This window comes from Leuresthes tenuis, unplaced genomic scaffold (genome assembly GCF_036924035.1).
Source record: "Leuresthes tenuis unplaced genomic scaffold, fLeuTen1.0.hap1 SCAF_10, whole genome shotgun sequence".
Lineage (NCBI taxonomy): Eukaryota > Metazoa > Chordata > Actinopteri > Atheriniformes > Atherinopsidae > Leuresthes > Leuresthes tenuis.
In genome coordinates this window covers 24,109,741-24,181,829 of record NW_027325364.1, presented here as the reverse complement: position 1 = coordinate 24,181,829, position 72,089 = coordinate 24,109,741, and the positions used below count along the sequence as shown (strand labels likewise).

The 72,089-nt window shown below is 43.3% G+C and overlaps 1 protein-coding gene across 1 annotated transcript; it reads left to right on the top strand.

Annotated features, from left to right (window-relative positions):
• Positions 1 to 53,971: 53,971 nt before the first annotated feature.
• On the top strand, positions 53,972 to 69,220 carry ube3d (ubiquitin protein ligase E3D). The gene is made up of 10 exons (XM_072393340.1): positions 53,972 to 54,241; positions 56,175 to 56,386; positions 56,800 to 56,890; positions 58,406 to 58,628; positions 58,998 to 59,070; positions 59,157 to 59,235; positions 60,591 to 60,699; positions 61,303 to 61,436; positions 63,334 to 63,472; positions 68,910 to 69,220. The coding sequence occupies exons 1-10, from the start codon at positions 54,153 to 54,155 to the stop codon at positions 68,928 to 68,930; spliced, it is 1,170 nt and encodes a 389-aa protein (XP_072249441.1). The 5' UTR covers positions 53,972 to 54,152; the 3' UTR covers positions 68,931 to 69,220.
• Positions 69,221 to 72,089: the final 2,869 nt, after the last annotated feature.

The window sequence follows — 72,089 nt, the reverse complement described above, 5'->3', positions numbered from 1 at the left end:
TTCCGACCTGGGCCGGTTCTCCCCTCCTTAGATGACCTGGTGGTCCCGGGCTCCCCCAGGAGCACCATATAGGTACCGAGCTTAGTGCGGACACCCGATAGTCATAGTGCACTGAAGCTCAGAGCTCCTGCGCTAACGCGATCCACCAGCCTCAGCCTCCCGGTAACTTGGATTACAGGCGCGCGCCACAGCACCCGGCGAGAGACTCTTATGTTTATCAGACTTTCAGCTTGTTACCGTGGTGATGTCATCAGACACTTAAGCGGCATCTCGCAGTGAAGACTGACAAGTGTTTGGATCGTTTTCATTCCTGCAGAACCTCCCAGCTCAGTTTTTGGAAACTTGATAAATGGAGCAGCATCAACACAGTAGTATATTTGTGTTCCATTTGCACAGTTTCATTTTTTCCCTTTGAGCTTCATGATTTTACAAAAGAGCTTTCACACGATTAGTTGAGTGAAACAGATGAGTTCTCCTCAACTTTCTTTAATGAAGATATGCTTTTCACATTCTGTTGTTGTATTTGTTCACTGTGTTGTTTACAGGGTTTGATCCACTCCTTCTATTACATGAAAAATATTCAGACAGACGTCAGACGATAACTTACAATTAATAGATGACATGAACAATATGAGTGTAAATGTGTCAGTTTCTTCCTTTTAAAGTATTTCATACAGAAAATCATAAAAAAAATCAAGTTCTTTTTTCAGTTAAATTGATGCGAAAACAAATATGAAGCAACAAAACTGTGTTTGTTTTCCATCACAGGTATAAACAAACCTCCAGATATCCATCTTCATGTTTGTTCTTTAGTATTTTACAGGAAGTGAACTAGAACTCCCAGTTCTATTCATCAGTATAAAGACTCAGCCGTCATTTCACTTGAACATGTAATTAATTTCTAAACCTGAAACCCAGCAACACTAACCATTTAGAATCCTGTCTCCATCTCAGATTATTTGACACTGTTAACTAAAATGTAAAAGTCACCTCAAAGTGTGTGTCAGGTGACTGCAGCAGCTTGATTGAATGAATGTTGGAGCTGAGTGTATCTTTGTTGCAGCAGTGAGTGATGTGGCTGATGGTCGTTGCTCCTCTTCTCCAGATGGAGGCGCTGTATGTCCAAGAAACAGCTGCGCTTTTCAATGGAAAAGATAAGAGAGAGACGCAGGGATGAAGTAGCTGCTGTAACATGTAAAGACGCGATGTTGGAGCTTGTGTGTTGTCCCAGTATTTTGTTGGAGAGAAGAAAGAGTGTAAAAAGACTGTGTCCCGCTGTATGACTCAGGCTGCACTGCAGCGTCTAATAACAAGCGCGATCCCACTACTGAGCGGCACGGGGGCTTTGACCTGCTCCGTTTCCGATCTGGGCCGGTTCTCCCCTCCTTAGACGACCTGGCGGTCCCGGGCTCCCCCAGGAACACCATATCGGTAACGAGCTTAGTGCGGACACCCGATCGGCATAGTCCACTGGAGCTCAGAGCTCCTGAGCTCAAGCGATCCACCAGCCTCAGCCTCCCGGTAGCTTGGATTACAGGCGCGCGCCACAGCACCCGGCGAGAGACTCTTATGTTTATCAGACTTTCAGCTTGTTACCGTGGTGATGTCATCAGACACTTAAGCGGCATCTCGCAGTGAAGACTGACAAGTGTTTGGATCGTTTTCATTCCTGCAGAACCTCCCAGCTCAGTTTTTGGAAACTTGATGAATGGAGCAGCATCAACACAGGAGTATATTTGTGTTCCATTTGCACAGTTTAATTTTTTCCCTTTGAGCTTCATGATTTTACAAAAGAGCTTTCACACGATTAGTTGAGTGAAACAGATGAGTTCTCCTCAACTTTCTTTAATGAAGATATGCTTTTCACATTCTGTTGTTGTATTTGTTCACTGTGTTGTTTACAGGGTTTGATCCACTCCTTCTATTACATGAAAAATATTCAGACAGACGTCAGACGATAACTTACAATTAATAGATGACATGAACAATATGAGTGTAAATGTGTCAGTTTCTTCTTTTTAAAGTATTTCATACAGAAAATCATAAAAAAATCAAGTTCTTTTTTCAGTTAAATTGATGCGAAAACAAATATGAAGCAACAAAACTGTGTTTGTTTTCCATCACAGGTATAAAGAAACCTCCAGAGATCCATCTTCATGTTTGTTCTTTAGTATTTTACAGGAAGTGAACTAGAACTCCCAGTTCTATTCATCAGTATAAAGACTCAGCCGTCATTTCACTTGAACATGTAATTAATTTCTAAACCTGAAACCCAGCAACACTAACCATTTAGAATCCTGTCTCCATCTCAGATTATTTGACACTGTTAACTAAAATGTAAAAGTCACCTCAAAGTGTGTGTCAGGTGACTGCAGCAGCTTGATTGAATGAATGTTGGAGCTGAGTGTATCTTTGTTGCAGCAGTGAGTGATGTGGCTGATGGTCGTTGCTCCTCTTCTCCAGATGGAGGCGCTGTATGTCCAAGAAACAGCTGCGCTTTTCAATGGAAAAGATAAGAGAGAGAAGCAGGGATGAAGCTGCTGTAACATGTAAAGACGCGATGTTGGAGCTTGTGTGTTGTCGCAGTATTTTGTTGGAGAGAAGAAAGAGTGTAAAAAGACTGTGTCCCGCTGTATGACTCAGGCTGCACTGCAGCGTCTAATAACAGGCGCGATCCCACTACTGAGCGGCACGGGGGCTTTGACCTGCTTCGTTTCCGACCTGGGCCGGTTCTCCCCTCCTTAGACGACCTGGTGGTCCCGGGCTCCCCCAGGAGCACCATATAGGTTCCGAGTTTAGTGCGGACACCCGATAGTCATAGTGCACTGAAGCTCAGAGCTCCTGAGCTAAAGCGATCCACCAGCCTCAGCCTCCCGGTAGCTTGGATTACAGGCGCGCGCCACAGCACCCGGCGAGAGACTCTTATGTTTATCAGACTTTCAGCTTGTTACCGTGGTGATGTCATCAGACACTTAAGCGGCATCTCGCAGTGAAGACTGACAAGTGTTTGGATCGTTTTCATTCCTGCAGAACCTCCCAGCTCAGTTTTTGGAAACTTGATGAATGGAGCAGCACCCACACAGGAGTATATTTGTGTTCCATTTGCACAGTTTATTTTTTCCCTTTGAGCTTCATGATTTTACAAAAGAGCTTTCACACGATTAGTTGAGTGAAACAGATGAGTTCTCCTCAACTTTCTTTAATGAAGATATGCTTTTCACATTCTGTTGTTGTATTTGTTCACTGTGTTGTTTACAGGGTTTGATCCACTCCTTCTATTACATGAAAAATATTCAGACAGACGTCAGACGATAACTTACAATTAATAGATGACATGAACAATATGAGTGTAAATGTGTCAGTTTCTTCTTTTTAAAGTATTTCATACAGAAAATCATAAAAAAATCAAGTTCTTTTTTCAGTTAAATTGATGCGAAAACAAATATGAAGCAACAAAACTGTGTTTGTTTTCCATCACAGGTATAAAGAAACCTCCAGAGATCCATCTTCATGTTTGTTCTTTAGTATTTTACAGGAAGTGAACTAGAACTCCCAGTTCTATTCATCAGTATAAATACTCAGCCGTCATTTCACTTGAACATGTAATTAATTTCTAAACCTGAAACCCAGCAACACTAACCATTTAGAATCCTGTCTCCATCTCAGATTATTTGACACTGTTAACTAAAATGTAAAAGTCACCTCAAAGTGTGTGTCATGTGACTGCAGCAGCTTGATTGAATGAATGTTGGAGCTGAGTGTATCTTTGTTGCAGCAGTGAGTGATGTGGCTGATGGTCGTTGCTCCTCTTCTCCAGATGGAGGCGCTGTATGTCCAAGAAACAGCTGCGCTTTTCAATGGAAAAGATAAGAGAGAGAAGCAGGGATGAAGCTGCTGTAACATGTAAAGACGCGATGTTGGAGCTTGTGTGTTGTCGCAGTATTTTGTTGGAGAGAAGAAAGAGTGTAAAAAGACTGTGTCCCGCTGTATGACTCAGGCTGCACTGCAGCGTCTAATAACAGGCGCGATCCCACTACTGAGCGGCACGGGGGCTTTGACCTGCTTCGTTTCCGACCTGGGCCGGTTCTCCCCTCCTTAGACGACCTGGTGGTCTCGGGCTCCCCCAGGAGCACCATATAGGTACCGAGCTTAGTGCGGACACCCGATCGGCATAGTCCACTGCAGCTCAGAGCTCCTGAGCTCAAGCGATCCACCATCCTCAGCCTCCCGGTAGCTTGGATTACAGGCGCGCGCCATAGCACCCGGCGAGAGATTCTTATGTTTATCAGACTTTCAGCTTGTTACCGTGGTGATGTCATCAGACACTTAAGCGGCATCTCGCAGTGAAGACTGACAAGTGTTTGGATCGTTTTCATTCCTGCAGAACCTCCCAGCTCAGTTTTTGGAAACTTGATGAATGGAGCAGCATCAACACAGTAGTATATTTGTGTTCCATTTGCACAGTTTCATTTTTTCCCTTTGAGCTTCATGATTTTACAAAAGAGCTTTCACACGATTAGTTGAGTGAAACAGATGAGTTCTCCTCAACTTTCTTTAATGAAGATATGCTTTTCACATTCTGTTGTTGTATTTGTTCACTGTGTTGTTTACAGGGTTTGATCCACTCCTTCTATTACATGAAAAATATTCAGACAGACGTCAGACGATAACTTACAATTAATAGATGACATGAACAATATGAGTGTAAATGTGTCAGTTTCTTCCTTTTAAAGTATTTCATACAGAAAATCATAAAAAAAATCAAGTTCTTTTTTCAGTTAAATTGATGCGAAAACAAATATGAAGAAACAAAACTGTGTTTGTTTTCCATCACAGGTATAAAGAAACCTCCAGAGATCCATCTTCATGTTTGTTCTTTAGTATTTTACAGGAAGTGAACTAGAACTCCCAGTTCTATTCATCAGTATAAAGACTCAGCCGTCATTTCACTTGAACATGTAATTAATTTCTAAACCTGAAACCCAGCAACACTAACCATTTAGAATCCTGTCTCCATCTCAGATTATTTGACACTGTTAACTAAAATGTAAAAGTCACCTCAAAGTGTGTGTCAGGTGACTGCAGCAGCTTGATTGAATGAATGTTGGAGCTGAGTGTATCTTTGTTGCAGCAGTGAGTGATGTGGCTGATGGTCGTTGCTCCTCTTCTCCAGATGGAGGCGCTGTATGTCCAAGAAACAGCTGCGCTTTTCAATGGAAAAGATAAGAGAGAGACGCAGGGATGAAGTAGCTGCTGTAACATGTAAAGACGCGATGTTGGAGCTTGTGTGTTGTCGCAGTATTTTGTTGGAGAGAAGAAAGAGTGTAAAAAGACTGTGTCCCGCTGTATGACTCAGGCTGCACTGCAGCGTCTAATAACAAGCGCGATCCCACTACTGAGCGGCACGGGGGATTTGACCTGCTCCGTTTCCGATCTGGGCCGGTTCTCCCCTCCTTAGACGACCTGGCGGTCTCGGGCTCCCCCAGGAGCACCATATCGGTAACGAGCTTAGTGCGGACACCCGATCGGCATAGTCCACTGGAGCTCAGAGCTCCTGACCTCAAGCGATCCACCAGCCTCAGCCTCCCGGTAGCTTGGATTACAGGCGCGCGCCACAGCACCCGGCGAGAGACTCTCATGTTTATCAGACTTTCAGCTTGTTACCGTGGTGATGTCATCAGACACTTAAGCGGCATCTCGCAGTGAAGACTGACAAGTGTTTGGATCGTTTTCATTCCTGCAGAACCTCCCAGCTCAGTTTTTGGAAACTTGATGAATGGAGCAGCATCAACACAGGAGTATATTTGTGTTCCATTTGCACAGTTTCATTTTTTCCCTTTGAGCTTCATGATTTTACAAAAGAGCTTTCACACGATTAGTTGAGTGAAACAGATGAGTTCTCCTCAACTTTCTTTAATGAAGATATGCTTTTCACATTCTGTTGTTGTATTTGTTCACTGTGTTGTTTACAGGGTTTGATCCACTCCTTCTATTACATGAAAAATATTCAGACAGACGTCAGACGATAACTTACAATTAATAGATGACATGAACAATATGAGTGTAAATGTGTCAGTTTCTTCCTTTTAAAGTATTTCATACAGAAAATCATAAAAAAAATCAAGTTCTTTTTTCAGTTAAATTGATGCGAAAACAAATATGAAGCAACAAAACTGTGTTTGTTTTCCATCACAGGTATAAAGAAACCTCCAGAGATCCATCTTCATGTTTGTTCTTTAGTATTTTACAGGAAGTGAACTAGAACTCCCAGTTCTATTCATCAGTATAAAGACTCAGCCGTCATTTCACTTGAACATGTAATTAATTTCTAAACCTGAAACCCAGCAACACTAACCATTTAGAATCCTGTCTCCATCTCAGATTATTTGACACTGTTAACTAAAATGTAAAAGTCACCTCAAAGTGTGTGTCAGGTGACTGCAGCAGCTTGATTGAATGAATGTTGGAGCTGAGTGTATCTTTGTTGCAGCAGTGAGTGATGTGGCTGATGGTCGTTGCTCCTCTTCTCCAGATGGAGGCGCTGTATGTCCAAGAAACAGCTGCGCTTTTCAATGGAAAAGATAAGAGAGAGAAGCAGGGATGAAGTAGCTGCTGTAGCATGTAAAGACGCGATGTTGGAGCTTGTGTGTTGTCCCAGTATTTTGTTGGAGAGAAGAAAGAGTGTAAAAAGACTGTGTCCCGCTGTATGACTCAGGCTGCACTGCAGCGTCTAATCACAGGCGCGATCCCACTACTGAGTGGCACGGGGGATTTGACCTGCTCCGTTTCCGACCTGGGCCGGTTCTCCCCTCCTTAGACGACCTGGTGGTCCCGGGCTCCCCCAGGAGCACCATATCGGTACCGAGCTTAGTGCGGACACCCGATCGGCATAGTCCACTGCAGCTCAGAGCTCCTGACCTCAAGCGATCCACCAGCCTCAGCCTCCCGATAGCTTGGATTACAGGCGCGCGCCACAGCACCCGCCGAGAGACTCTTATGTTTATCAGACTTTCAGTTTGTTGCCGTGGTGATGTCATCAGACACTTAAGCGGCATCTCGCAGTGAAGACTGACAAGTGTTTGGATCGTTTTCATTCCTGCAGAACCTCCCAGCTCAGTTTTTGGAAACTTGATGAATGGAGCAGCATCAACACAGGAGTATATTTGTGTTCCATTTGCACAGTTTAATTTTTTCCCTTTGAGCTTCATGATTTTACAAAAGAGCTTTCACACGATTAGTTGAGTGAAACAGATGAGTTCTCCTCAACTTTCTTTAATGAAGATATGCTTTTCACATTCTGTTGTTGTATTTGTTCACTGTGTTGTTTACAGGGTTTGATCCACTCCTTCTATTACATGAAAAATATTCAGACAGACGTCAGACGATAACTTACAATTAATAGATGACATGAACAATATGAGTGTAAATGTGTCAGTTTCTTCCTTTTAAAGTATTTTATACAGAAAAAAAATCAAGTTCTTTTTTCAGTTAAATGGATGCGAAAACAAATATGAAGCAACAAAACTGTGTTTGTTTTCCATCACAGGTATAAAGAAACCTCCAGAGATCCATCTTCATGTTTGTTCTTTAGTATTTTACAGGAAGTGAACTTGAACTCCCAGTTCTATTCATCAGTATAAAGACTCAGCCGTCATTTCACTTGAACATGTAATTAATTTCTAAACCTGAAACCCAGCAACACTAACCATTTAGAATCCTGTCTCCATCTCAGATTATTTGACACTGTTAACTAAAATGTAAAAGTCACCTCAAAGTGTGTGTCAGGTGACTGCAGCAGCTTGATTGAATGAATGTTGGAGCTGAGTGTATCTTTGTTGCAGCAGTGAGTGATGTGGCTGATGGTCGTTGCTCCTCTTCTCCAGATGCAGGCGCTGTATGTCCAAGAAACAGCTGCGCTTTTCAATGGAAAAGATAAGAGAGAGAAGCAGGGATGAAGTAGCTGCTGTAACATGTAAAGACGCGATGTTGGAGCTTGTGTGTTGTCCCAGTATTGTGTTGGAGAGAAGAAAGAGTGTAAAGAGACTGTGTCCCGCTGTATGACTCAGGTTGCACTGCAGCGTCTAATAACAGGCGCGATCCCACTACTGAGTGGCACGGGGGCTTTGACCTGCTTCGTTTCCGACCTGGGCCGGTTCTGCCACCCTTAGACGACCTGGTGGTCCCGGGCTCCCCCAGGAGCACCATATCGGTACCGAGTTTAGTGCGGACACCCGATCGTCATAGTGCACTGAAGCTCAGAGCTCCTGAGCTAAAGCGATCCACCAGCCTCAGCCTCCCGGTAGCTTGGATTACAGGCGCGCGCCACAGCACCCGGCGAGAGACTCTTATGTTTATCAGACTTTCAGCTTGTTACCGTGGTGATGTCATCAGACACTTAAGCGGCATCTCGCAGTGAAGACTGACAAGTGTTTGGATCGTTTTCATTCCTGCAGAACCTCCCAGCTCAGTTTTTGGAAACTTGATGAATGGAGCAGCATCAACACAGGAGTATATTTGTGTTCCATTTGCACAGTTTAATTTTTTCCCTTTGAGCTTCATGATTTTACAAAAGAGCTTTCACACGATTAGTTGAGTGAAACAGATGAGTTCTCCTCAACTTTCTTTAATGAAGATATGCTTTTCACATTCTGTTGTTGTATTTGTTCACTGTGTTGTTTACAGGGTTTGATCCACTCCTTCTATTACATGAAAAATATTCAGACAGACGTCAGACGATAACTTACAATTAATAGATGACATGAACAATATGAGTGTAAATGTGTCAGTTTCTTCCTTTTAAAGTATTTCATACAGAAAATCATAAAAAAATCAAGTTCTTTTTTCAGTTAAATTGATGCGAAAACAAATATGAAGCAACAAAACTGTGTTTGTTTTCCATCACAGGTATAAAGAAACCTCCAGAGATCCATCTTCATGTTTGTTCTTTAGTATTTTACAGGAAGTGAACTAGAACTCCCAGTTCTATTCATCAGTATAAAGACTCAGCCGTCATTTCACTTGAACATGTAATTAATTTCTAAACCTGAAACCCAGCAACACTAACCATTTAGAATCCTGTCTCCATCTCAGATTATTTGACATTGTTAACTAAAATGTAAAAGTCACCTCAAAGTGTGTGTCATGTGACTGCAGCAGCTTGATTGAATGAATGTTGGAGCTGAGTGTATCTTTGTTGCAGCAGTGAGTGATGTGGCTGATGGTCGTTGCTCCTCTTCTCCAGATGGAGGCGCTGTATGTCCAAGAAACAGCTGCGCTTTTCAATGGAAAAGATAAGAGAGAGAAGCAGGGATGAAGTAGCTGCTGTAACATGTAAAGACGCGATGTTGGAGCTTGTGTGTTGTCCCAGTATTTTGTTGGAGAGAAGAAAGAGTGTAAAAAGACTGGGTCCCGCTGTATGACTCAGGCTGCACTGCAGCGTCTAATCACAGGCGCGATCCCACTACTGAGCGGCACGGGGGATTTGACCTGCTCCGTTTCCGACCTGGGCCGGTTCTCCCCTCCTTAGACGACCTGGTGGTCCCGGGCTCCCCCAGGAGCACCATATCGGTACCGAGCTTAGTGCGGACACCCGATCGGCATAGTCCACTGCAGCTCAGAGCTCCTGACCTCAAGCGACCCACCAGCCTCAGCCTCCCGGTAGCTTGGATTACAGGCGCGCGCCACAGCACCCGGCGAGAGACTCTTATGTTTATCAGACTTTCAGCTTGTTACCGTGGTGATGTCATCAGACACTTAAGCGGCATCTCGCAGTGAAGACTGACAAGTGTTTGGATCGTTTTCATTCCTGCAGAACCTCCCAGCTCAGTTTTTGGAAACTTGATGAATGGAGCAGCATCCACACAGGAGTATCTTTGTGTTCCATTTGCACAGGTTCATTTTTTCCCTTTGAGCTTCATGATTTTACCAAAGAGCTTTCACACGATTAGATGAGTGAAACAGATGAGTTCTCCTCAACTTTCTTTCATGAAGATAAGCTTTTAACATTCTGTTGTTGTATTTGTTCACTGTGTTGTTTACAGGGTTTGATCCACTCCTTCTATTACATGAAAAATATTCAGACAGACGTCAGACGATAACTTACAATTAATAGATGACATGAACAATATGAGTGTAAATGTGTCAGTTTCTTCCTTTTAAAGTATTTCATACAGAAAATCATAAAAAAATCAAGCTCTTTTTTCAGTTAAATTGATGCGAAAACAAATATGAAGCAACAAAACTGTGTTTGTTTTCCATCACAGGTATAAAGAAACCTCCAGAGATCCATCTTCATGTTTGTTCTTTAGTATTTTACAGGAAGTGAACTAGAACTCCCAGTTCTATTCATCAGTATAAAGACTCAGCCGTCATTTCACTTGAACATGTAATTAATTTCTAAACCTGAAACCCAGCAACACTAATCATTTAGAATCCTGTCTCCATCTCAGATTATTTGACACTATTAACTAAAATGTAAAAGTCACCTCAAAGTGTGTGTCATGTGACTGCAGCAGCTTGATTGAATGAATGTTGGAGCTGAGTGTATCTTTGTTGCAGCAGTGAGTGATGTGGCTGATGGTCGTTGCTCCTCTTCTCCAGATGCAGGCGCTGTATGTCCAAGAAACAGCTGCGCTTTTCAATGGAAAAGATAAGAGAGAGAAGCAGGGATGAAGCTGCTGTAACATGTAAAGACGCGATGTTGGACCTTGTGTGTTGTCCCAGTATTTTGTTGGAGAGAAGAAAGAGTGTAAAGAGACTGTGTCCCGCTGTATGACTCAGGTTGCACTGCAGCGTCTAATAACAGGCGCGATCCCACTACTGAGTGGCACGGGGGCTTTGACCTGCTTCGTTTCCGACCTGGGCCGGTTCTCCCCTCCTTAGACGACCTGGTGGTCCCGGGCTCCCCCAGGAGCACCATATAGGTACCGAGCTTAGTGCGGACACCCGATCGTCATAGTGCACTGAAGCTCAGAGCTCCTGAGCTAAAGCGATCCACCAGCCTCAGCCTCCCGGTAGCTTGGATTACAGGCGCGCGCCACAGCACCCGGCGAGAGACTCTTATGTTTATCAGACTTTCAGCTTGTTACCGTGGTGATGTCATCAGACACTTAAGCGGCATCTCGCAGTGAAGACTGACAAGTGTTTGGATCGTTTTCATTCCTGCAGAACCTCCCAGCTCAGTTTTTGGAAACTTGATGAATGGAGCAGCATCAACACAGTAGTATATTTGTGTTCCATTTGCACAGTTTCATTTTTTCCCTTTGAGCTTCATGATTTTACCAAAGAGCTTTCACACGATTAGTTGAGTGAAACAGATGAGTTCTCCTCAACTTTCTTTAATGAAGATATGCTTTTCACATTCTGTTGTTGTATTTGTTCACTGTGTTGTTTACAGGGTTTGATCCACTCCTTCTATTACATGAAAAATATTCAGACAGACGTCAGACGATAACTTACAATTAATAGATGACATGAACAATATGAGTGTAAATGTGTCAGTTTCTTCCTTTTAAAGTATTTCATACAGAAAATCATAAAAAAATCAAGTTCTTTTTTCAGTTAAATTGATGCGAAAACAAATATGAAGCAACAAAACTGTGTTTGTTTTCCATCACAGGTATAAAGAAACCTCCAGAGATCCATCTTCATGTTTGTTCTTTAGTATTTTACAGGAAGTGAACTAGAACTCCCAGTTCTATTCATCAGTATAAAGACTCAGCCGTCATTTCACTTGAACATGTAATTAATTTCTAAACCTGAAACCCAGCAACACTAATCATTTAGAATCCTGTCTCCATCTCAGATTATTTGACACTGTTAACTAAAATGTAAAAGTCACCTCAAAGTGTGTGTCATGTGACTGCAGCAGCTTGATTGAATGAATGTTGGAGCTGAGTGTATCTTTGTTGCAGCAGTGAGTGATGTGGCTGATGGTCGTTGCTCCTCTTCTCCAGATGGAGGCGCTGTATGTCCAAGAAACAGCTGCGCTTTTCAATGGAAAAGATAAGAGAGAGAAGCAGGGATGAAGTAGCTGCTGTAACATGTAAAGACGCGATGTTGGAGCTTGTGTGTTGTCCCAGTATTTTGTTGGAGAGAAGAAAGAGTGTAAAAAGACTGTGTCCCGCTGTATGACTCAGGCTGCACTGCAGCGTCTAATCACAGGCGCGATCCCACTACTGAGCGTCACGGGGGATTTGACCTGCTCCGTTTCCGACCTGGGCCGGTTCTCCCCTCCTTAGACGACCTGGTGGTCCCGGGCTCCCCCAGGAGTACCATATCGGTACCGAGCTTAGTGCGGACACCCGATCGGCATAGTCCACTGCAGTTCAGAGCTCCTGACCTCAAGCGATCCACCAGCCTCAGCCTCCCGGTAGCTTGGATTACAGGCGCGCGCCACAGCACCCGGCGAGAGACTCTTATGTTTATCAGACTTTCAGCTTGTTACCGTGGTGATGTCATCAGACACTTAAGCGGCATCTCGCAGTGAAGACTGACAAGTGTTTGGATCGTTTTCATTCCTGCAGAACCTCCCAGCTCAGTTTTTGGAAACTTGATGAATGGAGCAGCATCCACACAGGAGTATCTTTGTGTTCCATTTGCACAGTTTCATTTTTTCCCTTTGAGCTTCATGATTTTACCAAAGAGCTTTCACACGATTAGATGAGTGAAACAGATGAGTTCTCCTCAACTTTCTTTCATGAAGATATGCTTTTAACATTCTGTTGTTGTATTTGTTCACTGTGTTGTTTACAGGGTTTGATCCACTCCTTCTATTACATGAAAAATATTCAGACAGACGTCAGACGATAACTTACAATTAATAGATGACATGAACAATATGAGTGTAAATGTGTCAGTTTCTTCCTTTTAAAGTATTTCATACAGAAAATCATAAAAAAATCAAGTTCTTTTTTCAGTTAAATTGATGCGAAAACAAATATGAAGCAACAAAACTGTGTTTGTTTTCCATCACAGGTATAAAGAAACCTCCAGAGATCCATCTTCATGTTTGTTCTTTAGTATTTTACAGGAAGTGAACTAGAACTCCCAGTTCTATTCATCAGTATAAAGACTCAGCCGTCATTTCACTTGAACATGTAATTAATTTCTAAACCTGAAACCCAGCAACACTAACCATTTAGAATCCTGTCTCCATCTCAGATTATTTGACACTGTTAACTAAAATGTAAAAGTCACCTCAAAGTGTGTGTCATGTGACTGCAGCAGCTTGATTGAATGAATGTTGGAGCTGAGTGTATCTTTGTTGCAGCAGTGAGTGATGTGGCTGATGGTCGTTGCTCCTCTTCTCCAGATGGAGGCGCTGTATGTCCAAGAAACAGCTGCGCTTTTCAATGGAAAAGATAAGAGAGAGAAGCAGGGATGAAGTAGCTGCTGTAACATGTAAAGACGCGATGTTGGAGCTTGTGTGTTGTCCCAGTATTTTGTTGGAGAGAAGAAAGAGTGTAAAAAGACTGGGTCCCGCTGTATGACTCAGGCTGCACTGCAGCGTCTAATCACAGGCGCGATCCCACTACTGAGCGGCACGGGGGATTTGACCTGCTCCGTTTCCGACCTGGGCCGGTTCTCCCCTCCTTAGACGACCTGGTGGTCCCGGGCTCCCCCAGGAGCACAATATAGGTTCCGAGCTTAGTGCGGACACCCGATCGTCATAGTGCACTGAAGCTCAGAGCTCCTGAGCTAAAGCGATCCACCAGCCTCAGCCTCCCGGTAGCTTGGATTACAGGCGCGCGCCACAGCACCCGGCGAGAGACTCTTATGTTTATCAGACTTTCAGCTTGTTACCGTGGTGATGTCATCAGACACTTAAGCGGCATCTCGCAGTGAAGACTGACAAGTGTTTGGATCGTTTTCATTCCTGCAGAACCTCCCAGCTCAGTTTTTGGAAACTTGATGAATGGAGCAGCATCAACACAGTAGTATATTTGTGTTCCATTTGCACAGTTTCATTTTTTCCCTTTGAGCTTCATGATTTTACCAAAGAGCTTTCACACGATTAGTTGAGTGAAACAGATGAGTTCTCCTCAACTTTCTTTAATGAAGATATGCTTTTCACATTCTGTTGTTGTATTTGTTCACTGTGTTGTTTAGAGGGTTTGATCCACTCCTTCTATTACATGAAAAATATTCAGACAGACGTCAGACGATAACTTACAATTAATAGATGACATGAACAATATGAGTGTAAATGTGTCAGTTTCTTCCTTTTAAAGTATTTCATACAGAAAATCATAAAAAAATCAAGTTCTTTTTTCAGTTAAATTGATGCGAAAACAAATATGAAGCAACAAAACTGTGTTTGTTTTCCATCACAGGTATAAAGAAACCTCCAGAGATCCATCTTCATGTTTGTTCTTTAGTATTTTACAGGAAGTGAACTAGAACTCCCAGTTCTATTCATCAGTATAAAGACTCAGCCGTCATTTCACTTGAACATGTAATTAATTTCTAAACCTGAAACCCAGCAACACTAACCATTTAGAATCCTGTCTCCATCTCAGATTATTTGACACTGTTAACTAAAATGTAAAAGTCACCTCAAAGTGTGTGTCAGGTGACTGCAGCAGCTTGATTGAATGAATGTTGGAGCTGAGTGTATCTTTGTTGCAGCAGTGAGTGATGTGGCTGATGGTCGTTGCTCCTCTTCTCCAGATGGAGGCGCTGTATGTCCAAGAAACAGCTGCGCTTTTCAATAGAAAAGATAAGAGAGAGAAGCAGGGATGAAGTAGCTGCTGTAACATGTAAAGACGCGATGTTGGAGCTTGTGTGTTGTCCCAGTATTGTGTTGGAGAGAAGAAAGAGTGTAAAAAGACTGTGTCCCGCTGTATGACTCAGGCTGCACTGCAGCGTCTAATAACAGGCGCGATCCCACTACTGAGTGGCACGGGGGCTTTGACCTGCTTCGTTTCCGACCTGGGCCGGTTCTCCCCTCCTTAGACGACCTGGTGGTCCCGGGCTCCCCCAGGAGCACCATATAGGTACCGAGCTTAGTGCGGACACCCGATCGTCATAGTGCACTGAAGCTCAGAGCTCCTGAGCTAAAGCGATCCACCAGCCTCAGCCTCCCGGTAGCTTGGATTAGAGGCGCGCGCCACAGCACCCGGCGAGAGACTCTTATGTTTATCAGACTTTCAGCTTGTTACCGTGGTGATGTCATCAGACACTTAAGCGGCATCTCGCAGTGAAGACTGACAAGTGTTTGGATCGTTTTCATTCCTGCAGAGCCTCCCAGCTCAGTTTTTGGAAACTTGATGAATGGAGCAGCATCAACACAGTAGTATATTTGTGTTCCATTTGCACAGTTTCATTTTTTCCCTTTGAGCTTCATGATTTTACAAAAGAGCTTTCACACGATTAGTTGAGTGAAACAGATGAGTTCTCCTCAACTTTCTTTAATGAAGATATGCTTTTCACATTCTGTTGTTGTATTTGTTCACTGTGTTGTTTACAGGGTTTGATCCACTCCTTCTATTACATGAAAAATATTCAGACAGACGTCAGACGATAACTTACAATTAATAGATGACATGAACAATATGAGTGTAAATGTGTCAGTTTCTTCCTTTTAAAGTATTTCATACAGAAAATCATAAAAAAATCAAGTTCTTTTTTCAGTTAAATTGATGCGAAAACAAATATGAAGCAACAAAACTGTGTTTATTTTCCATCACAGGTATAAAGAAACCTCCAGAGATCCATCTTCATGTTTGTTCTTTAGTATTTTACAGGAAGTGAACTAGAACTCCCAGTTCTATTCATCAGTATAAAGACTCAGCCGTCATTTCACTTGAACATGTAATTAATTTCTAAACCTGAAACCCAGCAACACTAACCATTTAGAATCCTGTCTCCATCTCAGATTATTTGACACTGTTAACTAAAATGTAAAAGTCACCTCAAAGTGTGTGTCAGGTGACTGCAGCAGCTTGATTGAATGAATGTTGGAGCTGAGTGTATCTTTGTTGCAGCAGTGAGTGATGTGGCTGATGGTCGTTGCTCCTCTTCTCCAGATGGAGGCGCTGTATGTCCAAGAAACAGCTGCGCTTTTCAATGGAAAAGATAAGAGAGAGATGCAGGGATGAAGTAGCTGCTGTAACATGTAAAGACGCGATGTTGGAGCTTGTGTGTTGTCCCAGTATTGTGTTGGAGAGAAGAAAGAGTGTAAAAAGACTGTGTCCCGCTGTATGACTCAGGCTGCACTGCAGCGTCTAATCACAGGCGCGATCCCACTACTGAGCGTCACGGGGGATTTGACCTGCTCCGTTTCCGACCTGGGCCGGTTCTCCCCTCCTTAGACGACCTGGTGGTCCCGGGCTCCCCCAGGAGCACCATATCGGTACCGAGCTTAGTGCGGACACCCGATCGGCATAGTCCACTGCAGCTCAGAGCTCCTGACCTCAAGCGATCCACCAGCCTCAGCCTCCCGGTAGCTTGGATTACAGGCGCGCGCCACAGCACCCGGCGAGAGACTCTTATGTTTATCAGACTTTCAGCTTGTTACCGTGGTGATGTCATCAGACACTTAAGCGGCATCTCGCAGTGAAGACTGACAAGTGTTTGGATCGTTTTCATTCCTGCAGAACCTCCCAGCTCAGTTTTTGGAAACTTGATGAATGGAGCAGCATCCACACAGGAGTATCTTTGTGTTCCATTTGCACAGTTTCATTTTTTCCCTTTGAGCTTCATGATTTTACCAAAGAGCTTTCACACGATTAGATGAGTGAAACAGATGAGTTCTCCTCAACTTTCTTTCATGAAGATATGCTTTTAACATTCTGTTGTTGTATTTGTTCACTGTGTTGTTTACAGGGTTTGATCCACTCCTTCTATTACATGAAAAATATTCAGACAGACGTCAGACGATAACTTACAATTAATAGATGACATGAACAATATGAGTGTAAATGTGTCAGTTTCTTCCTTTTAAAGTATTTTATACAGAAAATCATAAAAAAATCAAGTTCTTTTTTCAGTTAAATTGATGCGAAAACAAATATGAAGCAACAAAACTGTGTTTGTTTTCCATCACAGGTATAAACAAACCTCCAGAGATCCATCTTCATGTTTGTTCTTTAGTATTTTACAGGAAGTGAACTAGAACTCCCAGTTCTATTCATCAGTATAAAGACTCAGCCGTCATTTCACTTGAACATGTCATTAATTTCTAAACCTGAAACCCAGCAACACTAACCATTTAGAATCCTGTCTCCATCTCAGATTATTTGACACTGTTAACTAAAATGTAAAAGTCACCTCAAAGTGTGTGTCATGTGACTGCATCAGCTTGATTGAATGAATGTTGGAGCTGAGTGTATCTTTGTTGCAGCAGTGAGTGATGTGGCTGATGGTCGTTGCTCCTCTTCTCCAGATGGAGGCGCTGTATGTCCAAGAAACAGTTGTGCTTTTCAATGGAAAAGATAAGAGAGAGACGCAGGGATGAAGTAGCTGCTGTAACATGTAAAGACGCGATGTTGGAGCTTGTGTGTTGTCCCAGTATTGTGTTGGAGAGAAGAAAGAGTGTAAAAAGACTGGGTCCCGCTGTATGACTCAGGCTGCACTGCAGCGTCTAATCACAGGCGCGATCCCACTACTGAGCGGCACGGGGGCTTTGACCTGCTCCGTTTCCGACCTGGGCCGGTTCTCCCCTCCTTAGACGACCTGGTGGTCCCGGGCTCCCCCAGGAGCACCATATCGGTACTGAGCTTAGTGCGGACACCCGATCGGCATACTCCACTGCAGCTCAGAGCTCCTGAGCTCAAGCGATCCACCATCCTCAGCCTCCCGGTAGCTTGGATTACAGGCGCGCGCCACAGCACCCGGCGAGAGACTCTTATGTTTATCAGACTTTCAGCTTGTTACCGTGGTGATGTTATCAGACACTTAAGCGGCATCTCGCAGTGAAGACTGACAAGTGTTTGGATCGTTTTCATTCCTGCAGAACCTCCCAGCTCAGTTTTTGGAAACTTGATGAATGGAGCAGCATCAACACAGTAGTATATTTGTGTTCCATTTGCACAGTTTCATTTTTTCCCTTTGAGCTTCATGATTTTACAAAAGAGCTTTCACACGATTAGTTGAGTGAAACAGATGAGTTCTCCTCAACTTTCTTTAATGAAGATATGCTTTTAACATTCTGTTGTTGTATTTGTTCACTGTGTTGTTTACAGGGTTTGATCCACTCCTTCTATTACATGAAAAATATTCAGACAGACGTCAGACGATAACTTACAATTAATAGATGACATGAACAATATGAGTGTAAATGTGTCAGTTTCTTCCTTTTAAAGTATTTCATACAGAAAATCATAAAAAAATCAAGTTCTTTTTTCAGTTAAATTGATGCGAAAACAAATATGAAGCAACAAAACTGTGTTTGTTTTCCATCACAGGTATAAAGAAACCTCCAGAGATCCATCTTCATGTTTGTTCTTTAGTATTTTACAGGAAGTGAACTTGAACTCCCAGTTCTATTCATCAGTATAAAGACTCAGCCGTCATTTCACTTGAACATGTAATTAATTTCTAAACCTGAAACCCAGCAACACTAACTATTTAGAATCCTGTCTCCATCTCAGATTATTTGACACTGTTAACTAAAATGTAAAAGTCACCTCAAAGTGTGTGTCAGGTGACTGCAGCAGCTTGATTGAATGAATGTTGGAGCTGAGTGTATCTTTGTTGCAGCAGTGAGTGATGTGGCTGATGGTCGTTGCTCCTCTTCTCCAGATGGAGGCGCTGTATGTCCAAGAAACAGCTGCGCTTTTCAATGGAAAAGATAAGAGAGAGAAGCAGGGATGAAGTAGCTGCTGTAACATGTAAAGACGCGATGTTGGAGCTTGTGTGTTGTCCCAGTATTTTGTTGGAGAGAAGAAAGAGTGTAAAAAGACTGTGTCCCGCTGTATGACTCAGGCTGCACTGCAGCGTCTAATCACAGGCGCGATCCCACTACTGAGCGTCACGGGGGATTTGACCTGCTCCGTTTCCGACCTGGGCCGGTTCTCCCCTCCTTAGACGACCTGGTGGTCCCGGGCTCCCCCAGGAGCACCATATCGGTACCGAGCTTAGTGCGGACACCCGATCGGCATAGTCCACTGCAGCTCAGAGCTCCTGACCTCAAGCGATCCACCAGCCTCAGCCTCCCGGTAGCTTGGATTACAGGCGCGCGCCACAGCACCCGGCGAGAGACTCTTATGTTTATCAGACTTTCAGCTTGTTACCGTGGTGATGTCATCAGACACTTAAGCGGCATCTCGCAGTGAAGACTGACAAGTGTTTGGATCGTTTTCATTCCTGCAGAACCTCCCAGCTCAGTTTTTGGAAACTTGATGAATGGAGCAGCATCCACACAGGAGTATCTTTGTGTTCCATTTGCACAGTTTCATTTTTTCCCTTTGAGCTTCATGATTTTACAAAAGAGCTTTCACACGATTAGTTGAGTGAAACAGATGAGTTCTCCTCAACTTTCTTTAATGAAGATATGCTTTTCACATTCTGTTGTTGTATTTGTTCACTGTGTTGTTTACAGGGTTTGATCCACTCCTTCTATTACATGAAAAATATTCAGACAGACGTCAGACGATAACTTACAATTAATAGATGACATGAACAATATGAGTGTAAATGTGTCAGTTTCTTCCTTTTAAAGTATTTCATACAGAAAATCATAAAAAATCAAGTTCTTTTTTCAGTTAAATTGATGCGAAAACAAATATGAAGCAACAAAACTGTGTTTGTTTTCCATCACAGGTATAAAGAAACCTCCAGAGATCCATCTTCATGTTTGTTCTTTAGTATTTTACAGGAAGTGAACTTGAACTCCCAGTTCTATTCATCAGTATAAAGACTCAGTCGTCATTTCACTTGAACATGTAATTAATTTCTAAACCTGAAACCCAGCAACACTAACCATTTAGAATCCTGTCTCCATCTCAGATTATTTGACACTGTTAACTAAAATGTAAAAGTCACCTCAAAGTGTGTGTCAGGTGACTGCAGCAGCTTGATTGAATGAATGTTGGAGCTGAGTGTATCTTTGTTGCAGCAGTGAGTGATGTGGCTGATGGTCGTTGCTCCTCTTCTCCAGATGGAGGCGCTGTATGTCCAAGAAACAGCTGCGCTTTTCAATGGAAAAGATAAGAGAGAGACGCAGGCATGAAGTAGCTGCTGTAACATGTAAAGACGCGATGTTGGAGCTTGTGTGCTGTCCCAGTATTGTGTTGGAGGGAAGAAAGAGTGTAAAAAGACTGTGTCCCGCTGTATGACTCAGGCTGCACTGCAGCGTCTAATCACAGGCGCGATCCCACTACTGAGCGGCAGGGGGGATTTGACCTGCTTCGTTTCCGACCTGGGCCGGTTCTCCCCTCCTTAGACGACCTGGTGGTCCCGGGCTCCCCCAGGAGCACCATATCGGTACCGAGCTTAGTGCGGACACCCGATCGGCATAGTCCACTGCAGCTCAGAGCTCCTGACCTCAAGCGATCCACCAGCCTCAGCCTCCCGGTAGCTTGGATTACAGGCGCGCGCCACAGCACCCGGCGAGAGACTCTTATGTTTATCAGACTTCCAGCTTGTTACCGTGGTGATGTCATCAGACACTTAAGCGGCATCTCGCAGTGAAGACTGACGAGTGTTTGGATCGTTTTCATTCCTGCAGAACCTCCCAGCTCAGTTTTTGGAAACTTGATGAATGGAGCAGCATCAACACAGTAGTATATTTGTGTTCCATTTGCACAGTTTCATTTTTTCCCTTTGAGCTTCATGATTTTACAAAAGAGCTTTCACACGATTAGTTGAGTGAAACAGATGAGTTCTCCTCAACTTTCTTTAATGAAGATATGCTTTTCACATTCTGTTGTTGTATTTGTTCACTGTGTTGTTTACAGGGTTTGATCCACTCCTTCTATTACATGAAAAATATTCAGACAGACGTCAGACGATAACTTACAATTAATAGATGACATGAACAATATGAGTGTAAATGTGTCAGTTTCTTCCTTTTAAAGTATTTCATACAGAAAATCATAAAAAAATCAAGTTCTTTTTTCAGTTAAATTGATGCGAAAACAAATATGAAGCAACAAAACTGTGTTTGTTTTCCATCACAGGTATAAAGAAACCTCCAGAGATCCATCTTCATGTTTGTTCTTTAGTATTTTACAGGAAGTGAACTTGAACTCCCAGTTCTATTCATCAGTATAAAGACTCAGCCGTCATTTCACTTGAACATGTAATTAATTTCTAAACCTGAAACCCAGCAACACTAACTATTTAGAATCCTGTCTCCATCTCAGATTATTTGACACTGTTAACTAAAATGTAAAAGTCACCTCAAAGTGTGTGTCAGGTGACTGCAGCAGCTTGATTGAATGAATGTTGGAGCTGAGTGTATCTTTGTTGCAGCAGTGAGTGATGTGGCTGATGGTCGTTGCTCCTCTTCTCCAGATGGAGGCGCTGTATGTCCAAGAAACAGCTGCGCTTTTCAATGGAAAAGATAAGAGAGAGAAGCAGGGATGAAGTAGCTGCTGTAACATGTAAAGACGCGATGTTGGAGCTTGTGTGTTGTCCCAGTATTTTGTTGGAGAGAAGAAAGAGTGTAAAAAGACTGTGTCCCGCTGTATGACTCAGGCTGCACTGCAGCGTCTAATCACAGGCGCGATCCCACTACTGAGCGTCACGGGGGATTTGACCTGCTCCGTTTCCGACCTGGGCCGGTTCTCCCCTCCTTAGACGACCTGGTGGTCCCGGGCTCCCCCAGGAGCACCATATCGGTACCGAGCTTAGTGCGGACACCCGATCGGCATAGTCCACTGCAGCTCAGAGCTCCTGACCTCAAGCGATCCACCAGCCTCAGCCTCCCGGTAGCTTGGATTACAGGCGCGCGCCACAGCACCCGGCGAGAGACTCTTATGTTTATCAGACTTTCAGCTTGTTACCGTGGTGATGTCATCAGACACTTAAGCGGCATCTCGCAGTGAAGACTGACAAGTGTTTGGATCGTTTTCATTCCTGCAGAACCTCCCAGCTCAGTTTTTGGAAACTTGATGAATGGAGCAGCATCCACACAGGAGTATCTTTGTGTTCCATTTGCACAGTTTCATTTTTTCCCTTTGAGCTTCATGATTTTACAAAAGAGCTTTCACACGATTAGTTGAGTGAAACAGATGAGTTCTCCTCAACTTTCTTTAATGAAGATATGCTTTTCACATTCTGTTGTTGTATTTGTTCACTGTGTTGTTTACAGGGTTTGATCCACTCCTTCTATTACATGAAAAATATTCAGACAGACGTCAGACGATAACTTACAATTAATAGATGACATGAACAATATGAGTGTAAATGTGTCAGTTTCTTCCTTTTAAAGTATTTCATACAGAAAATCATAAAAAATCAAGTTCTTTTTTCAGTTAAATTGATGCGAAAACAAATATGAAGCAACAAAACTGTGTTTGTTTTCCATCACAGGTATAAAGAAACCTCCAGAGATCCATCTTCATGTTTGTTCTTTAGTATTTTACAGGAAGTGAACTTGAACTCCCAGTTCTATTCATCAGTATAAAGACTCAGTCGTCATTTCACTTGAACATGTAATTAATTTCTAAACCTGAAACCCAGCAACACTAACCATTTAGAATCCTGTCTCCATCTCAGATTATTTGACACTGTTAACTAAAATGTAAAAGTCACCTCAAAGTGTGTGTCAGGTGACTGCAGCAGCTTGATTGAATGAATGTTGGAGCTGAGTGTATCTTTGTTGCAGCAGTGAGTGATGTGGCTGATGGTCGTTGCTCCTCTTCTCCAGATGGAGGCGCTGTATGTCCAAGAAACAGCTGCGCTTTTCAATGGAAAAGATAAGAGAGAGACGCAGGCATGAAGTAGCTGCTGTAACATGTAAAGACGCGATGTTGGAGCTTGTGTGCTGTCCCAGTATTGTGTTGGAGGGAAGAAAGAGTGTAAAAAGACTGTGTCCCGCTGTATGACTCAGGCTGCACTGCAGCGTCTAATCACAGGCGCGATCCCACTACTGAGCGGCAGGGGGGATTTGACCTGCTTCGTTTCCGACCTGGGCCGGTTCTCCCCTCCTTAGACGACCTGGTGGTCCCGGGCTCCCCCAGGAGCACCATATCGGTACCGAGCTTAGTGCGGACACCCGATCGGCATAGTCCACTGCAGCTCAGAGCTCCTGACCTCAAGCGATCCACCAGCCTCAGCCTCCCGGTAGCTTGGATTACAGGCGCGCGCCACAGCACCCGGCGAGAGACTCTTATGTTTATCAGACTTCCAGCTTGTTACCGTGGTGATGTCATCAGACACTTAAGCGGCATCTCGCAGTGAAGACTGACGAGTGTTTGGATCGTTTTCATTCCTGCAGAACCTCCCAGCTCAGTTTTTGGAAACTTGATGAATGGAGCAGCATCAACACAGTAGTATATTTGTGTTCCATTTGCACAGTTTCATTTTTTCCCTTTGAGCTTCATGATTTTACAAAAGAGCTTTCACACGATTAGTTGAGTGAAACAGATGAGTTCTCCTCAACTTTCTTTAATGAAGATATGCTTTTCACATTCTGTTGTTGTATTTGTTCACTGTGTTGTTTACAGGGTTTGATCCACTCCTTCTATTACATGAAAAATATTCAGACAGACGTCAGACGATAACTTACAATTAATAGATGACATGAACAATATGAGTGTAAATGTGTCAGTTTCTTCCTTTTAAAGTATTTCATACAGAAAATCATAAAAAATCAAGTTCTTTTTTCAGTTAAATTGATGCGAAAACAAATATGAAGCAACAAAACTGTGTTTGTTTTCCATCACAGGTATAAAGAAACCTCCAGAGATCCATCTTCATGTTTGTTCTTTAGTATTTTACAGGAAGTGAACTTGAACTCCCAGTTCTATTCATCAGTATAAAGACTCAGTCGTCATTTCACTTGAACATGTAATTAATTTCTAAACCTGAAACCCAGCAACACTAACCATTTAGAATCCTGTCTCCATCTCAGATTATTTGACACTGTTAACTAAAATGTAAAAGTCACCTCAAAGTGTGTGTCAGGTGACTGCAGCAGCTTGATTGAATGAATGTTGGAGCTGAGTGTATCTTTGTTGCAGCAGTGAGTGATGTGGCTGATGGTCGTTGCTCCTCTTCTCCAGATGGAGGCGCTGTATGTCCAAGAAACAGCTGCGCTTTTCAATGGAAAAGATAAGAGAGAGACGCAGGCATGAAGTAGCTGCTGTAACATGTAAAGACGCGATGTTGGAGCTTGTGTGTTGTCCCAGTATTGTGTTGGAGGGAAGAAAGAGTGTAAAAAGACTGTGTCCCGCTGTATGACTCAGGCTGCACTGCAGCGTCTAATCACAGGCGCGATCCCACTACTGAGCGGCAGGGGGGATTTGACCTGCTTCGTTTCCGACCTGGGCCGGTTCTCCCCTCCTTAGACGACCTGGTGGTCCCGGGCTCCCCCAGGAGCACCATATCGGTACCGAGCTTAGTGCGGACACCCGATCGGCATAGTCCACTGCAGCTCAGAGCTCCTGACCTCAAGCGATCCACCAGCCTCAGCCTCCCGGTAGCTTGGATTACAGGCGCGCGCCACAGCACCCGGCGAGAGACTCTTATGTTTATCAGACTTCCAGCTTGTTACCGTGGTGATGTCATCAGACACTTAAGCGGCATCTCGCAGTGAAGACTGACAAGTGTTTGGATCGTTTTCATTCCTGCAGAACCTCCCAGCTCAGTTTTTGGAAACTTGATGAATGGAGCAGCATCAACACAGTAGTATATTTGTGTTCCATTTGCACAGTTTCATTTTTTCCCTTTGAGCTTCATGATTTTACAAAAGAGCTTTCACACGATTAGTTGAGTGAAACAGATGAGTTCTCCTCAACTTTCTTTAATGAAGATATGCTTTTCACATTCTGTTGTTGTATTTGTTCACTGTGTTGTTTACAGGGTTTGATCCACTCCTTCTATTACATGAAAAATATTCAGACAGACGTCAGACGATAACTTACAATTAATAGATGACATGAACAATATGAGTGTAAATGTGTCAGTTTCTTCCTTTTAAAGTATTTCATACAGAAAATCATAAAAAAAATCAAGTTCTTTTTTCAGTTAAATTGATGCGAAAACAAATATGAAGCAACAAAACTGTGTTTGTTTTCCATCACAGGTATAAACAAACCTCCAGAGATCCATCTTCATGTTTGTTCTTTAGTATTTTACAGGAAGTGAACTTGAACTCCCAGTTCTATTCATCAGTATAAAGACTCAGCCGTCATTTCACTTGAACATGTAATTAATTTCTAAACCTGAAACCCAGCAACACTAACCATTTAGAATCCTGTCTCCATCTCAGATTATTTGACACTGTTAACTAAAATGTAAAAGTCACCTCAAAGTGTGTGTCAGGTGACTGCAGCAGCTTGATTGAATGAATGTTGGAGCTGGGTGTATCTTTGTTGCAGCAGTGAGTGATGTGGCTGATGGTCGTTGCTCCTCTTCTCCAGATGCAGGCGCTGTATGTCCAAGAAACAGCTGCGCTTTTCAATGGAAAAGATAAGAGAGAGATGCAGGGATGAAGTAGCTGCTGTAACATGTAAAGACGCGATGTTGGAGCTTGTGTGTTGTCCCAGTATTGTGTTGGAGAGAAGAAAGAGTGTAAAAAGACTGTCCCGCTGTATGACTCAGGCTGCACTGCAGCGTCTAATCACAGGCGCGATCCCACTACTGAGCGTCACGGGGGATTTGACCTGCTCCGTTTCCGACCTGGGCCGGTTCTCCCCTCCTTAGACGACCTGGTGGTCCCGGGCTCCCCCAGGAGCACCATATCGGTACCGAGCTTAGTGCGGACACCCGATCGGCATAGTCCACTGCAGCTCAGAGCTCCTGACCTCAAGCGATCCACCAGCCTCAGCCTCCCGGTAGCTTGGATTACAGGCGCGCGCCACAGCACCCGGCGAGAGACTCTTATGTTTATCAGACTTTCAGCTTGTTACCGTGGTGATGTCATCAGACACTTAAGCGGCATCTCGCAGTGAAGACTGACAAGTGTTTGGATCGTTTTCATTCCTGCAGAACCTCCCAGCTCAGTTTTTGGAAACTTGATGAATGGAGCAGCATCAACACAGTAGTATATTTGTGTTCCATTTGCACAGTTTCATTTTTTCCCTTTGAGCTTCATGATTTTACAAAAGAGCTTTCACACGATTAGTTGAGTGAAACAGATGAGTTCTCCTCAACTTTCTTTAATGAAGATATGCTTTTAACATTCTGTTGTTGTATTTGTTCACTGTGTTGTTTACAGGGTTTGATCCACTCCTTCTATTACATGAAAAATATTCAGACAGACGTCAGACGATAACTTACAATTAATAGATGACATGAACAATATGAGTGTAAATGTGTCAGTTTCTTCCTTTTAAAGTATTTCATACAGAAAATCATAAAAAAATCAAGTTCTTTTTTCAGTTAAATTGATGCGAAAACAAATATGAAGCAACAAAACTGTGTTTGTTTTCCATCACAGGTATAAAGAAACCTCCAGAGATCCATCTTCATGTTTGTTCTTTAGTATTTTACAGGAAGTGAACTTGAACTCCCAGTTCTATTCATCAGTATAAAGACTCAGCCGTCATTTCACTTGAACATGTAATTAATTTCTAAACCTGAAACCCAGCAACACTAACTATTTAGAATCCTGTCTCCATCTCAGATTATTTGACACTGTTAACTAAAATGTAAAAGTCACCTCAAAGTGTGTGTCAGGTGACTGCAGCAGCTTGATTGAATGAATGTTGGAGCTGAGTGTATCTTTGTTGCAGCAGTGAGTGATGTGGCTGATGGTCGTTGCTCCTCTTCTCCAGATGGAGGCGCTGTATGTCCAAGAAACAGCTGCGCTTTTCAATGGAAAAGATAAGAGAGAGAAGCAGGGATGAAGTAGCTGCTGTAACATGTAAAGACGCGATGTTGGAGCTTGTGTGTTGTCCCAGTATTTTGTTGGAGAGAAGAAAGAGTGTAAAAAGACTGTGTCCCGCTGTATGACTCAGGCTGCACTGCAGCGTCTAATCACAGGCGCGATCCCACTACTGAGCGTCACGGGGGATTTGACCTGCTCCGTTTCCGACCTGGGCCGGTTCTCCCCTCCTTAGACGACCTGGTGGTCCCGGGCTCCCCCAGGAGCACCATATCGGTACCGAGCTTAGTGCGGACACCCGATCGGCATAGTCCACTGCAGCTCAGAGCTCCTGACCTCAAGCGATCCACCAGCCTCAGCCTCCCGGTAGCTTGGATTACAGGCGCGCGCCACAGCACCCGGCGAGAGACTCTTATGTTTATCAGACTTTCAGCTTGTTACCGTGGTGATGTCATCAGACACTTAAGCGGCATCTCGCAGTGAAGACTGACAAGTGTTTGGATCGTTTTCATTCCTGCAGAACCTCCCAGCTCAGTTTTTGGAAACTTGATGAATGGAGCAGCATCCACACAGGAGTATCTTTGTGTTCCATTTGCACAGTTTCATTTTTTCCCTTTGAGCTTCATGATTTTACAAAAGAGCTTTCACACGATTAGTTGAGTGAAACAGATGAGTTCTCCTCAACTTTCTTTAATGAAGATATGCTTTTCACATTCTGTTGTTGTATTTGTTCACTGTGTTGTTTACAGGGTTTGATCCACTCCTTCTATTACATGAAAAATATTCAGACAGACGTCAGACGATAACTTACAATTAATAGATGACATGAACAATATGAGTGTAAATGTGTCAGTTTCTTCCTTTTAAAGTATTTCATACAGAAAATCATAAAAAATCAAGTTCTTTTTTCAGTTAAATTGATGCGAAAACAAATATGAAGCAACAAAACTGTGTTTGTTTTCCATCACAGGTATAAAGAAACCTCCAGAGATCCATCTTCATGTTTGTTCTTTAGTATTTTACAGGAAGTGAACTTGAACTCCCAGTTCTATTCATCAGTATAAAGACTCAGTCGTCATTTCACTTGAACATGTAATTAATTTCTAAACCTGAAACCCAGCAACACTAACCATTTAGAATCCTGTCTCCATCTCAGATTATTTGACACTGTTAACTAAAATGTAAAAGTCACCTCAAAGTGTGTGTCAGGTGACTGCAGCAGCTTGATTGAATGAATGTTGGAGCTGAGTGTATCTTTGTTGCAGCAGTGAGTGATGTGGCTGATGGTCGTTGCTCCTCTTCTCCAGATGGAGGCGCTGTATGTCCAAGAAACAGCTGCGCTTTTCAATGGAAAAGATAAGAGAGAGACGCAGGCATGAAGTAGCTGCTGTAACATGTAAAGACGCGATGTTGGAGCTTGTGTGCTGTCCCAGTATTGTGTTGGAGGGAAGAAAGAGTGTAAAAAGACTGTGTCCCGCTGTATGACTCAGGCTGCACTGCAGCGTCTAATCACAGGCGCGATCCCACTACTGAGCGGCAGGGGGGATATGACCTGCTTCGTTTCCGACCTGGGCCGGTTCTCCCCTCCTTAGACGACCTGGTGGTCCCGGGCTCCCCCAGGAGCACCATATCGGTACCGAGCTTAGTGCGGACACCCGATCGGCATAGTCCACTGCAGCTCAGAGCTCCTGACCTCAAGCGATCCACCAGCCTCAGCCTCCCGGTAGCTTGGATTACAGGCGCGCGCCACAGCACCCGGCGAGAGACTCTTATGTTTATCAGACTTCCAGCTTGTTACCGTGGTGATGTCATCAGACACTTAAGCGGCATCTCGCAGTGAAGACTGACGAGTGTTTGGATCGTTTTCATTCCTGCAGAACCTCCCAGCTCAGTTTTTGGAAACTTGATGAATGGAGCAGCATCAACACAGTAGTATATTTGTGTTCCATTTGCACAGTTTCATTTTTTCCCTTTGAGCTTCATGATTTTACAAAAGAGCTTTCACACGATTAGTTGAGTGAAACAGATGAGTTCTCCTCAACTTTCTTTAATGAAGATATGCTTTTCACATTCTGTTGTTGTATTTGTTCACTGTGTTGTTTACAGGGTTTGATCCACTCCTTCTATTACATGAAAAATATTCAGACAGACGTCAGACGATAACTTACAATTAATAGATGACATGAAAAATATGAGTGTAAATGTGTCAGTTTCTTCCTTTTAAAGTATTTCATACAGAAAATCATAAAAAATCAAGTTCTTTTTTCAGTTAAATTGATGCGAAAACAAATATGAAGCAACAAAACTGTGTTTGTTTTCCATCACAGGTATAAAGAAACCTCCAGAGATCCATCTTCATGTTTGTTCTTTAGTATTTTACAGGAAGTGAACTTGAACTCCCAGTTCTATTCATCAGTATAAAGACTCAGTCGTCATTTCACTTGAACATGTAATTAATTTCTAAACCTGAAACCCAGCAACACTAACCATTTAGAATCCTGTCTCCATCTCAGATTATTTGACACTGTTAACTAAAATGTAAAAGTCACCTCAAAGTGTGTGTCAGGTGACTGCAGCAGCTTGATTGAATGAATGTTGGAGCTGAGTGTATCTTTGTTGCAGCAGTGAGTGATGTGGCTGATGGTCGTTGCTCCTCTTCTCCAGATGGAGGCGCTGTATGTCCAAGAAACAGCTGCGCTTTTCAATGGAAAAGATAAGAGAGAGACGCAGGCATGAAGTAGCTGCTGTAACATGTAAAGACGCGATGTTGGAGCTTGTGTGTTGTCCCAGTATTGTGTTGGAGGGAAGAAAGAGTGTAAAAAGACTGTGTCCTGCTGTATGACTCAGGCTGCACGGCAGCGTCTAATCACAGGCGCGATCCCACTACTGAGCGGCAGGGGGGATTTGACCTGCTTCGTTTCCGACCTGGGCCGGTTCTCCCCTCCTTAGACGACCTGGTGGTCCCGGGCTCCCCCAGGAGCACCATATCGGTACCGAGCTTAGTGCGGACACCCGATCGGCATAGTCCACTGCAGCTCAGAGCTCCTGACCTCAAGCGATCCACCAGCCTCAGCCTCCCGGTAGCTTGGATTACAGGCGCGCGCCACAGCACCCGGCGAGAGACTCTTATGTTTATCAGACTTCCAGCTTGTTACCGTGGTGATGTCATCAGACACTTAAGCGGCATCTCGCAGTGAAGACTGACAAGTGTTTGGATCGTTTTCATTCCTGCAGAACCTCCCAGCTCAGTTTTTGGAAACTTGATGAATGGAGCAGCATCAACACAGTAGTATATTTGTGTTCCATTTGCACAGTTTCATTTTTTCCCTTTGAGCTTCATGATTTTACAAAAGAGCTTTCACACGATTAGTTGAGTGAAACAGATGAGTTCTCCTCAACTTTCTTTAATGAAGATATGCTTTTCACATTCTGTTGTTGTATTTGTTCACTGTGTTGTTTACAGGGTTTGATCCACTCCTTCTATTACATGAAAAATATTCAGACAGACGTCAGACGATAACTTACAATTAATAGATGACATGAACAATATGAGTGTAAATGTGTCAGTTTCTTCCTTTTAAAGTATTTCATACAGAAAATCATAAAAAAAATCAAGTTCTTTTTTCAGTTAAATTGATGCGAAAACAAATATGAAGCAACAAAACTGTGTTTGTTTTCCATCACAGGTATAAAGAAACCTCCAGAGATCCATCTTCATGTTTGTTCTTTAGTATTTTACAGGAAGTGAACTTGAACTCCCAGTTCTATTCATCAGTATAAAGACTCAGCCGTCATTTCACTTGAACATGTAATTAATTTCTAAACCTGAAACCCAGCAACACTAACCATTTAGAATCCTGTCTCCATCTCAGATTATTTGACACTGTTAACTAAAATGTAAAAGTCACCTCAAAGTGTGTGTCAGGTGACTGCAGCAGCTTGATTGAATGAATGTTGGAGCTGAGTGTATCTTTGTTGCAGCAGTGAGTGATGTGGCTGATGGTCGTTGCTCCTCTTCTCCAGATGGAGGCGCTGTATGTCCAAGAAACAGCTGCGCTTTTCAATGGAAAAGATAAGAGAGAGATGCAGGGATGAAGTAGCTGCTGTAACATGTAAAGACGCGATGTTGGAGCTTGTGTTTTGTCCCAGTATTGTGTTGGAGAGAAGAAAGAATGTGTCCCGCTGTATGACTCAGGCTGCACTGCAGCGTCTAATAACAGGCGCGATCCCACTACTGAGTGGCACGGGGGCTTTGACCTGCTTCGTTTCCGACCTGGGCCGGTTCTCCCCTCCTTAGACGACCTGGTGGTCCCGGGCTCCCCCAGGAGCACCATATAGGTACCGAGCTTAGTGCGGACACCCGATCGTCATAGTGCACTGAAGCTCAGAGCTCCTGAGCTAAAGCGATCCACCAGCCTCAGCCTCCCGGTAGCTTGGATTACAGGCGCGCGCCTCAGCACCCGGCGAGAGACTCTTATGTTTATCAGACTTTCAGCTTGTTACCGTGGTGATGTCATCAGACACTTAAGCGGCATCTCGCAGTGAAGACTGACAAGTGTTTGGATCGTTTTCATTCCTGCAGAACCTCCCAGCTCAGTTTTTGGAAACTTGATGAATGGAGCAGCATCAACACAGTAGTATATTTGTGTTCCATTTGCACAGTTTCATTTTTTCCCTTTGAGCTTCATGATTTTACAAAAGAGCTTTCACACGATTAGTTGAGTGAAACAGATGAGTTCTCCTCAACTTTCTTTAATGAAGATATGCTTTTCACATTCTGTTGTTGTATTTGTTCACTGTGTTGTTTACAGGGTTTGATCCACTCCTTCTATTACATGAAAAATATTCAGACAGACGTCAGACGATAACTTACAATTAATAGATGACATGAACAATATGAGTGTAAATGTGTCAGTTTCTTCCTTTTAAAGTATTTCATACAGAAAATCATAAAAAAATCAAGTTCTTTTTTCAGTTAAATTGATGCGAAAACAAATATGAAGCAACAAAACTGTGTTTGTTTTCCATCACAGGTATAAAGAAACCTCCAGAGATCCATCTTCATGTTTGTTCTTTAGTATTTTACAGGAAGTGAACTTGAACTCCCAGTTCTATTCATCAGTATAAAGACTCAGCCGTCATTTCACTTGAACATGTAATTAATTTCTAAACCTGAAACCCAGCAACACTAACCATTTAGAATCCTGTCTCCATCTCAGATTATTTGACACTGTTAACTAAAATGTAAAAGTCACCTCAAAGTGTGTGTCAGGTGACTGCAGCAGCTTGATTGAATGAATGTTGGAGCTGAGTGTATCTTTGTTGCAGCAGTGAGTGATGTGGCTGATGGTCGTTGCTCCTCTTCTCCAGATGGAGGCGCTGTATGTCCAAGAAACAGCTGCGCTTTTCAATGGAAAAGATAAGAGAGAGATGCAGGGATGAAGTAGCTGCTGTAACATGTTAAGACGCGATGTTGGAGCTTGTGTGTTGTCCCAGTATTGTGTTGGAGAGAAGAAAGAGTGTAAAAAGACTGGGTCCCGCTGTATGACTCAGGCTGCACTGCAGCGTCTAATAACAGGCGCGATCCCACTACTGAGTGGCACGGGGGCTTTGACCTGCTTCGTTTCCGACCTGGGCCGGTTCTCCCCTCCTTAGACGACCTGGTGGTCCCGGGCTCCCCCAGGAGCACCATATAGGTACCGAGCTTAGTGCGGACACCCGATCGTCATAGTGCACTGAAGCTCAGAGCTCCTGAGCTAAAGTGATCCACCAGCCTCAGCCTCCCGGTGTTGTGACTTTTGTGGAGTCCAAATTACCTAATTTACTATACTCAGTAGTTAACGATGAGAAGTCAAAGATGAGACAGATTCAGCTTGTTCGCGGTCCAATGATGGTTTTATTGCAGAGTTACAATTCGACCATACATGAGAAGTATTCCGGGCTAAGTCTGAAAACTCTTCTGAAAGTCCCTGCTTTTATACAAGTTGGGCCTGTGGACGCTCCTCCCCGGGGCCCCTCCTTTCGTATGGCGTGTTTTCCCCAATCTTCCACCGTTATGTTTTAATCAATTAGCTTACCCGTGGCAGGGCCCTTAGTCATGTCTTTTTTAAAACCTTTATTCATGCAATAGTCCTTCCCCCTACTCCTGACTTCCCCTCTACATCCATTTTTTCCTGTTTTACAATGTTTGCATTGATGCGTGACTCGACACTGACCTTAGGTACTTTCCATGACCCTAACGCCTGACTCGTCCTTACACAGAGCTAAACGTTGGTACTTTTCCATATATTATCCTTCGTCAGCATGCCTTAATTGTCGACAGCATGCCTTAATTTTCGACAGCACGCCTTCGTCAGCATGCCTTAACTGTCGACAGCATGCCTCAATTTTTCGACAGCATGCCTTTTTATTCTATAACTTTTGGGGCCCGGTAAACTTACTCCACATTTCCCCCCTGTGGTCCTGATAAGGACCACCCATCAAAGAAAACCACATTCCAGTAGATATCGTGCACACACAGAGTAATGAAGTACATTACACTGGTTATATGATAGAGGTAAAAACACCACACCAACAGTAAGTAGTAAGCACATATGTATCCCACAGTGAGGATCACGAGAAGATGAAGTTCCAGCTGTAAGGACAGCTGTACGACTTCACCTTAAAATCCATCCTGGGACTGGCCCATCCAGATGGCTCTCGTGATCGTCCCTGACGGCTCCTAGCGGAACCTTGCAGACATGGCCAGGGAAACATCCTCTCACATGTAAATCGTGAGAGGTAAAGCCCTCGGCAGGTGGCAACGTCAGCAGTACAACATGTCAACACTAAACTAATCGTACCATAAAAATCACACGTGAACATGCAGGGTAAATATACTTGTGACATAATGATAGTTGCAACAGCACACACCAAACCATGTCCATTTCTGCTCACGCAGCCAGTTACCTTTGGTTTGTTCTAAGGGCGAACCCTTGGCACACGTATGAGGGTAAATCCTCTGAAACTTTTTTTATAGAAAGATTTTTAATTATTGTTTTCGCTAGCTTCATTGCCACTAGGACAATGCTTAAATTGTACCAATTTAAAAGCACCCATCAGGCCTGTGCCTTTGACGCAGGCTAAGCTTACAACCGAGGGTTCACACCCACGCTACTTCCGCATGTATATTGCTATAGAGCATCACAACATAGTGTTATGTAGCAATATACTTATTCACAGTGCGTATGCACTTGTGAATACATAATTGAACCATGCCTACACAGCAAGGTTACCGATTTATTAATATTAATCATTATTCCCTTTATCCATAACCAAGCACTAAGTGTATATCTGTATTTACTACCTTTGCCTTAATTACTTTCATTCCTTTAATCCATCGTAATATGTTATACATCCTCTTTCAGATAGTCCCATTTCTATTGTCTTAATCCTCCAGCCGTTCCTTCCTGGGGTAGGGTGGGTTCCCCCACCCCATTCTCAGGATGGCTTCTATTCCATTGACTGCAGTGGTTTGTCGCCGCAGTCTCTTTTAACAGAACGTGAGAAGAGAGGCATTGGCTTGTCGCAGATGCGTTAGGGTTAGCTGAGCCCGATCATAATCAGCCTGGGTCCGATCCATCTGCCTTTGCAGAGAGTTGGCTGTCTGTTGGGCAAGGACCAATTGCTGAGTCAGTCACTCTTGCTCTGCTCTCGCCCTAGTCAGGTTCTGTTTGTACTTGCCTCTATGAGCGGAGCTTCTGACTTTCTGGATCTGTTTGCGGGCCATAGGAGTGAGACCTGCTCGCAGCGTAGAGTAGACTGTTTTTGTCATGGTCCCAATCTCACCCCGAAGATCACTGAGTTGTATGTACTGATCAAAAGGCCGGGTCAGGAATGTTGAGATATGAGCCCTATCACCCGGGCCGACTTGAAGATAGGTCGGTCTGACAGATGGAGGTCTTGCCATCGGTTGGATTGCAACTGCTGGTTGGTTGATGTGGATCTCCGAAGGATGCCCTCGATCCTCTGGATCGTCTGGACTTTGCGGGTTGGACGGAGGTCTGCGGAAAGCTGGTGGCCACTGGATGTCGGATAGATCTGCTGCTGGTCTCGCTGGATTCCCCCTTGGAGGTGTCTGGGACTGGCTCCACTCAGGCCCCCCTGACGGCGGGTCGAAGTGCCTTTCGTCCTGCTGGGAGTCACCAAGGTGCCTATTTGGAACAAATGGGTTGGCAGCTAGGGGTGGGTGTGTTCCTACGGGTGTGTGTGTGTAGTGTGATGGTAAATTTTATGTCTCAGGACTGACAGACTCTCCAATCCACATTAACCATTTGTATCACCCAGACACGCTAATTGTTTTAAACTATTTACTTCTTAATTAACACTCAGACAAGATAATCGTTTTAACCTCCTGTTTCTTAATTATCATCAAGACTGCATCCTGCCCCCCTCTGGAGATGTTGTTACACATCTAAAGGTATAAATACTCTGTATTTCTTTTGTTTGTATCTTTTCATACCATTGCCGCTGAATGGTGTGGACTGATCTTTTTCCTTGCAACGAAGAATAAAAAACTTAGCCGGCCGGCAGAAAAAGTAAGTTTCTCTATTTCATTGCTCATCAGAGGTATTAGGAAGGAAGCGATTGAAAACTTCCATAACAGTAGTCCCCTCTGCTAGAACTGTGACCAAACCAATCATCCACGGCCACATGTGGTCGGGTAAAGAAAGCTTCCGCCATTTCCAACAGTCTGTGATGGAGACATGGTAGGTTTTAGTGGTTATATAAGTATAACATGTATACGAGAGACTTTGTATATATGACGATCGACAACATGTACGTGAATATTTACAACATGTATGTGAGTATTTACAACACATATGTGAGTATTTACAACACGTACCTTGTGGGGAGCAGGCGGCGACCATCTACCTTCCTACCTATTTTCCTATATTTCATACAGCCCTATACGTTCTTCCACGTCTGGGTGGCTTTGCAGCAGCACTACAGGGAATTGTCCAGTTATGCTAACAAAAAGACGTGATACTAGGAGGTGGAGCAAAGGTATGACACAGCAGATCACCAGCAGCACAACCAACACAATTCCGGCCAGTACTATTCCAGCCATTTTTCGGTATTTTAGCCATCCTAATTTACCTAGCCAGTCCCAAAAGCTTGTAATTTGCGTATTCCAATTGGAATTTTTCACATGTTCATCTCGCAGCAGCTTCATTTCTTTCAGGACTCCTGTCAAACTACCATTGGCGCCTGTGTGCATTGGAATCAAGGTGCAACATTCTTCTCCAATTACATCACAAACTCCCTGATCCTCTGCCATGCGTGTTTCTATCACAAATCTATTTTGTAAGGTCATTAATGACGTTGCATGTAATTGTTCCCGCACTAGCGCCACCCCTTTGACAGTGAAATTCATAAATCTCTGTTGACTAAACCAAAGGAGATTGACCCACCGACTGTTTCTAGCTATGTATTGGGCATTTGCTATAGTTCCTGCAAACGGAACCAAGCCTAATCCCCTCCCAGACTCTATCCAGGCTTCTCCTATAGCAGTGTTATCATCAGGAACACCCAAGGGGATCTGATCCAAGGTAATATAAACTTCATTGGATGCTCTCCAATCCCATGCTTTCCAAACGTCCCAGTCCTTATCTGGGTTGGAGTCAGGAGCACTTCGTTTGCTCCTAAGGTGTATTTTAGTTTAATTTGATTCTTGTGTAATTAAGGATAAATGTCCTGTTAACATTATTGGAGCACATATGCCCGTCCAATTGGCCGGTAGGTGTGGCAACATAGTGGCGTTACTCTCACAAGTCCAAAAGATATCTCCCAATGGTTCTGTTCCCTTTCCCAAATCCAGTCTGTACTGGGCTATATACGACGAATTTTGTTCATAAATCACATGTCCCCCGTTTGGTACTATTTGCTTACATTGTATTCAGGCTTTCGGACTGGTCTCACATATTTTGATGGTTCCTGTGGCATTTCCTGTGGTTAGTTTCGGGTACCATGTTAATCCGCTGCATCTCACCAATCCCTCCGCATCCGTCATCACTGCAGATGCTCTCTGAGTAACCTCCTCCAAGTCGTCTCCTCGTGCTATGCAGAAAGGAAAGATAAGGTCGTCAGGCTTGCGCACCACTGGGGGAAGTACTGCCAGTGTGTCATAATCATCAAAAGCAAGCTTTTTGGGGCAGACCTTCTTGTTTCCACTCCACCCCGACCGTCCCCCTGCCATGTGCATAGTACAGTGGGGAAAACATTTGGAAATGTCTGGGCAATCCCCTATCTTACTCCCTGGTAATATTTGAACTTGGGGCAGTTTTTTAGCATTATAGCAGGCAATGCAGTCTCGTTTTTCCTGCCTTCTTGCAGCAAACATATCGCTTATTGAATACTGTATCCATTGTTGGAACAAATTTGTGTTCCAATGTGCTGTTCTTAATTTGTTCAAATCCCGTCTTTGTCTTTTATTCATCAATCTTACGTTGATTCTGGCTTCTTCTACTGACATGCTCTGTCCTGTTTGTGTGTTTTTACACATTGTCTTGGTGCATCTTACCTGAATGGTCACCGTCCCCTCCCCACTGCAGTCCGCGTTTTGGGGATATCCCAGCCAATGCTTACCCATTGACTCGGCCCCTATTTCTTCTGTTAACACATAATCATATATATCTGCTTTGACATGCATTATGTATTTAATTTCCCCATTATCACTATCTATTATCCCTCTGTTAGTGGCTAATGTGGTCATTGCCAAAGCGCATGTGTCTAATGTGTGTCGCGGGGTGACTGTGTGAGGATTAGCAGTGGTGGTTACTATAATTTCCCCCGTTGTTAACCCACAGAAGGTTAACACCAACATGCAGCTAATCTGAATCAGAGGTAAACCAGTCCGCTCCCGGCGTGGGCAGATATGTGAAAGTTTGTGGGTCAGACGGGCCTGGTACTTCCTCTTGCGGTGGAAGTGGCGATGGGCATGCATGTGACGGGCCATCTGATGAACGTGCCACACCGCCATCAGAACCCTGTGTGTGTTGCGAATGGTGCTCTTCAGGTGCTGGTGTGCCGTCTTGAGGCACCACCTGACTTGCAGGAGCACCTGCGTCAGTAAGAGGGTTACTGGGCCTGTCAGGCGTCTCAGCAGCACGTGAATGCTCTGAGTCACTGGATTGCGGTCTGTGCCGACGGGCTGACAAACGGGCTGACCTCATCTGACCATGTGGTGTTAGTGATTCAGAACTTGAGGAGGTCGGTGACGGACTGGAACCGGTGTCCTGAGGGAGGCTGTGCGCCGCCCTTTCAGCATGCTCAGACCCCGACGGTTCTGGAAAGTGTCCAGGTGGGTCTGGTGGCCTATAGCGGGTGCAGTGATTCTTGTGGAACCAGAAGGGCTTACCTTCAACCTTCAAAGCAGTGGGAGTAGTGAGCACAACCTTAAAGGGTCCCTCCCTACGTGGTTCGTTCCACTGTCGCCTAAACACCCGTATGAACACCAGGTCACCAATTTGGACGTCACGAACGTCAAGGGGAATGTGTGTCTCGTCTTTGCCGTGGGCTTCTTTCACCTGTTGGAACACAAGTCTGTGGATTTGAGTTAATGCACGTAAATAATCTCCCAACTCACGATCCAGCTGAGCCATGGCAGGCCCCTCCAGTGGTCCTCTAGTTTGTGGGAGAGGCATAGGACGCCCTGTAAGCATCTCATGAGGAGTTAGATGCGTTAGTCGGTTAGTTTGGGAGCGCATTGCCATCAATGCCAGGGGAAGTGCGTCTACCCATGTTAGTTTGCCATTGCAATCAGCCATGATTTTAGCTATTTTGGTTTTCAAGACACCATTGGCTCGCTCCACAGACCCCTGAGACTGTGGGTGATAAACACATCCATACTTCTGCTTGATACCCAGGATTTTGAACATTTCTTGTATCACTGGTGAAACAAAATGCGGACCATTATCAGATGAAATGGTGTCTGGCATACCAAACCTGGGAAACACCTCTCTACACAGACATTTTGCTGCAGCCTTGTGATCAGCCTTGGAGGTGGGGCAGGCCTCGATCCACCTACTGAACCTGCAAACAACAACCAGCATGTATCTTTTTCCTTGTACCCGATCAATCATATCCACATAATCCATAACCAGATGTCGAAAAGGACCATGGCATGGGAATGTGAGCCAAAGGCTGGGTAAACATTTTGCGGACATTGTACTTTGGACAGTGAGGACACATGGCAAGTTCTCTATCAACCATGGGTGTCATGTATGGCGACCACCACACAGCTTGCAGCTTTCTGATAACTTGGGCCCTAGAACAATGATCAGGTTCATGCATCTTTTTGATAGCAATAGGCAGCAGAGATAGTGGCAAAACAAAATGCCTGCGGAATCCCCGCCACAACCCCAGATGGGGGTGTGAAGTTCGAACAGCTCCCCTTTGAACCCACAGGCGTTTTTCTGCTTCCGAGACCTTGTTTTGTGCTTCTATCAATGATGCTAGGTTTGTTAAAGGTGCACAATCTTCCTCAAACAGAATTGGTCCCTGCACTACCTGTCCTGTCGCTTCTTTGGCTGCCTCGTCTGCCAAATTGTTGCCTACCGCAATGGGTGAGGTGTTGTTTTGATGTGCTGCACATTTAACTATGGCTAACGAGGTTGGAAGTTGTATGGCCTGTATTAGTTCGATCACTGCTTGTCCATGTGCCACAGGGGTGCCATCAGTACGCACAAACCCTCTTTGCTTCCAGATACTGGCGTTTATATGGCACACTTCATAGCCATATCCACTATCTGTGTAGATTGTTGCCCTTTTGTCAGCTGCTAATTTACAGGCTGCTGTCAGTGCTTTAATCTCAGCTAATTGGGCAGAACAAGGCTGGTCCAGACTCACTGATAGTAGTTTGGTGAAGGAGCCATCAGGATTAAGCTGGACGATTCCATACCCAGCCTTGTTCCCTGTCTTGCCCCTGACACATGAGCCATCAACGAACAAGGTCAGGTCAGACAGAATAGGGTGATTGAATAAATCATCCCTGACTTTCATGAAGGTGTCCGTCTCCTTGAGACAATCATGGGGCTCACCTTCTGTTGGCAGTACCATTCTTGTGGCCGGGTTTATGGTAGTGCATCGCAGTACCGTCAAGTCAGGTCCTGAAAGCAGGATCTGATAACCCGTTCGTCGTGCTTGGGTTATCACAAAGCGTGGGCTTGTGAGCATTGCATGCAGCTGATGTGAAATGTACAAGAATATTGGATGGCCCATAGTAATGACAGAGGCCTTCTTGTATGCAAAAGCGGCCGCTGCCAGTCCCTGGTAACAGGGTGGCAGCCCTTCTTCCACACCATCTAATTTTGTGCTGTAGTACGAAATTGGTTGTTTACCTGTGGGGGTTTCTTGCATCAATACTGCGCATGCATACCCTTGCTTTTCTGCCACATACAGATGGAATGGTTTGCCATAGTTTGGATTGGCTAGAGCTGGGGCAGTCTGGAGATCATTTTTCAGCAGTTGGAAAGCCCCTTCTGCCTCATCAGTCCATTGCAGCTGGGTCGACTGTTGTCCTTGTCCCGCTGCACGGATCAAAGCTCTTAATGGTGCCGTTTTGAGAGCGTAATCACAAATCCAGGGCCTGCTGTAACCTGCCATACCAAGGAAAGACAACATGTGACCAACAGTTTGAGGTTTAGGCGTTTTACTGATGGCTTCAAGCTGGGACGGTGCAATTTGTCTTTTGTCCCCACTTAGCTGCCTGCCCAAATACTCAACCGTTGTTTGGCAGAAATGCAGCTTCTTCTTACTCACTTTGTGTCCCCCTTCCGCCAGAGCTGTCAATACAGCGATGGAATCTTTCTCGCACTGTTCTTTTGAGTCAGAGCAAATCAAAATGTCATCCACATACATTAAGGTGGTGGACTGTATGTCCAAGTGACTGAGATCATGTGCAAGAACGCGATTGAAGATGGAGGGAGAGTGTACAAATCCTTGTGGCAAGCGAGTGTAGGTGTATTTTATACTGCTGCTTCTAAAGAGTGCAGACGTGTCTCCGCTTCCTCCTGCTGCTTACTGCTTAATTTGCTTTTAAATCATTCTATTTCTTTCCACAAGTCTTGGATATAATTCTTTTCTTTTTCTTTTAAGTGAACCAAGACTTTTAAAATCATTTTTAATCATTTTTTATTCTTTTTACAACTTATCTGACGAGCCAGCAACTCCGTGTGCGTGGCCTACACACAGCTGAAGCCTGATTTACAGTATCCGGGCACCTAGCACTCAGCTAAAGCTAAATAGCCTGGAAAGGTGCTAACCGTTAGGCTAACTAGCAACAAGATGCCTCCCTTCTCCACAGATGACTACTACAGCCTCCTGCAGAAGATTGCAGTACTGGAGACGAAAATTCATCGCTTAGAGGTAAATGTGGAGGTAAATGGATTATGTGGAAATGAAACAACCTTGCCATTGATTCAAAACAGCGGAGATGAGCAAGCTAACACACAGCTAAGGAGCACAGATAACACAACCAAGAAAGTAGACTCTGTGCATTATAATAAATCAGCTAATAATAATCCTCCCTGGAACTGTCTCGGTGCAAAACCAAAGAGTAAATTATGTCTCCTGAAAGTGGGAGGACGAGAAACCGACTGGCCTTCACTCCCTACGAGGCAGAAGAGCTCTTCTACCCCTGTACATGGGAGGAAACAGGACTGGACATCTGTGAATGGGAAGGTTAACAACAAACCTCCAAAACAACCGAGTGTGAAACTGCAGAACAGATTTGCTCCACTATCGAAGGACTCTGGATCTCTATTGGATGACCATCCATCCCAAAGCAGCATGGCAAGGACTGAAAACCAGTTGGAAAGTAAAAGGCCACAGGGAAAGCTAAAGGCTGGGCCTCAAACTCTGATTGTGGGTGACTCTGCCGTAAATGATGTTCAAAGGATGTGCGGTAAGAACACTAAAGTCCTCTGCTTTCCTCGGGATATGGTAAACGATCTAAAGGAGAGAATTCTTGGAATTGCACATGAATATCCAACTGTGACAAGCATCGTTCTACATACAGGGTCAAACGATGTGTCCAAGCAACAATCCGAGGTTCTGAAACGGGACTTCATTGGATTATTAAACACAGTGAGCTCGCTGAATGCAGCTGTATTCATCAGTGGACCTGTACCACCAGTCCGAGGAGGAGAGGAAAGATTCAGCAGGATGCTGGCACTGAATAAATGGCTTTTATTGGCATGTGCTGACCACTCAGTGCATTTTATTAATAATTTTAACATTTTTTGGGAACGCAGGCATCTTTTTAAGGCAAATGGATTTAATTTTAACAAGTCAGGGGTGAAACTGTTCACCTCCAACATGTTTTATTTCCTACGTCATCCATCTGTGCTCGGGGCCAAGGCTGAGATAAACAAGGAGTTATCTCATAGAGAGGAACAAACAAATCCCCGCAGAAACCTTGAGGAGGAACTCCATCTGCCCCCACCCAAGAGGAACTTTGGAAAGGAGAGACATCAGAGGCAAGAAGAGAGGTCTTTAATTGCCCCAAACCCTCTCAACAGCACTAATGACCAGGACCCGGACCTTCCCCAGCCCCCCAAACCCCTGACAGGTCATTGTGCTCCTCACCCTCCCTTTCTCCCTCCTCCTCCCCTCACCTGAAATTCACTGAGGAGATGATGGAACGGGTCAATGCTGGGCTTAGATCTACCCCCCAGCCCAATCCCTTTTTATCCCCCATAAACCCCCCACCAAAGCGGCCAAAGGTTCCCCGCCGAGCCCCGCCCCTACTAGAGCAGCCGAAGAGACGGAGCCCAGCCCCACCCCCTTCTGTCCCTTCACGCTGCCACCATGTACTGTCTCCGCAGTCTGATGTGTGATGTGTGAGGGGTCCAGGCTGTGTGGATTCTGACAGTCGTGACTTTTCCCAGGACAAGCTGGGACCCTGTTTATTAGAAGATTTTAAAATTTCTGTACTTTTAGGTGACAGAAGGAGAAATGTGACCCAGTCAAAACACAAAGAGTTGCACTCAAAAAGATCTTTAAATAAAGTAAACATACCTTGTGTGCCACAGACTGCACCCAAACACAAGGGGGCAAATAATACCTCTAAAACACTTAAGTTGGCTTTATTAAATGTTAGGTCTTTAGCTGGGAAAACATTCTTAATTAATGATTTTATCACTGAGCACACACTGGATTTTATGTTTTTAACTGAAACTTGGTTGGAACAAAATAACAGTGCTGCTGTTCTTATTGAGTCAACCCCTCCTGGTTACAGTTTTATCAGCGAGGCCAGAGTGAGCAGGAGAGGATTCAATGTAAGCAGTTATCTCCTGGAAGTTTTCAGTCCTTTGAATATATGGCTATACAGCTGAAGGCCTCACCCAGAGTCCTGTTTCTGAATATTTACAGGCCCCCTAAATACTGTGCAGACTTTTCTGATGACCTCAGTGAACTGCTGTCTATGATCTGTGTTGATTTTGACTGTATAATTATTGTTGGTGATTTTAACATCCATATGGACAATCCTCAGGACAGAGGGACTAAAGACCTGAGTAACACTCTGGACAACTTTGGGCTGACTCAGCATATAACAGAGCCCACGCACAATAGGGGGCACACTCTAGACTTAGTGATCTCCAAGGGTCTAAGCATTTCAAAGATTACTGTGTCTGATGTGGGCCTGTCTGACCATTCCTGTGTTTTCTTTGAGAGTACGATTTCAGTGCACACAAATGTCTCAACAGCAGTGATCTCAAAACGGTGTATAACTGAAAACAGTAGTAAGATCTTTAACCAGGTCTTCTCTTTAACACCTGCACTGTCCGGGGGTTCAGTCAGCGAGCTTGTCAGTAGCTTCAATACTAAAATGTTAAATGTTATGGATACTATTGCTCCCATTAAGGTGAAGGTTATCTCTGGAAGGAAGAAGTCTCCATGGCGAAATTCCACACTGGTGAAAAATGGGAAAAGAGAGTGTCGGAAAGCTGAGCGCAGATGGAGAAAAACAAATCTCCAGGTTCATTATGACATCTATAAAGAGAAACTTCACTCTTATAATTTACAACTGAGGAATGCAAGGAAATCCTACTTCTCTGACATCATCACCAAAAACAGTCATAATGCTCGGGCCTTATTTGCTACAGTTGACAGGCTAACAAACCCTCCTGTGTCAGTGGCAAATGAACTCCATTCCACCATGGCCTGCAATGACTTTGCCAAATTCTTCATAGACAAAGTCCAAAATATTAGACAAGCAGTTGGTACATCAGCAGCAGGTTCAGCATATGTACCGTGTCCACCGAAAACCGGTTTAAACACCATGACACTATTTCAACCCATTAACAGTAAAGACCTGGAGGACATCTTATGTCACCTGAAGTCCTCCTCTTGCTGTTTAGACATCCTACCAACAGGGGTCTCAAAGACTTTGGAGTCAGACCTGTTACTGATTGTGAACTTGTCCTTAACATCAGGTGTGTTTCCAGAGCCACTAAAAACAGCTGTAATTAAACCTCTGCTGAAAAAGGACAATCTTGACAAGACGCAAATGAACAACTACAGGCCCATCTCAAATCTCCCATTTATAAATAAGATCATTGAAAAAGCGGTTTTTCAACAGCTTAATTACTTTTTAACACAAAATAACTGCTATGATACCTTCCAGTCAGGCTTTAGACAGCACCACAGCACTGAGACTGCTCTGACCAAAGTGTTTAATGACATATGTCTGAATACAGACAGTGGAAAAATGTCAGTCTTAGTTTTACTGGATCTCAGTGCTGCCTTTGATACAGTTGACCACAATATATTACTCAAACAACTGGAGAACTGGGCTGGTCTTTCCGGAACTGTACTAAACTGGTTCAAAACATACTTAGAGAACAGGAAGTACTTTGTGTCAATAGGTAACTTTACATCTGAGCAGACCAGAGTCACATGTGGAGTTCCCCAAGGTTCCATCCTGGGACCTCTTCTGTTTAACATCTACATGCTCCCACTGGCACAGATTATAAAAAACAACCAAATAAACTACCATAGCTATGCAGATGATACACAGATGTATATAACAATGTCACCAGGAGACAGAGGGCCTGTACAGGCCCTTGGTAAATGCATTGAGGAGATTAATGACTGGATGTGCCACAACTTCCTCCAGCTAAACAAAAACAAAACTGAGTTAATTGTCTTTGGAGCCAAAGATAAACGATTGAAAGTCACCACAGAGCTTCAATCTATAAATCTAAAAACGACCAACCAGGCCAGAAATCTGGGTGTAGTGATGGACTCAGACCTAAATTTGGACAAACACATTAAGGCAATAACAAAGTCAGCCTACTATCATCTTAAGAATATATCAAGGCTAAAAGATCTGATGTCTCAGCAGGACCTGGAAAAACTAGTCCATGCATTCATCTTTAGTAGGCTTGATTATTGTAATAGCATCTTTACAGGTCTGCCTAAAAAGTCAGTTAGACAACTGCAGCTCATCCAGAACTCAGCTGCTCGAGTCCTCACTAAGACCAAAAAAGTGGAGCACATCAGTCCAGCTCTGAAGTCTTTACACTGGCTGCCTGTCCATCAGAGGATAGACTTTAAAGTTCTGATGCTGGTCTATAAAGCTCTGAATGGTCAAGGACCAAAATACATCAGTGACCTCCTGACCCACTATGAACCTTCCAGACCCCTCAGGTCATCTGGATCCGGTTTTTTATCAGTTCCCAGAGTCAGAACCAGACATGGAGAAGCTGCATTCAGCTTCTATGCTCCACATGTCTGGAACAAACTCCCAGAAAGCCTCAGATCAGCTGATCAGCTGTATTTAAGTCCAGGTTGAAGACACACCTATTTTCAGCTGCATTTGAATAAGCTTGAGTTTCAAAACGGAATCATGTTTTAACTATTGATTTTATCTTTCATATATATAATTTTTTCTGATTTTATCTATTGTTCTTATTTCCTTCTTTTGTTTAAATTTTAAATCATGCTTTTTATTTCTTCTGTTTTAATGTCTCTGTGAAGCACTTTCAATCACCTTGTTGTTGAATTGTGCTATACAAATAAACTTGCCTTGCCTTGCCTTGCCTATTGTTGACCCTTGAATGTGAATGCAAACAAATATTGGGAATCTGGATGCACTGGTACACTGAAGAAAGCAGAGCACAGGTCTATCACCGTGAACCATTTTGTGCCTGGTGGTATGTTGGACAACAATGTGTGTGGATCAGGCACGATGGGCACTTCTTCTGCAACAATAGCATTGATTAGCCTTAAATCATGCACTAGTCTGTATTCATCACCATTTGGTTTCCTTATGGGAAAGATGGGGGTATTGCATGCACTGTTCGTTTTTATCAGGACCCCTGCTTCCACTAATCCTGTTATGATGGGATTTATACCGTCTATGGCTTCCTGTCTGAGGGGATATTGTTTTTGATACGGCAATCTGATGCCTGGTTTCAAGTGGAATCGCTGTGGTTCAGCCGATTTCACTATCCCTACATCTGTCTTGTGTTGGGACCATACTTGGGATGGGACTTGTTCTAATAGTGTCAAGTGTTCTTCAGTTGTCACCATAAGCCCAACTCTGTCTGCTATCACCTCATCTGCATATGTGAAAGTGATTTTGAAAAATTGCCAGCAATTGTCAGCAATCAAAAGAGTGACGTGGGGTGTGGAGTTGGGGACTTGAAACCAGTCACTGACATCTTTTCCTGCAAACTTCACAGCTGTAGCTGCCCCTTGAGGTCCTACTATGATGTCTTCGTACTGGACAATCAGTGCTTTGTTGTTGATGCTTTCATCCCAACTTTTCTCATAGTCCTCGTGAACTTGATCTTTGTCGTAAAACATGGTGCAATGGAGTGGGAGTGTTGGCTCTTTAGCCATGTCATAGTGATTCATTACCAGTGGTCTCCATGCTTCCCATTCATGACGAAGAAAAGAGTCCGGTGTTGTCAGCTTCATCCAGAAAACTTGGGCCTCTGGGTTGTTAGTTGGCATCTGTGGAGATCCTGTAGGAGTTGTTAGTGGCATCATAGGAACAGACATGTTATCAGATTTATCCGACTGGTCGTCTGTCACCTCAAAATAGATGCCATCAGGAGTACATTTGATTTTTGCATTAAGCTTACACAACACATCTCTTCCCAGGAGATTAATTGGTGTATCTGCTGAATATAAAAGAGAAGAATAAATTGTCTTTTCTCCTATTTTCAACGGAACCGGTTCAGTCATTGGTATTATTTGTGTTTTCCCAGAGAAACCTACTGTTCGAATCTTCGAAGCTGAGAGGGGAAGGCTGGCTCCGTCTTTTCCTATACAGGAGTATGTGGCTCCTGTGTCTATCATGAACTGGTGATGCTGGTTATATACAGTTACACCTATTGTGGGTTCAGCGTGTGGGCGTTGTGTTAAAATTGGTAAAATCACCTCCCCTTCAGGTTTCTCTGGGCCTCCCTATTGCCAATGTGCTGCTGGACCCATCCATGGTCCATTGTTCTGAGGATTAGCACCTGTCCCAGTGCTTGGGGGTCCTGAACCCGGTTGTTGGGGCTCTGGCCATGGGTTGATAGGGCAGTTCCTCTGCATGTGTCCCGTCTGTCCGCACCCCCAGCACTGCAGTCTTGATTGGAATGAGGGTGCCGTTGAGGCTACCTGTGGCTGTGGTTGATATTGCCCGGGTGGGGGTCCCCCAGATGGTCCTTGGGGTCTCCTCCATCTACCTCGCATGGGAGGGCCACCACGTCCTCTTCCTGCTGCAGGCTGCTGGATGCCTCCCCCTTGGTTGAGGTGCACATGGATTGGAGGGATCTGCTGATTCTGGAATTGACCAGCAGGTGGAGCTGTGGGATAAACATTAGGCACAGCAGATGTTGGTTGAACATGAGGTGATGACATGGTGGGTGTAATGACGGGTGCCTGCATTACCCCTCCTTCTGTTGGTCCTCCTTCCACTGGAGCGGCCACACTTACTGCTGCTTGAGGCTTTGGTCTCTCCCTCTCCTTCTTCTGCTTTGCCAGTTCACCTATTTGTAGCTGAGTCAGTTTATTAGCCAGCATCTTACTCTGATCATCCAGGGCCTGTTTCTCAGCCCTGTGTGCCTTCACATAGTGTATTATATGCTCAGAGAAAACTGGCCAGTCCATTTTCATCAACCCCACCACTGCATTCAACTTATCTTGTACTTCTTTAGGCATGGCGTTTTTCACATACAACATAAACAGAGCTTTTGTTGATTCATTACTGTCCCACTCACTTCCCGTCTCCGCCTTCCACATTCTCTGATAGTTATGCAGGAACTGTGAAGTGCTGTCACTATCCTTCAAACATTCTTCTCCAATTTAGCTGGATCCATGCGTGAAGGGTACTTCTCTCGTAGGGCCTGCCACACTTGCGGTCGTATCAGGTCGAAAGTTATCGCATCATATTTGTGTGTGGTAGCCAACCTGATATATCCAGCCATCCTGAATACTTCTGTGGCGGCTGCCTGTCCTGCTGTCTTTATCAGCAGTGCCTTGATGTCGCCACCCGCCAGCTTAAGTCCTCCAGTGAGTTCTTCAAGCTTCTCGATCCATTAGTCAGCTCCGTCTGTTAAAGGAGTTAGTTTACTTGCAAGTGTCATCATATCCATAAATGACCATGGCACATACCTGAAGCTGTTATTGGGTCCTTTGGCCAGCAGTGGGTGCATTCCAGAGGGGGGTTGTCGCTGTGAGTTCTGCTGACGTCTTCGATTGCGCAACTCCATCCTCTCACTTTTGTTTCCTGTCTCCATCAGTAAGTCAAGATCATAAGTTGTCTCTGTGGTCTTAGAGCGTGGGGGTGGTGAACATTCTTTGCCGCACGCCTGCTGACTTTTCAGGTTCTCACGTTCCTGTTCGTATTCCTCGTCTTCATCTTCATCGTCTGTTGGTATGTCTGACCCTTCGCCTTCATCCTGTGAGTCTCTGGCCTCACCTTTGCCAATCGAAAGTTCTGATCCCTCTTCCTTTTCCTATTCTTCTGACCTTTCCGGTATTGGCCCGGTCGCACCCTGTTGACTCTCTGTCATTAGTCGGTCAATCATTGCTTGGTCTTTTTCTTCTTCCAATATTGTTTTCTTTTTCCAGTTGCCACTATCCTTCCCCGATCCTGTTTTCCTAGGTTCTGCCTCTACATCTACCTCCCTCTGTGTCTTGTGTGTTGATTTCTTATGTGTTCCCTCATCTGCATACTGATGAGATGATGATTCACTTGTCTCCCTCTGCCTGCGTGGCCTACTTTCTGAGTGGTGACGAGATGATGATGAGGCACCTGCCTTCCTGTGTCTGGGTGGCCTAACTTCTTCTTCTTCCTCTTCCTCGTTTACTATGATCTTTATTGTTCCTGTAATTACTCCCCCTGCTCCGTTCTGCTCTAGCTGCACAAATTGTCCCGCTCTACCAGGGTTGTAAGGTGGTGGTCTGGGGCCTGTGTTTTTATTTATCATGGGGTTTCTGCTGGCTTCTACTCTGAAATACTGCAGGATGTCTCTCTGCTCAGCATTCTTCTGTTTTTTCTTCATGTGTGTTACATCGTACTTTTTGTCTTTATTTCTTAACTCTTCCTCCACCTCATCACAACATCTTGGATCAAAGCTGCCTTCGAGAGGCCATCGATTTTTACCAGATGTTATCCTGTGCCAACTTTTCATACATCGGAGAATTTTGCGCCCGTTTGTTGGATGGGTGACCATGACTAGTTTTGCAGGCGTTATCTCATTTTTCTGCTTACTTTTGTTGGCTCCCATGTTTTATGGCAGTTCACAGCAATCTCCGGGGTAGTGTGGTTACTTATTAACTTTTTCTTTTATCACCTACTTTCTTACATCTGCTTTCTTTCCCACTGCCCCTGCTCTACTCAATGCAGAGCTGATATCTGCACTTTGGTATTTCCCAATTTTTGCTACAATTTCGTTATTCTACTAATAATTATTTTCACTGCTTTATGCTGAATTGGAACTTTTAGAGATAATATCACCTATCGTGTGTCAATCCGTTACACCACGACGTTTCTAGCGACCATATCTTATTTATTTATGCTTATGCACTATTCTTACAACATTGACACCTTTCATCTATGCCTAGTTTGCACTTTTAGCAACTATTCCAATTATACTTTAACTTTGTTAATTAATTACACATTAACAATAACATAGGTACATTTTACAACACTTTTTTGGAAAACATCAATCCTTTTGTTAACTGCAAGTCTCTTCCTTCAACAGTTACTTTTTTGTACTCGCTGTTTTTTCCCTGCCTTGGACCACCCCTCGAGAAGGCACGGTGGTTGACGTCTCCACAGACGGTACTTTTATCCTTATGCTTTACCTTAGCATCTTAGTCACCAATATAATCATTTCATCAAAACCATAGACAAAAACACGATTATCCTACAAAGTTTCCACTCGTCTTCTTGTTGCTTTCTTTACTGACTTACTGCGACCTTCTTGATCAGACAGTCAGTGAGGCTGTCTGATTAAACCTTCCTTCTTCACCCTTCATATACCTCACCAGCACATAACTTACAACTCCAAGACCTGTAAGTGACATAACAGCCCATAGACAAATCAATAGGTTAAATATGCATTGTTGGAGCTTATCCATCCCACACTTGTCATATTTTCACACAATCATTCATACATGGACCGATCACCAGCTGTTACTTCTGCTCGTATGCACATTCAATGTTACTAGGTTGTTTTAGGATAGTGTTTTAATACCTTCTGACCACTGGAGCTTAGGTGGAGGCTGGATCCCCATAAATTAGGAAAAAATAAAAAGGAATTGGTATCTCACCTGTTCTTGGTGGATATGTGGGCCCTTTTGGGGTTCCTGGCCTCCAACCAGCGCCCGTGGCCTTCCGTTGTCGTCACTTCCTCCTGGAAAGCTGGCTCGCCAATTGTTGTGACTTTTGTGGAGTCCAAATTACCTAATGTGCTATACTCAGTAGTTAACGATGAGAAGTCACGAAGTGTCAAAGATGAGACAGATTCAGCTGGTTCGCGGTCCAATGATGGTTTTATTGCAGAGTTACAATTCGACCATACATGAGAAGTAGCCCGGGCTAAGTCTGAAAACTCTTCTGAAAGTCCCTGCTTTTATACAAGTTGGGCCTGTGGACGCTCCTCCCCGGGCCCCTCCTTTCGTATGGCGTGTTTTCCCCAATCTTCCACCGTTATGTTTTAATCAATTAGCTTACCCGTGGCAGGGCCCTTAGTCATGTCTTTTTTAAAACCTTTATTCATGCAATAATCCTTCCCCCTACTCCTGACTTCCCCTCTACATCCATTTTTTCCTGTTTTACAATGTTTGCATTGATGCGTGACTCGACACTGACCTTAGGTACTTTCCATGACCCTAACGCCTGACTCGTCCTTACACAGAGCTAAACGTTGGTACTTTTCCATATATTATCCTTCGTCAGCATGCCTTAATTGTCGACAGCATGCATTAATTTTCGACAGCACGCCTTCGTCAGCATGCCTTAACTGTCGACAGCATGCCTCAATTTTTCGACAGCATGCCTTTTTGTTCTATAACTTTTGGGGCCCGGTAAACTTACTCCACACCGGTAGCTTGGATTACAGGTGCGCGCCACAGCACCCAGCGAGAGACTCCTACGTTTATCAGACTTTCAGCTTGTTACCGTGGTGATGTCATCAAACACTTAAGCGGCATCTCGCAGTGAAGACTGACAAGTGTTTGGATCGTTTTCATTCCTGCAGAACCTCCCAGCTCAGTTTTTGGAAACTTGATGAATGGAGCAGCATCCACACAGGAGTATCTTTGTGTTCCATTTGCACAGTTTCATTTTTTCCCTTTGAGCTTCATGATTTTACAAAAGAGCTTTCACACGATTAGATGAGTGAAACAGATGAGTTCTCCTCAACTTTCTTTCATGAAGCTATGCTTTTAACATTCTGTTGTTGTATTTGTTCACTGCGTTGTTTACAGGGTTTGATCCACTCCTTCTCTTACATGAACAATATTCAGACAGACGTCAGACGATAACTTACAATTAATAGATGACATGAACAATATGAGTGTAAATGTGTCAGTTTCTTCCTTTTAAAGTATTTTATACAGAAAAAAAATCAAGTTCTTTTTTCAGTTAAATTGATGCGAAAACAAATATGAAGCAACAAAACTGTGTTTGTTTTCCATCACAGGTATAAAGAAACCTCCAGAGATCCATCTTCATGTTTGTTCTTTAGTATTTTACAGGGAGTGAACTAGAACTCCCAGTTCTATTCATCAGTATAAAGACTCAGCCGTCATTTCACTTGAACATGTAATTAATTTCTAAACCTGAAACCCAACAACACTAACCATTTAGAATCCTGTCTCCATCTCAGATTATTTGACACTGTTAACTAAAATGTAAAAGTCACCTCAAAGTGTGTGTCATGTGACTGCAGCAGCTTGATTGAATGAATGTTGGAGCTGAGTGTATCTTTGTTGCAGGGGTGAGTGATGTGGCTGATTGTCGTTGCTCCTCTTCTCCAGGTGGAGGCGCTGTATGTCCAAGAAACAGCTTCGCTTTTCAATGGAAAAGATAAGAGAGAGAAGCAGGGGTGAAGTAGCTGCTGTAACATGTAAAGACGCTTGTGTTAGAGCTTGTGTGTTGTCCCAGTATTTTGTTGGAGAGAAGAAAGAGTGTAAAAAGACTGTGTCCCGCTGTATGACTCAGGCTGCACTGCAGCGTCTAATCACAGGCGCGATCCCACTACTGAACGGCACGGGGGCTTTGACCTGCTCCGTTCCCGACCTGGGCCGGTTCTCCCCTCTTTAGACGACGTGGTGGTCCCGGGCTCCCCCAGGAGCACCATATCGGTAGCGAGCTTAGTGCGGACACCCGATCGGCATAATCCACTGCAGCTCAGAGCTCCTGAGCTCAAGCGATTCACCAGCCTCAGCCTCCCGGTAGCTTGGATTACAGGCGCGCGCCACAGTACCCGGCGAGAGACTCTTATGTTTATCAGACTTTCAGCTTGTTACCGTGGTGATGTCATCAGACACTTAAGCGGCATCTCGCAGTGAAGACTGACAAGTGTTTGGATCGTTTTCATTCCTGCAGAACCTCCCAGCTCAGTTTCTGGAAACTTGATAAATGGAGCAGCATCCATACAGGATTATTAAATGATAGCATTAATTTATTAAGGGAGTACATTAAAAACTAAAAACATAAAAAAACATATCTATAATATTTATATTTATAATTAAAACATAGCTAAAAACATATTTATTTCAGATGGCTTTTAATACCCAGTAGTATGGTGACACTTTTGTATTATTTTATTCAATTTTGCTGTATTTTATTGCGTTTATTGTTATTTTATTGTTTTGTACTTATTCTTTTCATTAGTTATTATCTGCTGTAAAGCACTTTGGTACACCGAAATGGATTGTTGTAAAGGGCTGTATAAATAAATTACATTTACATTTACATTTACATGTTGTACTAAAAGCCTGCATATGTGTCTTTCCTATAACTTTGATCTTGAAATATATAAATGTTGGCTTTATATCAAATTATCCTGCAGTTTGTTAAGCTCCTTTACGCTCAGTGACCATTTGAAGCTTTGTTTTTTAACTTTTATGAGTTTGATCCCATAGGTGTTTTATTATGTGTTGGCTTTTATATCTCCAAACACCTTCTCTATTTAGGACATTAATCACAGGACATTTGACATAAGTCCCTGCCCCAGATTTGCCTTGCTGCTACTGTACTTACAAAAATGTCTTTCAGGATCCCTCTTTGACCATTTTAGTTTTAACCCAAAAGCTGTCACATGTTTCTTTTCAACTGCAACCTAAATTCTCTTTCTAGTTTCAGTCATTGAGTTTAAAAAAGATAGTTCCATTAAAATAGCAGATCTATTTTAGCGATGGACTGTTGTTTTACTCTAAAACGGTGTAAGAAAGATGGTGAAATAGCTCTTACTTTGAAACTCCTGACCGGATATTCTGTCTTCCCTGCGCCGTGCTTTGCGCGTGCTATATCGTCACGCTGTTTCCAAATGTACACACCTGCATTCAGCTTGTTGAGTGTTTACTCTTACGGTGCTGATGGTTTGCACTTTATGATATTTATAGCTACCCGTCTCGTCAGACACTGCTTACTTTACTGAATGGTTTATCTTCATCTTCTTTTTAAAAAAAAAGTATTTTTGAACATCCTGTAGCCTGAATGGCAGATGAGATTCCAGCTAAGACACATGGCGTTGGAGTCTTCTTAGAACTGAGGAAAAGGCTTCAGAGTGGACTTCTTATTGTCGGGTAAATAAAAAACAGTTAATTCCAATAAATAACCGCCGTATGACCATTTAGCATTGTCAAGGTTTTGTGGCTAGTTTACCGGTGTAAGCTAGGCTAAGTAAGAGCATTAGCTAACCCAGCTCGGCTTGCTCCAGCGTTGAGACGTTATATTCAGAGCTAGTAGTTTTTTTTCTATATATTTTTTAAAAATTTTCCTTATGACAAAGACAACAAAGTAACTCTTCAGAACTTGTGCTGTCTTTGAATAGTTCCACTTTCCTCTGCTTTGAAGAGTAAACAGACTTACACCTCATAGATTAAATTTGTGTCTTAAAAGGTTTATACCTTTATCATATATGTAGCCGTTAGGCTAATTTAACTTTTTAATTTATTCATTTTGTTTTATTTTTAAATAAATTTATCTAATTTCACGAACACATCAGTGAAGATGATCCTTTCATGAAATAATTAAACAGGGACAGTTTTGCATACTGAGTTATTTTTCTTGTGGCAGGTGTTGTTACCAGCTTACATCCTTTTAAGTAAAATGTTCTGAGGGAATTTTGTTATTCTGTTGTGATATTGGCCGATAATCTTTATGTGTACGTATACATGAACTGAAGGTTAGCTCTACTGATAAGGGAGTATAATTAGGTCTTTGTTTTACTTTCCAGCACTGTATTGTATTAACTGTGATGACACTCCTTCAGCCTGGAGTACATTCAATAACGTTGCATCAAGCTCTCATACTTGATGAGCAGGAGAATAAATGATGGGCTGAAATGGAAGCATAATTCTACTTACCCTGCAGCGTTGCGGGGGTGGTATACATCAAAGAGGATGAGGCCGTGATGGAATAAAACTGCAGAAAATCAAAGAGAAATGTTTTCTAAATGTTTAAATGTAATTGGATGAATCCAGCTGTTTGTGCTTGCTGTGCTTCTGCACCGCAAGTGTCCAGATTCTGCGTCTCTTTGACATTCAGGAGCCCTGAGAGAGGGATTGAAGGAGTCTAACTCCGTCTTTCACTCAAGCCGAAAATGCATATGTTGAGTGGCAGCTTGGCAAATTTTGAGCCCGGAGCACTGCATGCAGTACACCTACAGATTCACTAGATGGTGTTGGTGGGGTTTGAAAGGCAGAAAAAATGAACCTTTGTTCATCGCCGTCTTTCCAAGAGCACAGACTTTCTACACAGAGAGACAGCCCGGGACCCGGCGGCAACATTTATCTGAATTTATTTCCACTCAGCAGTCCCATTCATACTCGGAGTAGAAGTCCCTTCTGCCCAAAACGAACTGAAATGTGTCGTAATACATTTTTATAATCATTGTAAAGGTTCAGCCAGCAGAGGAGGTTGAACAACAGCGTCCACTTTGTAGTGTAGTGATGTTTATGGCTGCAGTGGTGTTGTGTGCGTAATAGTTCTTTCTTTCAGTATATGATGTTCAGATGTCTCCATTGAGAATACCTGACAGGGAAAGCGAAAAACAAAGAAAATGATTCTCTTTTGCAGCGAAAGCTGGCTTATCGATCGCTGTGCTGCGTGAGACTGACTAATTACTCATCTATATTTGTTTTCCACATGTGTTGGACAAGGGACAAATGTGTTGTTGTATTTTATGTGACAGGAAGAGAAATGGCAAAAAGATCCTCCCTCTTTAGTAAAAAGGTCACAGACGCACACAGAATGATTTGTCCATTAATGGATCGGCTCAAAGAGGATTAATCCGAAACCAGGTGGTTAATCATTCTGCCATTTACAAATCATTATTTCATTCTGTTGACTTAGGTTTGAGCCTTCACCTAAAGTTTCTCTTTATTATTATCTTTTCATTTATTTTGCTCTCTTATATTCTGTAAAAAAAATTAAAAAAAAACCCACCTGAGGTGGCACAAATACTTCCGTGCATCATGTATAAACTTGTGTGTCTGCTCCTCGTCTGATCTCCAGGAAAAATGTGGCCAAAGATCCTGCAGACGTGGTCGTGTCGGGCGGAGAGTCCGCCCTCCATGTCAGGACACCCAGAGGGGAGCTGAGCCTGACTTTACCAGCAGGAGTCACCTTCGAGCAGGGATCCTGCATTCCAACACCGGCGGGAGAATCCAGTGAAGACGAACTGCATTTCAGACTGCAGATCACTGTTGGGCGAAGCCCAGATGAAGGTACTGTTCAGGACACCTGGGTCTGAACTTTGCAGTCTGTTCTGAATTAATTGGACTTAATCGTTAAAGGTGAAGGTGTCAATTCTGCTCTAAAGATCATTTACAGCCCACAGGCAGTTCATTATCAACCATGAGGGAAGTCACTTTAAATGGCTTGACCTGACACTAACCTGCGTTGTTGCCTGAAATCTCCAAACTCATTTTGCATTTTATGAAATTGTGTGCGTCACTGCCATCGTTAACAGAAAGTTCTGGCTGACGATGGTCAGGGGCAGCCCAATTAAAATCAGATTGATTGTTCTCTGCATAGCTTCGCCACCCATTATTTGATTGATTTTGTGCTCAGTTGTCAAAGGTTAGCACCCTTTCACCACATGCACCTCATCCGTTGTCTTTCCTCTGGCCCTCCACAGGGACCTCTGACAGTGTGATGGAGACCCTCCGAGTGAAAGAGACTTATTGCTTCCACTGCCAGGGCTGCATGACCCGGCTGCTCGAGGACAGGTAGGACGCAAGCAGGAGAGTGGCGATAGCTTTTTATTTACACCCTCCTCCGCAGGAAGAGGAGTGACTGCGTATTGATGGTGTGAGCCTGCCACCAGTAGAAGCGTTAAGTCTGGGAACCAAAATATTGACGGATGGCTCCTCGGGGTACTCCACAGCTGTCAGCCTGACTGGGTTAGATTTATAGAGTGTGTGTGTGTGTGACGTAAAAGGTCCGTCCTGCCCATTAAAAACAAATAGTTTCTTACCTCGAGGTGGTTCAGCTGGATTCTGGTATTGTTCTTACTGCCTTGTAGCTTTCCGGTCAGCAATCTGACATGCTGAAAATTGCAATAGCGGCATTAAGGAGACTCCTGCCCTCTGGTTATAGTTCTCAGCAGCAACCCACTGAAAGTTGCCAAAAACTTTAGGAGAAATAGAAACTTTTCAGTCAAAGTGTTCACCAAGGTAACAAAATGAAGTATTCATGGATGCTGACTGGAGTCATAATGTTCCCTGTTTTCTCATGACAGCACGTACAGGGAAAAAAATACATCTTTGCAGCAACTAAAAAAAAAAAAAGATTCAACTGAAGACATGTGATCCCACAGCAAAGTGTTCATTTAGACCTAATATCTGAGCTCTGTATTTAGATTTAAAAAAGACCTGGGCTTTGCCAGGTCCCCCCCCCCTCTCATTCCAGACTGGTGGCCCCTCACTGGCAGCCTGACTCAGCACCTCTGGACACATTGCGTTTTTCTTCAGATCTTTCTGAGATTTTTTCTTCTCAGCCTTTTCAGAAAAGAATACACAGAAGTACTGAGCATTCATGTGGGTCAATACTTGTGGAAATAACTCTTGCAAATATAGTTTGTGACTCGACTTCAAACTTGGATGAACGGCAGAAACTGTCAGACTGAATTGAAGCGTTTTAATTATTTAAAAAAAAAAAGTGAATATTTGACTTGAATAAATAACACAACATGTGACTGACGTGTCAACCAAATAACTTAAGTCTACATTAATGTTTATTCCATCTTATGGTTACTGATAAATGACAGTTTATCCACAATTGTTTATTTATTCACCCATTTTTTTTTCTCTGACAGCTTCCCTTTAGAATAAAACAAAGTTTATGTATTTTTTTTTATAAGTGTTGCACTGAAGTCCATTAAATGGGTGCTCCTTTTTGTGCTGGGTTGCCTATTTTCTGTTTTGGTTCTCCTGAAGGTTCAGTTTCCGGCACGACCAGCTACTTCCTTTACTGAATTACAACCACCAGCAAACAAACCACCGACCTCCAGCAACACAGTGCAGATCAGTTTACTCACAAGTAAAAAAAAGTCAATGGAAATGTGTCTCTTTATTTCAGCTGGAAACCAGGCTGATGTTATTCTGTCTGTATTTCAAATTCTGTCCACTGAGCAATAATGCTTTTTATTGCACGAGGAGCCAGTTAATAGACCACCTAAACATCCCTGGACAGTAATAGAGTGAATTGTGTTCTTTATTTTTTTTTTTTACCCTCTTCTTCAGAGTGTTTAAGCGAGTTCTTCCTCTACCTAACGGGAACTGGAATGCTATCGTGGACGAATGGTGTTGCCACCCTGATCCATTTGCCAACAAGAAGCTGCTGCCCCGAGCAGAGGATTGTTTATTGGGTGACAGCTTCATCCTCCTGGCCCGTGATGGCAGCTGCGAACAGACTGTGACCCAGGAAGTGAGTCCTGTTGGCGCGGTGGACAGTCAAGATCCCAAGGTAAGTTGTTTCAGGACATTTTTAATGAATTGTATCCATTTTTATATTAACGGTGATATTACACTCGCCAGCAGAGATGCACGACCCTCTGACAGCTGCGTCAGTGAAGTCCAGCTCCAGTTTTAAATGAGGATTGATCTCCCCACTCTTCCATTAGTCATTCTCCACACAAAGATGAGTCTATGTTTGACTGCAAATGAGAAATAGAAAGAGCAGGAAAACAATCTGTGTATCTCTCTCTCTCTGTCCCTCGTCTTCTTTTCCACACCCCGGTTATCGCTGCTATTGATCACGCTTCTGGAACAGCTGAGTAATGGATGAGTGTGTGTCACGGTAACAATCTGTGTTTTTACCTTGTCGTGTGCACAGAAAGCCTGCCGCCGTGTCGCACTCATCTCCTGCGCGAGCTGTTCATCGGTGTTGGGGGAGGCTGTCGCACCAGGTACGCACCATTCTAACAGATTTTTAGAAATAAGCACAACACCCAACAGTGCATTCGAACCTCTCCTTGTTGTCTCCTTGTCACAGAGACGCTGAAACTGTACATCACACAGGTGGTGGTGGAGCCCGCTGTGGGAGATCGGAAGCCAGAAGCTTCACTGAACAGGCAGGTTTCTTGATGGTGACAATTAGAAAACTGTGGCTGTGAAAACACATTCTTTCATAAGGGGGAAAGAAAAGCGACTGTTCTCCACAGGTGTTGCAGAAGACTATAAGTCCCACACAGTCTTTCTTGGTTAATTATTGCAACCGCTGCTGTTTATTCTTTCTCCTTTTACAATAAAATCAGTTTAATCAGTTCAGGCTCATTTGTGCATTGTGCACCGATTGAATTTAGATGAAACCTGTTGTGTTTTTCACAAATGATTATGTTAGAATGTGGGTCTGAATGAAACATTTTAATAGCCTCATCTTCCTCTGCACTATTCAGAATTTTTTTTAATATGAGTTCATTATTTGTTTGCTTTTTTTTTTTTAACTGCAGATTTCGAAAACCATTTTTTCTTTTCAAGGTACTGGTGATGAAATAAAGGATAAACCACTATAAAATGTTTTTGTAGAGTTATTATTTGACACCATTTTAGATATGCTGTATACAATAAAAGGGCTAAATTAAGCCTTGGCAGAGGCTAACTACTTTTAACAGTAGGTTATATCCCCATCAAAGCCAGCTACTGATCTGACCAATGATAAGCCAGCACTGGTAACCATGCAGCCAGTGGTTGCACATGAGAAGGCGACCTCACGTCTCATCGGATCATCTGCCATCTCAACCAGGTGTTAGTGTAGAAAGTTTGGCTTTTAGCATTTCTAGGCTGGCGAAGGTCATTCCGTGGCTGACAGTCGACTAAATGGTCTGCTGTTTCGGTTACTAGCATGCCAAAGCTAGCTGGATTAGCTGGCTTGGACAGGGAAGTTCTGAGTTTTTGCCTTTTTTACTGCATAAGATTTAAAGACGAACTTTCCCTGGACATGCACCACTCTACCAGATTATTAAAACTAATATTGCTGTGCAGTCCCAACAGGTCTAATCCGTCATGTCACGGGCACAGGACCTCTGGGATGCACCGTGACATTGGCTGCAGATCTTTTGGATCCTGTGGACTTGCAGTTTGTGTCATTAGGGATCAGACTTGTTCCAGTGCATCCGATGGATGCTTGTTTTGTTGAGGCGCCTCCTTGTGCACTTTGTCATGTTCTGCAAGCTTTTTCTGAGCGTTTTTTAACGCCATGATCAGTAATATTTACTTCCTCTTAATGCTGTGGCTAATAGTTGCATCTTTTTTATAACTTGGAAACTTTTGATGAACAGGAAATGTCTTTCTAAATCTTTCTTAAAGGCATATTCTGTCTGACTTTGAAAGCACCACCAACAGGTGAGCATAACTTTAAGTAAGCGTGTTGTTTTAGGAATGAATACGTTGACGAATGAACGTTGTCTTTTTTTCTTTTTTTGCACAGGTCTCTCTTTCTGGAGAGGACAGTAGCAGCAAGGCTGCTGAAGCTGTCCAACTCACTGACCACCTTCCACTTCTTGGTTCAGACACCTGATGGAAAAGCCTTCTTACTGGTATGAACCACTGAGCATAATAAGAAATATAATAAGATTGACTGCAATTTCTGCAGGTCCGAAGCTTTTAGTGGCTTATTACAGGTGATGTGCTGCAGAGCAACAGCTGCACACCACTGCAGTATTAAAGGGCTGCTGTTCTGTTGTCATTTATTTCATGCTGCAGAGTTTGTCAGTATCTTAACACCATCTAAGTTTAGAATGTTACTTGAACTGAAGTTGTAACTTATTTTACAGTCTGTACAGTTGCACAACAAAAGGTGTTCTCAGCAACTTTAAACAGCAGGATGTTAAAACTCCCCACTGGAACTCAGGATCGCATTAACAGTATAATCAATCTTGTGTGAAATTGGACAAAAAATTGAGCAGATTCCTTGATAAATGTGTCCCTGCGGAGCTCACATGTGTATGAGACGTGAAAAAGACTGCAGAATGAACTTTTTTTCTCTCTTCTGATCTTATTGAGCCCCATTATGAGTTTATTAATACAAAACAGACATATTCAACATTTTGCTTAATTTACATACATTTCGTTGTAGTTAATAGGATTGGCTCATCTGTAAGATTCGGAAGTGTAAAGTGACCTGTCTGCTCCTCCTGCAGATCTGGCTGCTGAACAGCGACTCCATCATGGCTTCAGTCCCAGAGAAGTGTGTCGGCGATGAGAGGCCCAGAGCTGCCAGAGCACTGAAACTCCTCTACATCACCTGCTCTGACGCAGGCATCCAGCAGAGAGAGTAAGCGAGGACACTTACCACATCCCCCTGCCCCACCTTCCATCTTTGTTTTCCTCTTCCTAATCGTATCCGTTCATCTCTCCGGCGCGCCTGTCTCGCTGATCGCTGTGAGGAATTAAAGTTGTTGGGGTTTTCTTCCCCTCATTTTCACAGGCCTACTTGCTGACTGACAGAGAGACGGTAATTAGAGACAAAACTCACACAAAGGCAGGAAAAAGAGCTCGTCAGTCAAAGCAGCAAAACTATAGCTGAATGAAGAGTTGACTGAAGTAAGAGGCAGAGAGAGACGCTCCTCTGGTAAAACACCAACATATGCTTTTCACTCACTGAAGGAGCTCTTTCACGCCGCAGCTGCTGTATTAATCCAGGCCAGAAATTAAATGAGAGTTTCTGCTGCTCCACGGTTTGAAAATGCCTGACTTTTGGAACAGTTTCTCATCAGAGCTCAGTATTAATGTTCGAGTGTTTCTAAATGCCAGCGGCGACGTTAACTGTGGACGTTCTGAGCCGATCTGAAGTACTGGTTCTGGGCCTGACCTCGGCGTCTTGTAACAACATTGGACCTTTCCTTTATTACACTCTGCTGTGTTTTGTCCATCTCAGCTTGCTGATGTTCGAGTGCTGCTCTCCTACCACAGCTAAGCTCTACAATGTCAAACGTGGAAGTTGCGCTGTTCACTGCAAGGTTTGCAACATCCACCCACATCGCAGCCCCCCAGCTGTCCAGTGTAGTCAAATGTAATGGCTTACAGAATCAGACTTTATGCTGTTGTAGCAAAGGGCAAAACATGAAAAATGTGCCAATTGACTTCTCTGGGTGCGAGCAAGTAGTTGGGTTTGGTTCCTCGACTGTTGTACGTAGAACATACTCCCTGAGACTGCAGGGGATGATCTGCAGATTCAAAGTATGAATTTCATCTGTGAAAAACAAACTGCTCTCTGGTGGAGAAACTGCTTCATGACATCTCGATGATGTCACACATTAACGTAATGGAAACTTAGCAATTATCATGCTGTCAGCCTGTACACCTGATTGGCCAGTGAGAGTTTCTGATAGTTGTTATGTATCGTTCATGTTTAAATCCTGGTCAAAATAAGCCCCCACATTAGGGTCCTGGCCCTTGTTGACATTTGAACATTTCGGGCTAAACTTTTCTTGAGTTCCACCTTTTTCTGTGGATGGAATAACCTACAATGCATCCTTCATCACTCATCTCTGACAGTTTAAATTGAATGCTATGCCTGGGGAGCTGAATTCCCAGGGTGGCAGCCTTCTTACTGGGGATACAGTCTGTTCCAGTTGACTGCAGCTGGATGTTGCAGTACGCGTTGTTTAAACTGCCAATAATTGGCTGGAGAAGCAGTGAGCCGGCACCTGAGTGGATTATGCACATCACTAATGGCACAGAGTTGATTAGTGTTGGGTGAAAGTTGCAGGTGCCATCACAGTTTAGTACAATGGGAAACAGCGGGCCTGTTTGATGAGGAAATCGAGTGCAGTGAAGAATAGTAGGCTCAACTCCTTTTTTAAATAGATTTCATTCCCATATCCAGTTATGCGTCCATTTTTTTCCACTTTTCCGAAGTCGGGTCACAGCATTCTCATCTTTGAGTCGTTAGATAGAATGATCCATGACACTAACTGCTTTTCCACGCAAGCGTCGTGCAGCTAGCTGGTTTGGGATCAACGTAGAAATCATTGTTAGATTCATTATGCGAACAGCTTAAAATGAAACTGCAGACTTTCTCGGGCCTTTAGGTAAACTACTTCATTAAAATGGCGAAGCGACTCCCTTCAGCTTGAGAGTTACAGCAGCTACTCTGGGCATCATCTTGGTTGTATAATGCCGTGACTGCCACCGTAAATCCCACCTGATCTGTGTGCTTGTGTTTTCAGGATTGTTACTAGTTGGGAGGTCAATGCCATCGGACACCCTGTGGTGCTGCCTCTGAAGGTGTGTGAGGAGCTGCTGCAAGTGATAGATGACAGCAACTCTGCTCTTCCTGCCTCCATGCGTTGCATGAGGTCCTATGAGGTGAGGCATTTACTTTGTGCTGGGAAGTAACAGATAATGACAAAGCTATGTCGATACTTGACATATTCATGTTCTTTTTTGATCTTTCTGAAGTTTTAATGCTGATACTGTGTACTAAAAGCAGAGAGATGCTGTATGTCCCCTCATTTATCTTTAACTTTAGCTGCGAGCACTTCACCTACTTCACTCACTTTAGACGTACAGCGCTTTGTTTTTCTGTTATTCAGTAGTGCTTGACAGAGTTTTCATCCTGCCTTAATTAATTTCATGATTCAGAGCTTTCAGTTAACAGCCTCGCTTTAGGGATTATGTGGGGCAAATGTAACATTTCACTTTTGTCAGCTTTATTCTTGCGTCTGCATACCTGTAATTGTGCAAAGTGTCTAGTTATCCTGGGCTGTGGAGAGGAACCCTTTGACTAGAAAATAGGAGGTGTTCACTTTGCTGACAGCTCTATTCTCCCAGCCACATTTGCTCAGAAAGTTTTGGGAAGGAACTCCTACAGCTGAAAGAAGTTTCCCATTTGCTGAAATGTAGAAATAGCTGATGACAGAGTAACATAACATAATAGAAGAAGAAGAGGGAGTGAGGTATTTGTGTTTTGTGTAAACACTTCATAATAATTAATTAAGAGAGCAGAACATCATGACCACTGGAACACTGTGGCTGTGGAAGTTTATTGAAGGTAAAGTAAGATTTAAGGGAACAATCTTGGCTTCAAGGGTCATTTTCCCTATTTCATCAGAAATACAAGTATAGTATAAGCAGTATAAGCATATTTATTTACCCTAATTGTGGTGGTGTCAACCTCATCAGCACAAACTGATAGTATGAGAGAAGAAAGGCTGTCATGACATTAACTCTCGGGAACATAGGTTGACAAATAACCGGATACAACAGGCTTGTAAAGTTGGTTTGATAATGAGAGACGGTATGTAAAGTTTCAGCATCAGTAATTCACACCATCCACCTGCAAGCCCCGATGATTATACACAATACTCAACCTACTCCGGTTCTCTAACCTTTTCTGACGCATTGATGAGCGGTACTGTCGTTTTCTGAGGTGGCAGCATGACTGTAATGGGTGGAGGCAGCGATAGTGTGTTCTTCTGAAATGGAGAGAAGTGCAGATAGCGCACCCAGACATGGCACATGGAAACCATACAGCAATAAAAAGATACATATAGTTTTGTTTTAATCCGTGTTTTTAATGACCATAATAGGATTTACATAATACAGAAATCGTACATAGAATTACAGTAGTGCCCATGAGGAAACTGACGAATGGCAAAAAAAAAAAAAGAGGTTTCACGAAAATAAAAAACTTGTTTTTGGAGACGATGATCTCGTACACTTACAGGCGTTCTCACTTGCTCTGGTTGTGGAGAGTGACTTGGCTTGTGAGCTCTGTAAAGTGAGCCAGCACTTCATCGAAGGCTTTTTGACATGTCGCAGTGGGAAAAAAAGTCCGGTATAATTAATAGATTGATAAATGAATAATGTGTGTTATCGCCATTAATTACATCTGTGGATTTTCCACTATGACGTTAGAATGTCTCCTAAAACAGCTTTCACAGCTGCAGTATCCAAGTACTCTTGACTGAAAAAATACTATCATCCATATGGGGGGTGAATTTATTTAAAAGAGGTCCCAAAATAATATCATGCATACTTGGCTCCTCTTTCAATATAGAACCAAACTGCGTCGAGTACACTTCCAGACATCACACAACTAAGACGACTGTTTCTTTCCTTCTTTTGAATCAGCCTATATCGATACCATCCACAAAGGCACAACTCATCCCATCACTGTGACGCTGCCTGCAGTTAACAGCGTTGACCTGGGTGTGCGCCTGTGTTTTTTCTTTCTTTTTTTCAGGGTACCCACGGGGTATTAAAAAGTAAAAAGTAAAAATAATTTGAATTTAAGTCCTTAAAATGTCTAAAATTATCCTAAAATTTCATAAAATATCTTAAATACGATTTTGAAAGTTCTTAAAAATGTATTAACGTTACTTTTATTTAAAACAAATGCATAAACTTCAGTCTTGCTTTATTTATTTTGATTTTTGAGGACGCTACAACTTAACAACAAAACGGAACTAAAGTACCTGTGCACCCCGGTCAGAATTGAGATGAATTCATCTCCAGAGTTAACAGTAGAACAAATATTAGTTCACAGTAGAGAGGCGCTCTGGTGTTTTTAGTTGGGTTCAGCATTTTTAATTCCAATGTGAAGAGCTGTAAAAAATCCCGGGCCTCCGAGTTTCCTTCATGCCTTTTGTACTTTTTTGCCAGTATGGCTGTGAAATGGGTCTTAAATTGTATTCATATGGTCTTAAAAAGTCTTAAATTTGACTTGTTGAAACCTGCAGAGACCCTGTTTTTGATTCCAGCCCCTGTGAGTAGATCAGAGTCTGTTCCGTAACCCGGCCTGTTATCACGCTGCCTCTGAAGGTGTGGGCTGCTTCACCCTCCATCATTGGGCCTGCCAGTGTAATGGGGTGGAACTTAGGTCCAGCTCACTTTAGTTTCCAGGAACAACAACAAACACCCCCCCACTCCCACAGAGCCCAGGTTAAACAGAAAGCGATCTTGTGTTTTACGTTTAGTAGCTGAGGAGTTCGGTCTCTCTGCAGTAAGCAGCTTCTGAATTGCATTGCTTTCTGTAAGACTCACGCGTCGGGATTCATTGCGTGCGGACCGGTGCTCAAAAATAATTTATCAACAGAGCAGTGGGTCTGTGCTCTTCTGTGTCTGTGTTTACACCAGATTTGGGCCACTTTCTCAGCTAGTGTAAATGTTTCTGAAATTGCTCAAAAAGGGAAAAAGGTTGAGTTATAGTTAGTGGAATTAGCACATGAGTGTGTTATTGTGGCCTAATGTTCATTCCTTTTGCTGCTTGGATTGGATGCTGTTACAGCCATTTATCTGTCGTTTTTCAGCTAATTATATCAACTGTTTGCGTCTTACCTCGTGCCAGTAGGTCTGTTCTGTGGCAGACTGTTAGACTGTCAGAGCAGGAGAAGCACAGATTTTGAGAAGCAGCACTCAGCTCCATAAAGTATCCCTGGAAGTCTTGCCAGCCTGCCCGATACTGGGACCCAGATGCCATCTCAGGCTGGTGTGATCCAAATACCTTTTATACTCTTGGGTTGCAGTCAGGCCTTTGTAGCATGTAACTTTTCTGTCTACAGAGCGCTAAGTTTCACCGTTCTGTGTCACTGTCCTCGGAGAAAAAGAATGAAAGATCGCTGTTTATAGTCCCAGCAGGAGAATGTTTACCCTGATCCAGAAGGCACCTGGAATGATAAACGGCACATTCTGTGTAGTGAAGGATCGCTTCAGCTCTGGGAAAACGGTCGAACACGGCTCCGTTTTTTATCACATCAGGACTGTTTTAATCAAATTGACTTTAATTGGGTTACTTGATAGTTTATCAGTCAATTTTTCAATTGAAATCCTTTTTCTGCTGCCTGACCTCACATGCACATTCATCCCCTCCACAGTTAGGATTTCATCTTTCATTGAAATCCTCGTAGATTCGGCAGCGCCACCATTAGTCATGTATGCAACAACTATAAAACTGCATTCAAGGCTGTTAATAATTGAGTTGTACATTTCCAGCACCTTAAAGGCAGCAGGGATCCGTCGTTGTGGTGCATTAGTTTTAGATCCAGATCATGTCCTTGGGGTGAGTTGCATACACACCCAAGCAGAGTAACAGCCTTATATCATTATATGGGTCAGTGGCTTTTCTCATTTTGCCTTGTCCATCTCTTATTATCTGTTTAACCGGAGGACACTCCCCTTTTTTTGTCACCATGTGCTACTGTTCCACACTCTGTTTCAGTCTGTTTCTTCATATGGGAGGAAATATTCTTCCATGCTTGCCAACTTTTGAACTGCTATGATAAGAGGATCAAACACTGGCTCTGCTCATGAGACCTTCCTATACACCAACCCCTTTAATAGTCCGGCAGTACAGTAGCTACCGGTTCGTAATAACCCTCGAACTGAGGCACCTTTGTGGAAATGGAAAATTAAACTGCCAAATGTAACCTTTCATTACAGCTAGATGTGTTTCTCCCGAGGCTTTGCAGTGATATTTCATATGCAACTGGTTTCCAATGAGAACAAAATGCTGCAGCCCTGTTGAGTGCCTTGTAGTCAGGTGTTGTGAGCAGGCCTTCACAGACTAATAGAAATCACGTGTTCTCACTGAATCAGACAGAAATGTATAAAAGAACAACAGTAAAGCAGCCGCTTCCCATTGGGAAGGTTTCTCAGAGTGCTTGATTTGCTTATTAATTTAACTGTGCTAAGCTAACCACATATTGCAGCTCGATATATCCACACCACACGCGCTCTGTACTCTCCTAACTGTATGAAGAACAGTCGGATTCCACCAGAACCAAAGTATCTGAGCTGTTTAACCGCATCACAAACATTTGAATGATTCTTTTGATAAATAAGGTAATGTTCCCTTACCTTCACTCACTGAGCCTCTCTGTACCATTTAAAGCCTTCTGCCTCAAACCTCTGATCTAACTGTTTTGGTTAAATTTTTTTGGTAATGTGACATGAAACCATTTTTTTTTCCTCTGCAGTGCTTTTAGCAGAGCATATTTCAGGGAATGGGGGGGACCTTCACCCTTTCATTGATCGATCAGACTAATCATCATTACACTAAAGCAGTATGTGCTGTTCAGAAAAATGTACCTTCAGATAATTGTGACCATTTATTCCTCTGTATGTTAGCTTTGAAGAGAATTAATTCATCTTTCAATGCCCCCCAAAAAGTCTTCATTTGATTTCTAATCTGCTCCCCCCCCCCCAAAGGATCTGTTCCTTCTAATCGCAGGCTGTCCAGACTCCCATCGCTCCAATTTGCTTATCACGCCTTACCTTCTCTCTGAAGACTCAGAGCAGCTCACCTCTGCTTGCTGTTTCTTATCGTTTGTATGAGTTACCGGTGCTGCGCTCGAGTGGTAAGCAGACATCGGCATGGGGACGGAGAATACAGGGACTTGACTGAGGCAAATGCCCTCATCCATCATTCCAATATAGAGCCCTCAGTGGAGCGAAACCACCGTCTGCAGCAGGCAGGTGCCCAGGAGCAGCAGATGGAGGGAGAGGACGGGACTCTGTTTATCTAAATGTGTGTTTTTTTTAAAGCTGAATAAACTTCTGGCACCTGTTTTTTTTTTTTCTCGTTTTTTTTTTTTTAAGACAGAAATGTGCTGATATCGTGCTGCTGTCCTGATTAACAGACCGTAGAAAACCAGTACATTTGTGCTTTGGGGAACAAAAGAAAAACCCTTCCAGAGCTTACTGGGATTCTTAGAAAAAGTTAACCAAATGTTATTTTCTCTCCCCCATGTTGTGAGCTCCTCTGATTTCTGTCTTGGTAAAACTTTTGCTTGTTTTTTTACAGGTGGCGTACCTGAGACTGTGAGGTCAGATCTGCTCAGCACCCAGAAAAAGATCTTAACGACTGCTGCTGGAGGAACCTTTCTGAGCTTGTGCTTTCACTGTCTGTGTTAAGACACAGATGCAGTTCGACGTGAGGAAACAGTTGAATGCAGAGGGGAAATGTAGAAAGGTTGCATCTTGTTTCGTTGCTGATTCGTGTTGAAACAGGATGACTCCCAGACTATATCATTTCCCATTCAGATGACGCATAACTTTGAAGCCATCAAGCTTTTTAATACCAGTGTAAAAATTGCTCCAAATATATGTGCAAATTGTACATGTCTCCTTTTTTTTTTTTTTTTTTACCACTCTCGACAAAAGCATGATTTAAAGAACATGTTTTCCACAGAATTATCTCCTCTTTTTTCCCGTTTGTTGATGGAAATGCTGCTGCATGTGTGGGACAGTTTCTAACTTGGCTCTAGATGAAAGCTCAGTGCACAGACACATCAGGCCCAGGGCGAAATGGTGCATCCTGTGTGTAATTACACTGAGGAGGGAGGTGATTTTTGTCAAACTGCAGCTGTTTTTTTTCTTTTTGTGACTTTTGTATCTATGGGACAGACATAAATGCAACATGCCTTTTTATACAATATTTAACTGAATAGAACAACAACATTATCGCACATTGAACCTGCAAAAATCTCACTGTAAACCTCCTTTTTTTTATGACTATAGTCTCTAAGCACCAGTTGCTCTTGGTCTGAAAGCAAAATGCTGGTGCTTGGTTTGGGATTTAAAACTAAGTGGTTTATTATGCTTTATTGCTCAAGATTCTGATGCTCTCACCTTTACTGCACGCCCCGTGAACACAGCATCCAGCCTGCATCGGTTATTTCTGAAAAGCAGTGCAGCATAATATCTGCCTGCATGTCTATTTTTACAAGCTCCTTGTGGGAACGAGGGGGACATTTTTACCTCTGACGGCATGCCTGGATCTGCTGAATGCTGATGCAGCAGGCGACAATTAGTTTCATAAATACAAAGAGGTATTGTGCCCACTGAGGTGGCAAAACAGAGTGAATTGGCTAATTAAATACATCCATCGCTTAACCATCAAGGGCTTCTTATTTCCTCTCTGCCCTGTCTCCACATGTGCAAATGAACTGGGCTCTGAATAACGCATTTGTTTCAAGCCCACTGAGCAGAAGACGCAGCGCCACATTACTGGCTGCTGCGGCTGTTTTGAACACGATGACGGTCACAGTTGCACGGAAGCCTTGCATACTTGAAGGCTCTCTTTGTCTTTCTCCCCTTTATGATAGTCACTAGAAAAGTGTCAAATCAGAAGTTCTTGGCCCGTGCACTGCAGTCTGCTGGCACAGTGCGGCTCATTAGCCCTTTCAGACAGCACCCTCATGAATAATATCAGCCAGAGTAAAGGTCTGCTACGTATTCCGGTTAAGTAATTACTTGTCTGTGGTTGGAGGACACTTTTTTTGCTTGCCCTTCCTTTATCTTTGCTGCTAATTTTCAATAGCAGCTGAATAGAAATAAACCGACACTGCTGTGTATTTTTCCAGAATATAAGGAAGCGCAATTTATCCTCAGGGACAGTGGTTTAATTTTCTTCCAGAGATAGGATTAGCATGTTTCAAAGTAGTTCATATAGAAATTAATACATTTTCAGTCCCTTGGATCCACAAGTAATTTTAGTTGAAGGGTTTCCCAAATAAGTCTAGAAAAACATCTTAGAGCCTTGATAAAACAAGATTGAGTGTGCAGCCATGCTAGCTGCTCCATCAGATTGTGCGGGTGGCAACACCCATTCCAAAATACCGACATCCCGCTATTCCGACATCCCACCATTCCGACATGCAAACGTCCCACCATTCCGACATCCCACCATTCCGACATCCCGCTATTCCGACATTCAAACGTCCCACCATTCCGACAAGGCTTTCAGTTTAAGGAAATGTGCGTTACTCAACAGGCGAGTCCCTTCTTTCTGTTCATGCAATTTATATGTTTAACACATGTTTACAGATAAGCGTTATTAAAGGCACAAAGTCTCGGCAACTGGAGGAGGAGAAGCAGACCGCGGTGGTTTTCAATCACACACTCCAATGCCACTTGTTTCAACTTCCGAAAATTTAATCCAGGAAAAAAAGGCTTACAAATATGGACCGAAACGGCTCCATAACACGCACAAGAATCCAAAAGAAACGAAAGTTAACTAAAAGAAAGCAAATACGCAGCATGAAGTGGTCAAAATTGGTTTTACGCATGCCTATGTGCGTCTGGCACATGCGTCTTCGGGCTCTCCCACGTTGGTTTGTGGATGAAAGCTATATGTTCAGCTGTAATGTCATGTAAAAACAATCTCTACATGACATTTACTCCCAGGTGTGGCCAGTTAGGTCCTTAAGATATCAACAGGCTGTATAAAGCGTTGCGTAACGGCTGTGTGTTTGTGCCAAATGCGCAAAGCCCATCCGCGCTTCCCATAAGTACTCATAAATCACGTGAATTACATGAATAAACGTTTTTACTGCATTTTGTTGTGTTTTATACGTTCTATGCTGTCATTTCTCTCCTCTCCTATTGGCAAGGCAAGGCAGAGTGCTCGCAACTGTGTCCTGTGCAGTAGCCGTGATCTGTAATTGCAATTATTACTTTTGCATATGATGACAGCGTGCAAAAGACGCATGGGCTCTGTGGAGAGCTCCGCTCCAGCTGGCTGCTGTGACAGCTCACTGACACTGTATTTCTGCTTAATCAGTTTCAGTCTCGCCAGAGTTACATTAATATCTGTATTTTTATATTTGACATTTCAGGGTATTTTGATAATAGATTATTAAAGTTTGCGCCGGCATATCAGCCTTCATTAGTGTAAAATGTTTTGGGTAAAACATAGGCTATTAAAAGGAACTGTCGGAATGGCGGTATGTTAAAAAAAAAAACATACCGCCATTCCGACCATAGGAGGAAAAAAGTGTCGGAATGGCGGGACGTTTAATAAAAAATTAAGTGTCGCCATTCCGACAATTGGAGGCCAATGTCGGAATGGCGAGATGTCGGAATGGTAGCATGTAACCAGATTGTGCTTAGCAGCACTTAGCTTTGAGCATGATGCTAATATCAGCATTGTGTTCAGATCGACCGTACTACCATAATGCTGTTGAAAAGGCAAAAATATTCA

Excerpts from the sequence above, each read along its gene's own strand:
- ube3d (XM_072393340.1), top strand. The coding sequence starts at position 54,153 with ATGGCAGATGAGATTCCAGCTAAGACACATGGCGTTGGAGTCTTCTTA. Across the intron at positions 54,242-56,174 it reads AGTGGACTTCTTATTGTCGG|GAAAAATGTGGCCAAAGATC; the intron begins GTAAATAAAAAA and ends TCTGATCTCCAG. Across the intron at positions 59,071-59,156 it reads GGGGGAGGCTGTCGCACCAG|AGACGCTGAAACTGTACATC; the intron begins GTACGCACCATT and ends TCCTTGTCACAG.